This window comes from Phoenix dactylifera, unplaced genomic scaffold (genome assembly GCF_009389715.1).
Source record: "Phoenix dactylifera cultivar Barhee BC4 unplaced genomic scaffold, palm_55x_up_171113_PBpolish2nd_filt_p 001411F, whole genome shotgun sequence".
NCBI classification, from domain to species: domain Eukaryota; kingdom Viridiplantae; phylum Streptophyta; class Magnoliopsida; order Arecales; family Arecaceae; genus Phoenix; species Phoenix dactylifera.
Genome location: NW_024068733.1, coordinates 31,083 through 103,171, shown reverse-complemented (window position 1 = coordinate 103,171; position 72,089 = coordinate 31,083). Strand labels below are relative to the sequence as shown.

General features: G+C 38.8%; 1 protein-coding gene and 1 non-coding gene across 2 annotated transcripts; both read right to left on the bottom strand.

Annotated features, from left to right (window-relative positions):
- Positions 1-13,044: 13,044 nt before the first annotated feature.
- On the bottom strand, positions 13,045-65,005 carry LOC120108589 (protein NPG1-like). Its single transcript, XM_039122248.1, has 5 exons — positions 64,529-65,005; positions 37,244-37,496; positions 35,865-37,075; positions 14,858-15,005; positions 13,045-13,621 (listed from the first exon to the last, which is right to left on the bottom strand). Exons 1-5 carry the CDS (start codon positions 64,700-64,702, stop codon positions 13,302-13,304), a joined length of 2,106 nt encoding a protein of 701 aa, XP_038978176.1. The 5' UTR covers positions 64,703-65,005; the 3' UTR covers positions 13,045-13,301.
- LOC113461292 lies at positions 41,898-42,003 on the bottom strand. Its single transcript, XR_003383484.2, has one exon. It is a non-coding gene; the product is annotated as a small nucleolar RNA R71 (small nucleolar RNA).
- Positions 65,006-72,089: the final 7,084 nt, after the last annotated feature.

Sequence of the window (72,089 nt, the reverse complement as noted above, 5' to 3'; positions counted from 1 at the left end):
TTTTAGAGTTCTTTTAAAGGCTTTCTTTTATTCCTTAAAAAAATGAGCACAATTTGATACATAAAAATATGAATTGGCACAAAATTGAAGTTCTAAAGAACAAGCCAATAAGAACTCATTAGTGAATTCCAAAAATAGGTTTTCTAAGAGATACTCAAGAAAATTCAACACATTATTCTCTCCCTTTTTCATTAAATTAGAGGCTCTTAAGATCAACTTTTTTAAATTGCAATTTGGTTCATGACTTATGCATAAGAATATATTAACCAAATAACAAGCCTCAAGGTGTATCATAAAGATTTTCAGATTTAAATTTCAGATGATACATATTGGAGAGTATTAGGATCACTTTTCATTTAGTATTCTTTCTCTCTCCTTTAGTTATAGATTTATGCGATTAAGTTCCATAAAATCTCTCCTTCTGAGATTTTCTTTCTCCCCCTCAATTGATCATTCCATTTAAGAGTTTAGAATTTGAAGATAATGTTCAATAAAATTGTCAATCTCGAAAATATATTTTCTATAAGTTTCAGCTTATTTTCATAGGACTCAAGGTTTGAGATAAGACAACCTTTATAGAACTCATCTCAAGGTATAAACTTATTATATAATTAAAGCAAGTCTTGCAATATAACGAGGTTCATCAACATCAATCCATAACGTATAGAAGATATTTATCAAATGGACATGATATTTTGCATTTAGATTGAATATCCAAAGCTTCCTCTCAAAAAAATGCATTCTTCTTTAATCATTCTTTTCTTTGTTGAATTTCAGATTTTGATAATAAGCGTGAATAGAACTGAAATTCTATGATATCAAAAATGTAGAGTGATCTAGAATTATTCAAAATTTGTAGCAATTACTCTTTCTAATCCTTCAAGAATAAGTTATGCTTTCTCTAAATCTTTGAGAAAATGTATAGAAATATTAATCAGAAAATGATTCATTTGAAGCTCAATTTCTTTCAAAAGCATTTATATTTTCTTTCTTTTAAGAATCATTTGAGTGATTCTCCTGAATGACGCGATCATTGAAGTATATAACTAAGGTTACAAAGATGTAACGATATAAGCATTTTTAAGCTAAGTTTAAACTTTTATACAAAATCAGATTCTGAATTTTCATAAGAATTTTCAAGAAGGCTTTCAAAATTATAATTTGAGATATGTATCTTCTACATTGTAGCTTATCTTAAATCACTAAGATTGAAAACACATATTTCAATAACATTTGAGCACTTTCAGAATCTTTGTATTTAATATTGAGTTTCGATACAAAATGGAGGATATTTTAACAAATATTAGGACATTATGTATCAAAGTTAGGCAAGTCGAAAGATAGATCAAGATCAATTCATTTTGCCTAAATAGAAATATCCTTCTCTTCTTCTTTTTGTAAATCTATTTAACTTTCAAAGATAATCGTGAATGATAAAACTGAAATTTCTTTTTAATATTACTTATAAAAAAAAAACTTTATGTAGTATTTCAAACATTCAAGCATTGGAACACAAGTTAGTTTGAAGCAAGGGTGAAGCAAAGACTTGTGAGCAAAGTTAAGACATATTTCAATCAACTTATCCAAGCATGGAGCATTACAAAATATTGAGAACCCATAATTCAAAACATCATGCCCCATGCAAAATATATTATGTGTTTAGTCATGCATTAAAATATTAAGAACAAGCATGTCAAGGATCAAAATCAATTCTTTTCAAATAAACTCCCCTATTTAAATATAATCTTCCACTAATTTCATCCTTAAGGTGTGTTTCCAAGTGATTAAAACTTGACTTGATTCTTCTTATATACTTTCATTTACTTTGTCATTCATTTTCTCATTTTTTTTTGAATTTCTTTTCTTAACCAATTAATGAACATTTTGATATTATTTTTCGTTTTTACTTTCTTATGTTCTATACTCTATTTGCTCCCTATCCGGTGGAGTTGGAAGGGGCACGAGGTACTACCACTAGCCTCCCTCTTGTGCCATCCCTAATATACCCTACACCGAATAGTTGGGTCAAATAGTGCCGGGTACTACCACTAGCCTCCCCATTGGCACCATCCCTATGATAAGCAATATAGAAAGGTTAAAATGTTCACTTCAAACTTTTTCTGTTTAAGTGTAATTAATTACGAATTTTATTCCTTCCAAAAGAATGCTCACACAAGTCTCACAAATGTGCCGAATATATTATGCTTGTTTTGCTTTTCCTTAAGATTGGAGTATTTGCCTTTACTTAGATTTTACTTCTCTTGAATAATATCCATTTTCTTTTCTTTATCTCTCTCTCTTTTTGTTATTCTCAAGTAATTTACATGAAAGAGTAGAATAAAGAAATAATCTTATGTATCATATAGATGTATATCATGCAAACAACATTTTCATTATGCTCAAGAATTCATAACTTTTCACAAGTTATTTTAAATCAAAATTTTAAGCATAAACTTGTGTATTTCATGGTTATGACATAGGCAAAGATATATTTTAGTTTGGGCAAATCATGAAATAATTTCTAAAAGCATAAGTCAATTAATGCATATATAGACATGATATCTAGAAGTTAATATTTAAAGATTTTAATCATGCCATAATAAGATTTAAGTTATTGACTTTGCTTAGCTAATTTATGAGAGAGGTATCTAAAATTACCGATTCATTCTGCATTCTTCAAGTCAGATACCTACTAGATTTCTTATGTATGAACTTTTGGCTGAAGAAGGTCCTCTCTCTTGTTTGCATGTGAATGTTTATTGTATCTTACGTGGAAATATCCTTCAAGTTGAAATCTCTCATTTTCTTGCTCAAGGATCCTGCATTATTAACAAAATTCTTTTCTTTCTTGAAGGAAAGTCATTAGTTTCTTCAAGATACAAAATATTCATATAGCATATTTCTTAACTAGGTGACTCAATCATAAGATATGACAACAATTGAATGTTGAGTCACTTTACTCAAGAGATTGCCTAAATATAAGCAAACACATGTCACTTGAACTAAAGAGATAGTTTCATTAACCAAGATGGTTCAAGGACAAGCATGTGAAGCAATAGGAAGATTCATCAAGGTTAAATCAAATTTTTATTTTCAGAATCAATTTAGCTTAGATTCTATTTGCTTAAGATAATTATCAATAAGATATGCTAGCTAAGTTTTAATCAATTTATCTTAAACAGTTGTTTCTATCAAAATTCAGATTATGATTCATTTGTTATCAATAAAATATGATTCATTAGAGTTAGATTGAAGTCTTGCACAAGTGCACATAATGAGCATACAATCTGGTCTGCTAGCTGTATGATAAAATAATGCTTCAATACAGCTTTAAAACAATAGATCTACTTTGCTCATCCTTTTCAAATTCTACAAGATGGGGTCATAGACATACCTTCTTCATGCCAAACTTCTATAAGAGTTTTCTTGTGGACTAACTTTGGTCAATGAAGATCTCCTTTCTTGTTTGTCTTAATTTGGAGTTCAAGAAAAAAATGTTAATTCATTCATTATACATATTTCAAACTCACTTTGCATGAGCTTAGTAAAATCTCCATATAAATCTTCATTAGTAGAACCAAAAATGATGCCATCAATGTATGCTTTGAGCAAGCAAGATATCATAAATTCTTCTTTTTAATGTATAGATTTATCATTATTACTTTTTATCAAAAAGTTACTCAAGCTTTTATATATCATGCTTTTGATGCTTGTTCCAAATCACATATTGCTTTATCATATTTGTAATGAGTGTTTTTAAATAAGGTGGTTATTTTACATAGATCTTTTCTAATGAAATAACCACATAGGAGTGCATTCTACACATTCATTTGACAAAATATAAAGCTCATAAAGCAAGCAAATGATACTGGTGATCTTTACTTCTAATCATGCAAGAATTTCATCAAGATCTATTTCATCTTTTCTTGATTTAGTCTTTTAGTAGTCATCATTTTTTCTTCATTAAGTGCATTTCTGAAGAATTCAATTTGGTTCTAATTATTAACAAGTTTTCATATTTCATCAGTAAGATTTCAAATTCTATCTCTTTAAAAAAAAATGATTTAGTTTAACTTGACCAATTATAATCTTGTTCATTCTTAAGTGTTTTAGTTTCAGATTGTTATATGTATGCAAAAAGATTAATCATATACATGTCAAATAATCTGATTTTAGTGTCTTCATGAAAGATCATTAGTCTCATAAAGAATAAAATGAATTGATATTTCTACAACTAGAATCTTTTCATTGAATATTCTATATGCATTGCTTGATGAATGATATCCAAGGATAGAAATATCTTTATCAGATTTGGCATTATTTTCATAAAAACATATCAAACATAATATGTACGACTGAAAAATATGAAAGATATGCAATAGTTTATTTTCTATTTTTCAGAAGATCAAAAGTAGTTTTCATCAAAAATAGATTTAATAGAAACCATATGTATGATAAGCAATGATGATAGCTTTTAACAAAAAAATCATTTAAGTAGATGACTATCATACAACATTGCCTTTTTCATTTCTTCAAGGATTCTATTAATCCTATTTTACTTATGGTGTTCTTGGTGCAAAAACAATTGTATTCAATATTATTTTCTGTGCACAACTTAATACAAAATTGGTTTTCAAAACTATGCCATGATACTTCTTTGTTTTCATAGTTTGCAAACCTTTTTCATTTGAACCCTTTTCGTGAGTTTGTGCCAAAATATTTCAATTTGAGTGCCAAGAACAAAACTAATGTTAGCTTTTGAAAAACTTTAGTGATGGAAACAACATCTTTAGATTTAGAAATTGATTTTTGTTTATTTCCTTAGTTAACATGCATAGCAAACTTTGACTTTTCAGAAGATAATCTAAGTAAGCCAATGGCAAGATCTTTTGAGATTAAGTACTTACTAGCATGAGTTGATTTTATATGCCAAAGATGGTTTCTTTAATCTTGGTATTCATAGTGCATATATTCAAAGGCATACCAAGTACACATTTTCATATCTATGATCAATAAACAATAATGCCATGGATAAAAACTCTCAATCAAGCATATAGAGAATTCATAGAGTTATTCTTAATAAATTGATTAATCATTTAGCAACTTATCCAATAGTGAGTAAAGCATACTATAAAATGAAGTGATTTGATTATATTTTCAAAAGTATTTTCTATATCACAAAATTGATCAATACTTGCAATTCATATTTTAATCAAATACTAAAGCAAAAATAATGATGAGATGTAAGGGTTACTAATTATTATTATTTTTTAATTACTTTTCATAAGTATATTCTAAGTTTCATTTTTTTTTGACGTGTGTCTTGAACACCCATTTGTATGAAAGTTCTATTTGTTCCATGGGTATCTTGGCACACCTACATCTACATCCTCATATTTTTATTTTGGGTATCCAAGTTTGCTTGGGTCCTTGAGAGTTAGGACATATGGTTCCTTTTGGAACCCAAATCTGTTTAATAGTAATAACTTTACAATTTGATTTAATTGTGTTAGAACGATAGGTAAAGTTGTTATGCCCATTCTTTTCATGTTTGAAATAAGTTATCTTATTTAATGGTTTGCATGATGCATTGATAACCTTTTTCTCTAGAGATTTATTGTTAACCAAAGGAGTTAACCCAAGTTTGGATTTATCAAAAACAACATGTTGATTTTCAAACATCATTTTTAATCTTTCTGAACTTACAGTGAACTTGTTAATAAGAGATTTTAGTTGGTCAACTTCTTCACTCAAGTTTTGGTTTGTTTTGATTAAGCTATGATTTTTCTGAATCAATTCTTCTGAAATTAACCTTAAGCTTTTATTTTCATAATTTAGTTTGTCTTGTATTTCAGCAATAGAATTTCTTTCTTTTGAAATTTCCAAATTTAGCTTTTTAAGATTTTTATTTTTCATAGCTAATTTTCTACATGCACCATACAAATCATGAAAAGCATTTAAAAGTTCATCATAAGAAAATTCTTCTTGAAAATCATTTGACGTAAAAGTAGATTCAGATTTTACCTTATCTTCTTGTGCCATAAAGCAAAAGTTAGTTACCTCTTGTAGTTCTTTGGAGCTAATATCATCATTGTTGCTCCTAGCTTTCATTTTCTTGCTTGACTCTTCCTTGGTCAAGGCTTTCTTCCTTTTTATCTCTTTCTTTCTTTCTTCTTGCTTCCTCTTTTTCTTTGTCTTTAGGAAGCTTTTGAATTTTTTTGTTGTTCTTTCTTCCTCGAGTCGACTCGGGTTTACTTGGAGTCGACTCGACTGACTTGAGAGTCGACTCGAGATCTTCGGGAGACGTCTCGTTCTCAGAGGCCTAAAGGATGATTCTCTGTCTTTTGAACTGTTCTGCCTCGGAGTCGACTCGGGCCTTATTGGAGTCGACTCGGCTAACTTGAGAGTCGACTCTGAAATACTTGGAGTCGACTCGTTCACAGGATCTCCAAGACTGAGTCTCTGCCTTTTAGACTGTTTTTCTCTAGGAGTCAACTCGAGCAAACTGGGAGTCGACTCGGCTAATGTGGAAGATTCTGCAGTCTCATTGTTAGTATGCAATTGAAGCACATGTGAGCTAATCTGACATTTATCATAAATATTTCTTAAAGTATCCCAGATTTCTTTAGCAGATAAGCATGCAGAAATCTTATGAAATATAGATTCATGGATAGCACAATATAGAATGTTCATAGCATTAGCATTCAATTGTGCTAAATTTTTTCATTGACATTTTGAGAAAGTGTGTGAGGTCCATTTATAATGATATTCCATATTTTATAGTTTTGTGATTGAACAAAAATTTTCATTCTAGCTTTCCATTGAATATAGTAAGTTCCATCAAACAGTGGAGGTCTGTTTATGGAAAGTCCCTCGGCAAATAATATGTTAAGTGGGGTTGTCATAGTCTTTAGCTCTAGTCGGTTAAGACTATAATTAATAGAAGAGCACCTGCTCTGATACCACTTGTTGCCCAAGGTGACAACCCAAGAGGGGGGGTGAATTGGGTTTTCTAAAAATTATGTTCCCTAATTTTTACTTTGAATAGAATGCAACGGAATGATAAGATGTTATTTACTTAAGCTCTAGGCAATTACAAGTAAAGCAGTGGAAAATTAAGCTAGAGCAATTATACTATGGCTTTAGTGTGCAATTGATCTAAAATTAACTTATAGTTGTATGATCAATTTTAATCTATGTGTATGGTAAGAATGGAGTGGAAGCTAAGCAAATTCTAAATAATCACTTGTAACTCTATAGAAAACAAAGCTAGAGATATTACACAATCAAGCATGAATGTAAGGCATGAAATACAAGAGATAAGACATCACAAACACAAAGATGTATAGTGGTTCGGTGCACCCCAGCACCTACATCCACTTTCCAAGACCTCATGGGAATTTCACTATAATCCCTCAGATTATAGTCGGTTGTTTTACAAGCTCACAACCCAACTTGTTGTTTTGCGAGATCACAACGAACTCGGTCGGTTTTCACAGGCTCACCGACTAGAACCAACTGATTGTTTTCACGGGCTCACAATCCAACCCAGTTGGTTTTCCCAAAGGCTCACCAACCACAACCTTACAACGATTGTTTTCCGGGTTCACAATCAACCCAGTTGGTTTTCCCAAAGGCTCACCAACCACAACCTTACAACGTTGGTTTTTTCCTTTGGCTCACCAACAAACCTTAACCCCTTGATTCAATCCCTTGATTGAATCAAGTTACAAGATATTAGAGCAAGAGTTTAAATCAAATACAAGCTTCTCAAATAAGCAAATATAGCAAATATAACCAAGTAAAGTAAAGAGAAGAAGCCCTCAAACAAATTTGTAGATGAAGGAACTCGGCTTCTTCTTTACTTGACCCTCTTCTGATTTTGCACGAAGTAGAGGATCACCGAGGCAGCACACAGTTGGTGAGGAAGCTTTGGGATTCACTTGGATGCTCTTCTTCTCTCTCTTTTACTTTGAATGGCCCTTTTGTGCTTTTGGGAGATTTCTCTTGTAATCTCTTTGAAATCTCTTCCCTAAATGTTCTCTCCCACTTCCATACCTTCTCCCCTAGCTCTCCTCTTGATTTTATAGCTTTAGATGGCGTGGAAACAAAAATCTAGCCGTTAGAGACAAAAATAGAGCCGTTGGAGTCAAGAAAAAACTAGCCGTTATGCCTCCCAGCGTGCTAGAGTCGACTCGGCTGAAGCAGGAGTCGACTCGGCTGAAGCAGAAGTCGACTCGGCTGAAATAGGAGTCGACTCGTGAATAGTAGTCTGCCGGCACTGTAGTTGGGAGTCGACTCCGCACTGTAGCGCTGAAGTTGGAGTCGACTCGAGCACTGTAGCGCTGAGAAACAACTCTCTGTCTTTTTGCCTGTTCTCAGTCGGAGTCGACTCGAGCACTGTTCCTTGAAACTCCAGAGTGCCAGAGTCGACTCTAAACTTCCAGGAGTCGACTCGAGGACTATTCTTTTGAATCTTTCTTTAAATTTGCTCCTCCAACTTGAATTCTTTGAACTTGAAACTTGGGCCAATGAAGTGTAGGTTTCTTCCAACTTTTCTTAAGAGCTTTTGAGGCCTTCTTGTATTTTTCCAACTTGCTATGTTTCTTGCAAAACAAATTATCTTTCTTCTTGCAACACAAACATTAGTATTTATACTTCAAGATTTTGTGATCATCAAAATCAATCTTTAAATCAATCTTTGGGTCATCAATCCTCTACCAGGGTTTAGATCCAGAAGATCCACTATCTATCGCCTTATCGTGGCTCACCCTCATCATCATCTTCATCCACTTCCTCAAATGAGTCTAGGATTTAGGAATCTTCCTTATCCTCTCATTTTGTACAGATTTTTAAGTTAATTTGAACTGAAACTAACTCCCATACTCCATACCTATAGTTTGAATGAATCATACTTGTATTTAAAATCTTTTACTTAATGAAAATTTACAGTTTAAATTCAAGTGGCATGTGTTTATCTATGGCAAGTTTCTTTACTGGATGGATATCTATAGGTTAAGTTCAAGTGGCATGTGTTTATCTATCCATTTTTATGATATGCTTCAATGTTGCAATTCTATTTAATAAATGGATATTTTAACTTGAATGTTTAAATGTTTCTCCATTTTTATCTTGTAAATTATTCTTCTCTTAAGTACCCTCATTATTGATAATGAAAAATGGGGGGAGAAATAAGTTCAAATGGAAGAAGAGTAAAAAGGGGGAGAAAAATTAAAACAAAAGAAGAATTGATGAAACATATCAATTAAAAGAGGAATCAATGGAAAACAAAAGTAAAGTCATAAGTATAAAGACATAGCATATGAACTACAATGGAAGTAAAGCAAAATGGCAATTTGAAATCCTCTTTTAAAGACATTCTTGTGGTTAAAGTAATTTTGATTTTGATGATGCAAAACAATTGAGTAAAAAGATGATTAATCTATTGCTTTGAGTTTGATTGATTGATTTCAGAAAACCAAGAAAAAAGTCTTTAGTAACTCTCAAATGAAGATCATCTATCTATAGTTCTACACCAAGAAATACAACTCCAAAAGGGTCGTGAAACAATCTTTCGAAGCTCACATGCAAATACAAAAAATTTCGTTCTGAGCTATCTCAAAAGTCGACCTTAAGTTTGCAATGAGTCGACCTTGGCACACTCTCACTGGCTGATATGCTTTCACAAACTGACTCTAGCAGATTGCGAGTCGATCCTACAATAGTTACAGAAGATAGACAAAAAAGTTATAAAATTCAACGTCTTAGCGAGTCGACTCATAAAGTACAAGAGCCGACTCCCATCTAACAAGAGTCGACCTTAGAGACAAGCAAGTCGACCTCTGAATGGCCAAAAAAAAAGATAAAAAGCTAAAAAATTTATTATATTGGTGAGTCGACCCATTAGAAACATGAGCCGACTCTAGTCAAATAAGAGTCGACCTCAGAAATAAGTGAGTCAACCCATGAATAGTTACAATGAAAAAATAGAGAGCAGTAAAACTCAATCTATTGAAGAGTTGACCCCTAACAACAACAAGTTGACTCCTGTCATCAGACAAGTTGACTCTTAAACTAAGAAAGCCAACTCCGCAATGGTCAAAGAAGAAAGACAGAGTGCAGCAAAAGCAACAGCAAGCTCGAGACGACTCCTGAAGATTATGAGTTGACTGCTGTAGTTCACGAGTCAACGCATGAAAATATCGAGTCGACCCCTCTGTGCCTGACAATAGTAATAGCCAGTTTTTCTATATGTCAAAATAGCTATTTTCATTTCATAACAGCCCTTTTAACCTGTCTAATAGCTAGTAGAGTATTCTAACTACTTCCAAATGGCATAAATACGTGGGAACACCAAGAGAACAAAAGAATGCACAAATAGCACAAATAGAAAAACAAAAAGAGAGCTTCAAAGAGAAAATTATTCAAGTGCATTCATTTAGAGCTGAAAGATCATATCTTCTACAACTGAGAGTTAGTAAAGTGCATTCAAGATCAATCAAAGCCAACCAACAGAGCCAGGCTCCATTTATTCCTTTGTATTTATTATTCAAGAGCTATACTTTATTGTGCTTATACTTTATTCTTTCTATACTAGTAACAAGCTTTAGAGACTAAAACTTAGGAGAAGTTCTATTCAGACCTTGAATTGAATTATATATGTTTTGATTGATTGCCTTGAAAATCAACAGGGTTAATTATGATCTCAGATAAATGTAGGATTTTGTTGATTGCATGTAAAAATCAACTGGATTTATTGTGAGCCTGGATAAAACAATCGGTTGTTGATTCTGGAGATAGGCTCGATGTAGGTTTTGGTTGATTGCCTGTGAAAATCAACTGGATTGTGAGCCCGTATAAAGCAACTGAACTGTATTCCTAGAAAGATTATTGTAAACATTTTTAAAAATGATGTCTTGGGAAGTGGACATAGGTGCTGGGCTGGCACCAAACTACTATAAATTTTGTGTGTTTGTGTTGTTTGATCTGCTTGCATTAATTTTCTGCATATTTACTTATTACTCATTTGTTAAAATTAATATTCATCTATCAAGTTTTATTCCACTGCATTACATTTAAGTTTCGAAAAGCCCAATTCATCCTCCACCCCCCATCTTGGGCTGTATAGCTGGGCAATAAGCTAGTGCTGGCTCCAAGGCATATCTGGATCCAAACTCCTTATACAACTTGTGTTATTAAGCATCCAAAACTACAAGCCTCACGCATTGCTCCACCTCTATTTTCAAGGTGTTTCAACACTTCCCCACAACATCATGGGGACTTGAACATGTACCTAAGAGACAAGAAGCCGACTAACCATAATAACAAAATTTTTCCAATTATTTTTGACTTTTCTCTTGACCAAATGATTGGTAAACTATATTTTTCATTCTATGTCCCAAGAAATTGTTTATTCTTTTATTACATAAATTTATATTTAAATTTTTTTATCTCTCTGTGCGTCACATGGATATCATACTTGTTCCCTTTTAAAAGATAATATGGTATGTCTTAACGCAAAACAATTCATAAAGTTGAATATAATAATTTAGGTGGGCTTTCACCCTTCTTTCTCCTCAAAAAAAAAAAAAAAAAAAAAAAAACTATTCAAGCATCATATATTACTAGCTTTACTATGTTATGCCAGATTCCACAATTGCATCTCTTATTTTTGCATGATTATATCATAAAAATGAAAGTTGATACAATCTTTTGACCTTGCTCTTCATAAAGTTCCTCCTCACTCTCACGAAACTAAAATTCAGTTTTACAATTAGCCAGGTCTTTCTCTTTTTACCGATGTGGATGTCATTTAAGGTTGATAAAAACTACAACAACCCAAGACATCATCCCAAAAAAAATAACCGAAAGGTATTACTTGGGTTCCTTTGTCACCCAATGCATAGCCGAGATGAGTGACTAAACACATGCCCATATGGATCTTCAAATCTAAGTAGATCTTGCATACTTATACAGAAGAAAAAAAACCCAAATAATATCTTTTGGCTAGCTTTTTCTAAATGAGATTCTTGGTTGTTACAAATATAGATCCAAAGAGAGATCACTAAACTCAAGCAGCACATGAGCATCAGCTTGGCATCTTCACAACTTTATCATCAGGAGAGAGCTACAACTTGCCCTATCTTATCATTACTTGCATCAAATGATGTTTCTTTTTTTCTCTCATTTATGTTTTCCCTAGCTTGTGGTTTTGCTTCTAAAACACCATATGATACATGCTGCCACCCAGTGAATTTTATTGCAATGTATATAATAAAGTTTCAGGATTTTCAGATCAACCGACCATCCTTCAAATCAGCTCCTAACTCTGAGCTTAACCTTCTGAAAGAAAAATATTTTGTTCACTTGTCCATCTATAACCTATACTTCTTGCTTCCTAGTAGCATAAGCTCTAAATTTTACAATTCATAAGATACAATTAACTCACCAACATTCTTGTAGTTCACAATCAACAATGAAAATGTATAAAATATTAATATTATAACAAACTTGTCATAAGATTAAGAAACAGAACTCTTTAGCTGCGCAAAGACAATCAATGCACATGGTTAATAGAATGTTGATAGCCACCAATAAAAAGCCGATAACAAATTTTGATGGATTATATTTGATAAAAATCATACCATCGACTTCCTCCAGATAAGACATGGAGTGCATGACAAGCAACCCATTTTGCCAAAAAACAATTACACTCCACATGGTTTTGGCGCTGGTATCATCTGCCAGTTTCCTTGGGAATAGCGGCCTGGATTCGTTCTGGTCGAATCCAGTATAGGTCTTCTCTTTCTTTTCATGCAAAAATTCATATATTATTTTGCTTTCGGCATTAAGCTCTCAACTGGTGAAACACAAAAGCTTCCAGTAATATACTCAGTGAGACCACAAACATTGCACACATAACCTTCTGTTTTACGGTACTCTTTATCAGACATCACTGCGATTCATACAGCGATCAGAGTCTGCCTGCTATCAACAACTGCTGGCAGTGCGAATCAAAAAGGAAAACCAAGGGAAGAATTGATATGATAAAATGTACATGATCAACAGTTCTACTACTCTAAATGACAACCAACTAAGACAAATTGCCTTCTAATGTTTCTCATTAGATAAATCTAAATACTGGCCAGGATGCAACAGCGGTGATACAATTACAGAGGAAAAAAAGAAAAAAAGAAAAAACCACCAAACTAAGCTCTATAAATACAATCTACAGCTGAAATTCAATTCTCTTGGTTATGTACCAGGAAGGGAAAATTTTGATGGGGCCCTCCATTGAAGGCTTATGAGATCGAACTGAAACACTCTACAGGATCTGATTCTTCTAGCATGGATGCTGCTTGGAAGCAGTCCGCTGCATCAACCAGCCTCCCCTCGTCTCTATGAACCAATCCCAAGTAATACCAGGCAAGTCGACTCGTGGATTCAAGTCTTAGAGCATCTGAGAGGAAGCTTCTGGCCACAGGCAAAGATTTCAAGCCTTTCTTAGAGAGAAGGGAACCAACCGACACCTTGCAGGGCACATGGTCCAGCTCCATTGAAAGGGCATTGCTGTAAGCAGCCAATGCATCTTTAGTCTCTCCACGGACCTCATACATAGAACCTGATAAATCACAGGTACAAAGACTGTCAATCTCTTCCCAGTTTTAATGATGTCAGCTGTTTATTTTGATACAAACCCAACAAAAAGAATCTGGTAGGACTATAATCTGAGCCTATAACATCGCACCAGGAATAACTTGTTTGTGAATTCAATGCTTGGACACATGCAAGTAACATTGAAAGTTGATCAAACCTTACAAAAACTTAAAATCCCACAAGAAAAATAAGCAAAAAATAAAGAGAGAAGATAACATATGTGGAGGCCAAAAGTCAACCTTCGATCTTGGTGCTTAACTTTTCCTCTTTAAAAGAACTCTTTCTTTTGTTGAAGTCAAACTTAATGAAGCTAGAAGATATCATAAAGGAAGGAAAAGGACTTGACACTGAGAATTCAAGACTTAGTTAGATTGCATTAGCGACAACTGTGTTAGATTCAAATGAATATGTACTTGTTTTTTATTTTTAGGAGTAACATCCCAAATCTGAATTACCATTGTTTTTCTATTTGAATTATACTTCTAAAATAATCCATGAAGCACAGTTGCAGAAGTCAGTTGAAGCCAACAACAAGATACAGCTTAAAATACTGACTTCCTAGCAGGATTAGCTTATCTTCAGGAAACAATAGTTACTGGTTGTAGTACTTCCATACGTTGATAGGTTTCTTGCCAACGAATGAACACCTATTGTAATAAAAGAAGGCTAAAAATTTTTCAACATCAAAAAAAAGGGTTGACCATCTTATATTGTTGCAGTGAAGTTGTTAAAAGAAAAATCTACATCAAGAAAAAAGAAATCGGCAATCTAAGAATCTCGTAATGAAGCATTTCTGTAAGTATGCATGCACACATAGACCTCATTACAGGGTTCTTAGATTGCCAGGTACCTTATTGATTTAGGAATTATATGTGGGCATTACGTGCATGCAAAGATGCAGAGCATAGATTGCCAACTCCTCTGTTTAATGTAGAAAAATTATTTAACAATTCACTTCATAACAAGAATTTTAGATTTCCTCCTCCTATTTGATGTAGATAATTTTTTTAACCTTCTTTATGCCAAATTACATCCATTTCAGGAAGGAACGAACCTGCTTTTGCACAAGATGAACATAAATAACCAATATGATAAATTGTTAGCTGTGGATAAATCAAAAGCTTTCTATTAGTTCAGCGGTACCAAAAAACCAGTAAACTATAACAGAGACTATTGCATAGATGAAAAGTCTGGTCTCTACCTTCTGTATGCAGTACAGCAGCAGAGTATGGTTTCAGTGCCCTAGCCTTCTCCAAGCATATCTCAGCATCTTTCCAATGGGAAAGGCTAGAGTATAGATTCGCAAGACCTTGCCACACTTCGAACTCACTGACCTTATCATCCTCAACCTGATGGAACATCAACATAGAGATTAAGAACTAAAGAGAGAACTTTTCCAAGTAACAAGCAAAGCTTCCTTCCATGACTGATGGTCATTTTGGTCCTAAAGCACCCTCTTGAAAGTTGGAAAATAACTAGGGATACTGAAAACAAAACATGCAAATAAAATCTCCAATATGGTGACACCAGTCACCTATAATCATAAATGATCAATATGTCACATGCATATAGGAGCTTGGCACTATGTGCATGCATGCTCAAACACATGTGAGCACATGTACATACACCGTAACAGGGATTCTCATAGACATAAGTTTACTATCTCTCATCATACATTTCCCTTACAATTGTTAGGTACAAGCTTCGATTTAACCAAATAGGAGACCACTGGTTCTATTGTAAATTAGCTCATTCAAGCAAAAGGATAATCGTTTGTATCAAAGTTTGCCGTACCATCCTGAATCACTTGGTTCAGAACGTACCAAGCCATACCGAGGGTGAACCAGCATGGTTCATCCCCTGGGTTCGAAAAATAAAGTGAAATACTTTAAATTGAGTGGTTCGAGCAGTACCGGTGGGAACCGAGCATGGGATCTGTTTAGCAGACCCCCCTCCCCCCACCCCCAACTAATAATTAAGAGGGAGGGGCAAAGATTTTTTAAATCCTGAAAAATACAAAAAAAAGGCAAATTTCACTGATTTCAAGCCAGATCGAAGCTCAAATTACGTAAAATACCTCTCCTCCTCATTTCAAGTTTTTTTTTTTTTGTTTAGAGGCTGAAAATCGGGACTACAATGGAAAAATGGAGGGAGATCATGCCAAATTTTTCAATTTTGGCATGATTTCATGATATGCTGTAGATCTATGGATAATCTACATAATACCACCAAAATCATAATTTTTCATTAACCTTATAAATAAAAATATATATTTTTGAATTAGAAATTAAAAAATAATTGTCAAAAAATTCAGTAAAATCAATAGCATGATTAGGGGTATGATGCTACTCGCTATCAAAATTTGGTGTTAATTTATTTAAGTTAGGCATGATCATGTGCACCTAATAGGTCCAAATTTAAATAAATTTGAAAAATAAGTAGTATTGTGTGCATCCCCACGAGCTAAAAAGAATATATGTAACATCCTTGATAGAGTGTTACATAGATTCGAAGTCAAATTAACTTTTTAAATATCTTATATTTAAAAATTATTTTTAAATAAAAATAAAAATATTAAAAAAAAATTATGAAAAATTTGTAAAATATATGGATAATGCAGAAATATTTTCTGTAATAGAAAACTAATTTTTTTGCTTGCAGTAAAAATTCACTATTTTTAAATATTAATTAAATAATGATACTCTAAGATAAAAATATATCTAGCATCCTAGTAAGGGTTCTACATTATTTCGAAATAAAATAAATTTTATTGTTATTTTAACATAACATTAATTTATTAATTAAAACTTAATTAAATGTTATTTAATGAAGTGTAGAGATTATTAAAAAATTCATATTACATGTAGATAATGTTTGATTATTTTTCTCGCCTAATTTGGAATGTGCTCGATAAATTTGCAGAAATGGATCCACACAGAAAGAATAACCTAAAGCATGATATTGGTTAGGATCATGGGTCATGCCTCAGGCCAGCACCATTGGAGATACAAGCGGTGCGACGCAGAGTTCAAGAGAGGAGGAGTAACTAAGTTGAAGTAACTAGGAATAACCCGTGGTTACCCTAATGTGCCCATTCGTTGGAAAAGCCAGCAAAAGGTTGAAGCAACATCTAACCAATACTTCGCCAATTTCAAGGCGGCGAAGCAAAAGGCAATAGAGCGGAGGTCGAATGCCGAGCAGCACAACCACCATCATATCTCTAGAGATTCGGAGGGTACTGAGTAGTTCGTGCCCAATGATGAGAAGAAAATTTAGGCTACCATCCAGGCAGGCCTAAATGACCGGTAGTAGTAGGACAAGATTGCCAAGCACAGGGCATAATTTCAGGTTGGGCCTTCTCAATACAAGTCATGCTCTGGTTCTAGAGCCACTAGGACAAATCCAGATTTGAAGAGGACCTCCATAAAAAGGTTGTCACTGGAGGTAGCAACTGGTTAATATCCATGTTTGGGACCTTTGGCGGTAGGAAAGGAAAGAGTTCTCTAGGGAGATTCTGCCAAGGGCCACTATTCATGATCGAGATCCTTATACATTCTCAAGTAGTGATTCAAAGTAGCAGAGGATAAACATCATGCTAGTAAAGGACAACGACTTGTGGAGAGCCACTGCATTGTGGTTCCACTTTAGCCATACCCTAGCTAATGCGGTGACAACACTTATTATCGGTCTGCCTTCACCTCCATCTACAGTGTCGGACCGAGTATAGATCCGCCAAGGCCAAAGATTATCTATGTCGATCTACTAGACAACAATAAGGAGTTACAGAAATGGATTGCCTCCTACCAAAGTAAGTGAGACATATGTATTGACTGTAATATGTGATGGTTGGACAAATCCCAGCAGACGAAGTGTCATCAACTTTTTGACCTAATGTGACATAAAAACTTTCTTCCACAAGTCAATTGATGGTTTCAATTAGGTGCACGATACTTAGTACATTCTCAGATTGATGAAGATAATTGATTAGATAGGAGAGCATAATGTCAGGTAGGCGGTCACCGATAATGTCCATAGAAAAAATATATTTCAGACTCCATGTGCTGCATATTGCATTGATCTCATGTTGATGGACATCGAAAAATAATACAGAGTGAAGAAGATTATGGAGTTAGCTCAATCCATCACACGGTTCATCTACAACCACACATAGGTGCTTGCTTTGATGAGGAAGTACATACATCTTGATATCAGCAGTCACATGATTTGATGAACTACATTGCACTTGATTGCCTCCTTGAGAAGAAAGCAGACCTGCATCAAATATTCGTTAGTTGCAAGTGGCAAGAGAGCAGGTATGCCTGAAATCGACACTGAAGGGAGTTATATGGAAAGCTTGGAGACAAGCCAGCAAGTTTGGCAACAGGATGACAGGATTGTGAAGGCTATCAAGCCATTTTATATAGTGCTAAGGACAGTGGACGGTGATAGTTACCCACAGATGGGCTTTCTTTACTATGTGATGATGGCTACCAAGGCACAGATTGGGAAGGCAAATCTCAGGCATGCGCAGGAGTATATTGATATCATCAATCAGAGGTGAGGTTATAAGATAAGTAGAAAGTTGTATCTAGCAGGTAATTTCACTTATATACCTGTTTGTCATATATGGTTGTGTATTTTGAGTAAAATTGTTATATGAAATCAATTGCAAACTATATTGATAGCTTACTATTTGAACCCAAAGTTCCAATACACCATCCCTAGGATAGGTACAAATGAGGAACTTTTAGCTACCCTGCATTATGTATTTTATAAGATGGAGCATGATCCGAAGGTTGCTGCCCTATGTCAAGAAGAGGTGAGTTAACTTTGTCAACACGTGTAAATAATTAATGTCATGTAACTTGCATGATGTATCTTTTCCGCGAATGAAAAGATTTAGGGAGGTCTCAACAAGCTACAACAACCCAACAGCTATAGCAAGCAAATAGAGAATCAGTCCAAGTATTTTAAGATATGGACTACAACTGTTACTTAGATGTTATACAATAAGTATTTAGTATTGTCTGATACAAGGTACGCCGAACCGGTACCGGTCGGCGTACCAGTGGCGAACCGGTCCGCTGTGGGAAAACGCGCCCGTGCGGTTCCCAACGCACGCGGGCGTACTACCCCGCGCATGGGCACAGGTGCGCTTCCCCGCGCAAGGGACGCGCGCGCGGGACATGTGATGAGACCCTCAGCCCGTCGAGCCACATCCAAGGAGGTTTGGCCGAGACCAAGCTCAACTAAGGCCAAGACTCGGGCCAAATCCACTACATAGAAGTCTGCCCAACACTTGGTCAAACATGGATGCAACCAAAATCCGGGAGCATCACACACCCGGTCAAATGGACTAAAAGCGGTCCTCAATCGAAAGGCACAACACAGCAAATTCAGATGTGCAGCAGCGAACCCAAGTCTAGGAGCAACCCGAACCTAGTCAAGTGGACCAAGGCCGGAGCTCAATCAAGCAAGGGTTCGACCACCCAAAGCTCAGCCAAGAAGTGTGCCCAACCCCATGAATCAGCACCCAACCGAGCACAAGGGAGCCGTGCAAATCAGCAACATGCGCACGGGCTGAACCCAAGCAAATCAAGCCATATGTGGCCAAGCCCGACCACATTAGCACATGGAAAATCAAGCACAATCCAAGGACCAACACATCAGCAAGATCATTCATCACATGTGCGCCGAACCAGCAAAAAAGGAAGCCCACGGCTAGAACAAGCAACATCAGGCCGAGACACATGGCCAACATCCAAGAGCAAGCCAAGGAGTAGATATGGTAAGGCTCTCAAGATAGCTCTCGGCCAGCACCATGGACAACAGGCCGTGACACATGTCCAGCATCCAAGGGTGTGCAAAGGAGCAAAGAAGGAAAGGCTCTCAAAGGCAGAAAAGGAAGCACTCGGCCAAGACAACAGCAGGCTCGGCCGAGCCATGTGTCAAGCATCCAACGCGCCAAGAGTGCCATGTCAGCAATCCGTGGGAGAACCAACAGCCAAAGACCAAGCCCCAACCAGCCAAGATAGGATCCTCTACAGATTTCATAGAAGGATTCAAAGGATTTTCCATATGAAGCGAATAGAGGGCAGCTGCGGCCTAGATGCATCAAGCTGGGAGATCAAAGGACCTAAGGAGTGTTAGAAGTATGCCCTAGAAGCCAATTTGGCTGACGCATTATTTTATTCTGGAACATAAATTTGTACTTGACCTAATTAAGTTGGGCATTCTTTTCATTCATGTTCTTATGTGTCCATGAATCGTCCAAGGAATTAATAAGATGATGACGCATATTCTCAAGAGTTGAGAATTTGAGACATGTGTCATTGGTGATTAATTCCTGAATTGCTCCTGATCGATGGATCATCAAGAGGACGGTGATTGATCCGCTGACATTAGTGCACATATTGCTTTCTTTGATGGACGAGTCTTGAGTCCACAGTGTAGGGACACTAGAGCAATTGTGCAAGTGCTTGTTAGAGAACAAGGGTACTGAGCGTGACCAAGACAAGAAGTCACTTAGATGTCTATCCACTCGTCAGTGACTTGCTTGATGTTGCAGTAGTGTGACTGGTCCTTTGACCTGCGATGCTTCGGCTGCTCACAGTGAGGTTATTGTAGTTTGACTGCACACATACATGGTCTCTAGCCATATGGGTCCATGCAGTGTAGATTGGCTGCAGTAGGTTGGAGTAGGGTATGCACCTATAAGGAATCTATCGACCTTGATAGATAAGGAGAGATCCTATGTGATTTATAAGACTGAGTTCGTAAGACCTTGGCCGGGGCAGTAAAAACAGTGGAGAAAGAGTTTTTCACTCTCGAACTTAAGTCGAATAAATCTTGACATATGACAGACAATGGGGTTTGACGAGTTGTCCATGACCTCCGTCCTGTAAGGATCCACGATAGTAGGACTATATCACACGATAACTGCACCTAGAGGTTCATTATTCCATTCTGCTGGGTAGCCACTACATGCTGCTAGGTGTCACTGGTGGATGGTGAGACTCACAGGGAATATCTCGATGATCGATCAACCCTGATGAGTTGAATTGGAACTGTTCCAACCCATTGAAAGGAGTTTTCAATGATATTGTGATAGAGATTGCAATATATCTCACTACCAGTCAGAATAGAACCGATGGGGTCACACACACTAGAGGTATTGACCGATCAGATGGTTGAAACGTGATTATGAATCACAAGAAATCAATTCGATTGATAATCAGTTGAAGAAGGAACAATGGGAATTAATTAATTGGACTTAAAACACGAATCCTACTTGGAGTAGGATTCCTGAAATCCTAATTGGATTAGGACTGGGAATCCTACTTGGACTAGGACTGGAAGTCCTACTTGGAGTAGGATTCCTACAATCCTAATTAGATTAGGATTTTGAATTCAATATGGATTCCTACTTAGAATAGGATTCCTAGAAGTCCTAATTAGATTAGGACTTCGGATTCAAATAAGAGTCCTAATTGGATTAGGACTAAAATTAAATAAATCATAATTGGATTAGGATTTCTTAAGTCCAAATTAATTATTAATCTAATGAATTAACAAGACTCCTAATTGGATTAGGATTGAAAAGTTCAATTGAGTCATAATTGATTTGAGTTCTAATTAGATTAGAACTTACCTAGATTAAACCCAATTGGTTCAACTTTGGACTAAGCCTAATTAGATTAGGACTTACCCACATTAGGGCCTCCCAATCCTTACTTAATGAGGACTAGGGCAACACAAAAGGGAGGGGCTCACGCCCCTCCTCTTTCTCTTGGTTGGTGCGGCAACACAAGAGGGGCCAGCGCCCCTCTTGGAAAATTGTAAGGAGCTCCTAATTAGTAGGAGCTCCACACGCCATAAAAGGGATGCAAGGGGGCAGCACCTAGGGCATGAGAATCCTCTTCCCTTTCTAGCCGTGAGCCCCCTTCCTCCTCTTGGTTTTCAGCCGCAAGCAAGGGAAAAGAAAAGAAAGGTGTTGGCGGCCCTCCTCCCTCCTCCCTCCTCCCTTCCTTCTTCCAACGCAGGGAAAAAAAAAGGCTGCAAGTAGCCTTTGGTTCTTCTCCTTAGAGCCTCCTTCTTCCTCCTCCCAAGCATAATCAAGAGTTGATTCAAAGGGAGAAAATCAGCCATCTAAAATAGTCTCTGCAAGGGAGCTAGCACCCCGGAGAGACAAGGAAGCTTTGATCGGTCCTCTGCTTCGTGTGGATACCCGTAGAGGCCGGACGCGTGAACGGCTTCAAGCGAACCTTCATCCTAAACCACGAACTTTAGTTTGCGGTGATCATCTACCCGCACAAGGTAAAGATCTGATCTTTATAATTAGTTTAAAAATTTTTAATTCTAATCTATCTACGAACGGTTATTCAACAACGTTCATAGGATGAACGTCGATCCCGCACATGCCTCTTCTGCTGCCATCTGAATTTTTTTTTAATTTTCTGCGGCATGGGCGGGTTCCCAACAGTGGTATCAGAGCCTAGGTTTCGTAGATTAAGGTTAGAATTAATTATAAAAAGGCATGTTAGATCTGAAATTTAAAAGGTTATGTGTGCTGAAATTTTCTGCATGCAGAATTTTTCAGGATTGCTGATTTTTGCATGCTGATTTTTATGTGATAAATTGATGATTCTAATTGCATTGTTAATTCAATTACAAAGTTTAGAATCATGTTTAGCATGATCAGCAACCCATGCCATAAGATAATCAATTAGATTTCAGATCTGAAAATTATAATTGTTGCATGTGGTGATGATCATTGGATTCAAACCCTTTTGGTATCAATTGTAAAGACCTGCGATGTGATCTGCAATGTCATGTAATTTTTCAGATGCTTGCATGCATCTTATTTGATGTTTTGAGAGGCTTGCGTGCCTACTAAAAGGGGATGTAATTTATTATTATTTTTATTTTTTATCTGGTTGTATTTCTGTGATGTGATGTACGTCAACGATCAAGTCGAAGACAGTGCATGAGATGAACGGCGATCTGAGCGGTTGATGGCGATTGGATCAAGAGTTGATCAGGGATCGAATCAAGGAGGCTCGGGACCAATTCAAGAGTTGAAGACCAGTTGATCGATTGACGTGCATGTGCTTATAATATTACCCAATTAGAATCCATGATCATCACCTATTTAAAGTTTAGCTTTATTGCTGCGATTATAACTGCCTGTGATGTGCTATTTGCATGTGATGCAAATGTGAGCGGGGTAGATAGATTTACATGTAATGCAAACTAATAGACCAATCCAAATGAGACCTAAACTAAAACCTCCTCAATCAAGTCGAGAATGAACAAACATGAGCGAGTCATATTAGATTAATTGATCTAATTGGTGTCTAGGAAAGCATGAAAGGGGGTTACTTAATTAGGACCTTACTCTCTGAGTAAGGGGAGCCTCCCACCTGCTTAACTGGCCAATTGTTCGATTACCTCTTATGAAGAGCTCAAGTTGCAAACACTAAGACCCGATTAACCGATATTAAGTCCATAGGTCGTCCACCGTAGTAGAGCTGCTAAGGTCTTTCTGATGTTGATTTATCTCGGCTGGACACAGTAGGCAAGTTGCATCGGGAGACTGGACCTCTCTATAGATATGAGATGTTGTAGAGTAAAGGTGGGGTTGGGCACCAATAACTGTTAGGTGAGGACCCAATGACAACTTTATTTCTACGGTTATACAGTGGGTCTAACTTAACTAAGGAATGGAACCAATAACTGTTAGGTGAGGTCTTCATGACTTAGAGACCAAGTAGCACTGCAACATGCTTGAGAAGCATTGTACAAGAGTATACACTCATCTATTTATGTGTCACCAATAACTGTTAGGTGAGGTGGCATGTAAATCGGTGGGACTGCAGTACCCACTAAAAATCCTAGTCGTGTAGAATTTTCGATTTTCTACCAGGGGAGTGTGAGGAATTCGAGAAAATAGTGGGAGGTACATTTGTTCTAAAAAGACCCTAGAACAAATTAGGATCAAGTACAAAATTCTAACTAGAATCTTTACTCTCTGAGGATTATAATGTCAGCTTCTAGACTTTTAACTCATATCCTATAGAACAACCGTTTGACCAAACCCAATTATAAAGACTGGTTCAGCAAATTTCAAAATAGTTTTGAATTGTGAGAAATTAGGGTATGTGCTAGACCATGGAATCCCCGTATTACCAATCTGTCCAATCATTGATCAGCGTAAGACGCATGCTAAGTGGACGAACGATGACAATAAAGTTAGATGCTACATAATGGCATCCATGTCCAATAAATTATAATGCCAGCATGAGAACATGAAGATTGCCAAGGACACATTAAATCACCTGCAAGAGTTGTATGGTGATTAGAGTCACGCAGCTTGGTTTGAAGTGTCCAAGAGGCTCTTCAAGGCCAAGATGCGCGATGGGCAGTCTGTCCATGATCATGGTTTGACCATGATAAAGGGCTTAGAGAAGCTTGAGAAGCTCGGCATGACCATGCACAAGGAATTGCAAACGGATTTAATCCCACAATCCCTTCTAGCTTCATATGAACAGTTTATAGTAAATTACCATATGAACAAAATTGTATGCACCAAAAACAGAATTGTTAAATAAATTGGTAACTACCTTAGGGACCTTGAAGAGTTCAAGGGGCATCGTTCTCGCTGTCGAGTTGGTTTCTACTTCCAAGAGAGAGTCTATTTGGAAGAAGAAGAAGCCTGCAAAGAAGCAGAAGACTGAGAAAACGCCAAGGAAGTTCCAAGAAAAAGGCCAATTGCAAGGAAAAGTGTTTCCATTGCATCATGGACGGCCATTGGAAGAGGAACTGTCCTACATACATGGGAAGCATAAAGAACATGAAGGGTGACAGACCTTAAGAAGGTATGTCAGATATGCTCAGGATACTTAGGGATTGTTACCTGTTGCTAGCAGAAATTTGATTTCTGTATCTTGTTTAGCACAGAAAGATTTTTATAAGACTACTGTTCCATTTATTTGATAAATAAATTGGTTCAACGTGGTTTTATGATTGACAGTCTCTATCACATACATATGGATGTATCTGTAAATATATCTGAGCAAACAGTGAATACCATAGGATCTAATAGATCCAGAAATGAGATAAATCTAAAGTATTTGTGGCACCTCAGGCTTGGCCATATAGGAGAAGACAGAATAAACAAATTGGAGAAACATGAGCTTTTTGGCTCATTGACTTTCGAGTCATATTCGATTTGTAAATTCTGCCTTCGAGGAAAGATGGCCAAATTATCCTTTGTAGGACACAGGAAGGTCCACTGAAATACTTACCCTAGTACACACTGATGTGTGTGGCCCATTCGATGTGCAGGCTAGGGGTTGTAATTTTTTACTTCATTTACCGATGATTACTCACGGTATGGATGTGTATGATACACAAATCTGAAACTTTTGAAAGGTTCAAAGAGTTGAGATATGAAGTAGAAAAATAAACAGAAAAACTCATTAAGGATCTTCAATCAAATCGAGGAAGTGAATACCTTAGTGGAGAGTTCCGTGATTATCTCGAGAAGAATGGTATAGTTTCATAATGGACTCCTTCTGGTACACCTCAGCTCAACGGAGTGTCAGAGAGGAGGAATCGGACTCTATTGGATATGGTCCGGTCCATGATGAGCTTCACTGATTTACCCTTGTTTCTTTAGATAGATGCTCTATTTTCAGCTATTTACTTATTGAATAGAATTCCTTTTAAAGTCCGTTCCTACCACACCATATGAGATATGACATGGTAAGAAACCGAGTCTTGGTTATCTCAAGATTTGGAGATGTCCAACTTAACTCAAGCGACAACAGGCGAACAAGATAGAGGATAGAATAATTAATGCTCGTTTTATAGGATATCCTAAAGAGTCATTAGGATACGACTTTTCATCCCAAAGGATCACAAAGTGTTTGTGAGCCTACATGCTATCTTCATGAAAAATAGTTTATCCTTGATAGAGACAGTGGGAGGAAAATTGAGCTTGAAGAGAAAGTCTCTAAAGAGCAACGAGCCATTATGCCTATAACACCTGTTTATATTAAGCCAGTACACGTAGTACCTCCTCCACCTCGTAGAGGAAGTGTTCCTCATGGGAGATAGAGATCAAGGTAAGGATCCCAATACCTACAACGAGGCGATGTTAGACATCAATTTCGAGAGATGGCTGGAAGCAATGAAGTCAGAGTTGGACTCCATGCATTCCAACCAAGTCTGAATCTTAGTAGATTCACCAAGAAGGTATAGTACCTATTGGGTGTAAATGGATCTACAAGAGGAAATTAAGTTCGGATGGCAAGGCTAGTGACGAAAGGTTATAGTCAGTGCAAAGGTACTGATTATAAGGATACTTTTCACCTGTAGCATTGCTGAAGTCCATTCGAATATTGCTTGCTGTTGCAGCATATCATGATACTGTGATGGTGGTCACAAGGTCTGTAAGCTGCAAAGGTCCATCTATGGACAAAAGCAAGTATCTCGGAGTTGGAACACTCGTTTCAACGATATAATCAAATCGTTTAATTTCATCAAGAACAAAAAGGAACCATGTGTTTATAAGAAAGTTAGTGGGAGGGCTATTGCATTCTTCGTATTGTACGTGGATGATATCCTTCAAATTGGGAATGATATTCCCATACTAACTTAGGTCAAGGTTTGGTTGTGTAAGGAATTCTCCATGATAGACATTGGGAAAGCATCCTATATTTTGAATTAAGGTCTATAAAGATAGATCTAAGAGGATGCTTGTCCTATCACAGAATAAGTATATAGAGGGAGTGCTGAAGAGGTTCGGCATGGAAACCTCTAAAAGGGAATCATTACCCCTTAGGCATGGGATAAATCTCTCCAACAAGATGTGCCCCAACACATCTGAAAAGATTCAGCAGATGAGCAAGATCCCTTATGCTTCGGCTATAGGGAGCCTCATGTATACCATGCAATGTATGTGATATGATATAGTATATGCTGTGAGTGTCACGAGCATCTATCAGTCAAATCCAGGCAAGAAGCACTGGATAGCTATGAAGAACAGTCTTAAGTACTTGAGAAGACTAAGGACATGTTCTTGGTCTTTGGGAGAAAATAACAGTTGAAGGTAGAAGGATGCACACATATTGATGATAGAAAGTCTACATCAGAATATGTGCAATGATGGTTCAGTAAATTGAAAGAGTTCCAAACAACCGATCATTGTAGATTCTACCTTAGAAGGTGAATGTTAAGCCGTCTCTAAGGGTGCAGTAGAAACCTTTTGGTTTAAAAGTTCATTGCAGAATTAGGTGTAATGTCATCAGATGCCATAGCACTCTTCTGCAATAACAAAGGCACCATAGCACTAGCTAAGGAGTTAAAGGTCTCACCAGAAACCGAAGCACATAGAGCGGCGGTTTTACCTAATAAGTGACTACATCGAAAAGAAATAAGTAGAGGATCAAAGAGTAGACTCCACAGGAAATATGGTGGACCCATTCACTAAGCAGATAAGTCAGCAGAAAACTGAAACGCATCTTGAGAAGATGAGGCTTAGGTTTATGGCTGATTGGCCTTAGTGCAAGTGGGAGATTGTTAGAAGTATGCCCTATAAGCCAATTTGGCTGACGCATTATTTTATTCTGGAACATAAATTTGTACTTGACCTAATTAAGTTGGGCATTCTTTTCATTCATGTTCTTATGTGTCCATGAATCGTCCAAGGAATTAATAAGATGATGACGCATATTCTCAAGAGTTGAGAATTTGAGGCATGTGTCATTGGTGATTAATTCCTGAATTGCTCCTGATCGATGAATCATCACGAGGACGGTGATTGATCCGTTGAGATTAGTGCACATATTGCTTTCTTTGATGGACGAGTCTTGAGTCCACAGTGTAGGAACACTAGAGCAATTGTGCAAGTGCTTGTTAGAGAACAAGGGTACTGAGCGTGACCAAGACAAGAAGTCACTTAGATGTCTATCCACTCGTCAGTGACTTGCTTGATGTTGCAGTAGTGTGACTGGTCCTTTGACCTGCAATGCTTCGGCTGCTCACAGTGAGGTTATTGTAGTTTAACTGCACACATACATGGTCTCTAGCCATATGGGTCCATGCAATGTAGATTGGCTGCAGTAGGTTCACTGTAGGAGTAGGGTATGCAACCTATAAGGAATCTATCGACCTTGATAGATAAGGAGAGATCCTATGTGACTTATAAGACTGAGTTCGTAAGACCTCGGCCGGGGCAGTAAAAACAGTGGAGAAAGAGTTTTTCACTCTCGAATTTAAGTCGAATAAATCTTGACATATGATAGACAATGGGGTTTGACGAGTTGTCCATGACCTCCGTCCTGTAGGGATCCACGATAGTAGGATTGTATCACACGATAACTGCACCTAGAGGTTCATCATTCCATTCTGCTGGATAGCCACTACATGCTGCTAGGTGTCACTGGTGGATGGTGAGACTCACAGAGAATATCTCGATGATCGATAAACCCTGATGAGTTGAGTTGGAACTGTTCCAACCCATTGAAAGGAGTTTTCAATGATATTGTGATAGAGATTACAATATATCTCACTACCAGTCAGAATAGAACCTATGGGGTCAACACACTAGAGGTATTGACCGATCAGATGGTTGAAACGTGATTATAAATCACAAAAAATCAATTCGATTGATAATCAGTTGAAGAAGAAACAATAGGAATTAATTAATTGGACTTAAAACACGAATCCTACTTGGAGTAGGATTCCTGAAATCCTAATTGGATTAGGACTGGGAATCCTACTTGGACTAAGACTGGAAGTCCTACTTGGAGTAGGATTCCTACAATCCTAATTAGATTAGAATTTTGAATTCAATATGGATTCCTACTTAGAATAGGATTCCTAGAAGTCCTAATTAGATTAGGACTTCGGATTCAAATAAGAGTCCTATTTGGATTAGGACTAAAATTAAATAAATCCTAATTGGATTAGGATTTCTTAAGTCCTAAATAATTATTAATCTAATGAATTAACAAGACTCCTAATTGGATTAGGATTGAAGAGTTCAATTGAGTCATAATTGATTTGAGTTCTAATTGGATTACGACTTACCTAGATTAAACCCAATTGGTTCAACTTTGGACTAAGCCTAATTAGATTAGGACTTAGCCACATTAGGGCCTCCCAATCCTTACTTAATGAGGACTAGGGCAACACAAAAGGGAGGGGCTCACGCCCCTCCTCTTTCTCTTGGTTGGTGCGGCAACACAAGAGGGGCCGGCGCCCCACTTGGAAAATTGTAAGGAGCTCCTAATTAGTAGGAGCTCCACACGCCATAAAAGGGATGCAAGGGGGCAGCACCTAGGGCATGAGAATCCTCTTCCCTTTCTAGCCGTGAGCCCCCTTCCTCCTCTTGGTTTTCAGCCGCAAGCAAGGGAAAAGAAAAGAAAGGTGTTGGCGGCCCTCCTCCCTCCCTTCCTTCTTCCAACGCAGGGAAAAGAAAAGGCTGCAAGTAGCCTTTGGTTCTTCTCCTTAGAGCCTCCTTCCTCCTCCCAAGCATAATCAAGAGTTGATTCAAAGGGAGAAAATCAGCCATCTAAAGTAGTCTCTGCAAGGAAGCTAGCACCCCGGAGAGACAAGGAAGCTTTGATCGGTCCTCTGCTTCGTGTGGATACCCGTAGAGGCCGGACGCGTGAACGGCTTCAAGCGAACCTTCATCCTAAACCACGAACTTCAGTTTGCGGTGATCATCTATCCGCACAAGGTGAAGATCTGATCTTCATAATTAGTTTAAAAGTTTTTAATTCTAATCTATCTACGAACGGTTATTCAACAACGTTCATATGATGAACGTCGATCCCGCACATGACTCTTCCGCTGCCATCTGAAATTTTTTTAATTTTCTGCGGCATGGGCGGGTTCCCAACAAGGAGGCCATGTCAGCAATCCATGGGAGGAACAACAACCATGCCACGCCATGGCCAGCCAAAGCCAACTCCCAACCAGTCAAGAGCTTAACAAAATACCAGATCAGGAGGGACAAGTGGCAGCGGGCGAATGGGACACATGGACAAGCCAAACAAGCAATGAATCCCGGGCGTCCAAAGCAGCAAGAATTTCAGCATGTGACCGCCAAGAATCCTACTTAGTTTGGATCCTTTGGGCGGCACATTAGGAGAGCATTTGAATTTTGAATTGTTTCCACCAATAAGCCAATTGGGCACATGAGCATTAGGCCTATAAAAGGGAGCCATTAGGGCCCTTAGAGTCGTCCAATTTTGTATCCAATTTCTGCATTGTAAGGGGTTATTCCCTAGGTCTCTTAGAAGAGTTTTCGGCCGCAAGGCTTGGGCTAGGGATGGGTACATCAACTCTCTCTAGATTGTAATAGGCTAGCATGATTCCTTCCCGATCTTGCTAGAGCTCCTTCATCCATTGTCTTTTGGAATAAAGTCATTGTTTTCATCCCCAGATACTTGATTCTTTCCCTTGGCCGAGCACCATCATAGGAGAGTATAGGCAAGGTTCCAACGACAACAAGAGATAGCGCGTTACCCACATGAAAGACGGTCCCGCAATCAACCACTCCATCTCCCTTGGCGGACTCTTGGCACGAGGTTTGGGACCGCAGGACCCCGTGGGCCAACAACGTGCTTCCTCGCGCTTCCACGGGCGAGGCCGCGCGCACGAGCATGTTTCGCCGTGCGTTTCCCATGCGCGTTGCCCCGCACGCCGGCGTGCTTCCCCATGCGTTTTCCTGCATGCCCATGCGTTAATCCACTCATTTTTCTGCGATTTTCCGCGCGCTGCCGCCTTCCTTTTTCTTTTTCTTTTCTTCTTTTCTTTTTCTTTTTCTTTTCCTTCTCTTCTTCCTTCTTCCCGAAGCTTCTCCTTCCTTCTCCTTTCTTCTCCTCTCTTCTCCTCTTTTTCCCTCCTCCCACAAGGAAGGGCGAACGGAGCTCTTGGGAAGGGTGTGATCCTCGTCGGGGTGCTCAGAAGGGGGTCGGCCCGAGGCCCGGCCACCCTTCTTCTTCTCCTCATCTTTCTCTTCTTCTTCCTCTTCCTCTTTCTTCCTCTTCTTCCTCTTCTTCTTCCCTGCACGCGCGGGTGTGTTGCCCCGAGCGTACCGGTGCGAACCAGACGCGCGGGTGTGTTGCCCCGAGCGTACCAGTGCGAACTGGTCCAATTCGCACCAGTACGCTCATGAACCGGTTGGTTCCGGCCCCTTTGGACCGGTCCGGTACATGCTGAACCGGCCGGTAAGGGCCGGTGCAGCATACCATGGTCTGATATGTAGTTTTTTTGAATGCTTTTGTAACCAAATAGAGGATCCACTTCAGTCTGTCATCCAAGAACCTAAGAAGGTTGATGATCCAGATCGTCTCATAGAAAGTTTCCTTAAGTGGCTAAGTGCAGTTGGTCTACTTCGGCCCTTATCCATAAAAAATAGAGACACTATGTCATGCAAAAGCAATTAAACGATCTTGTGTACATCCACTATCATCTGCATCTACAACTGAAGTGCATTGAACAGGAAGTTCAGCTGAAGTGGAATGATCCACTTCATAACAACTTCATGCACAATGAAGAGGATCTGATGATTAGGTGACTTAAAGGCCAATAGCAGGAGCTAGAGCTAAATGAGCCAAAATTGTCTCCTCGACCAACCAGTTTCGTAGCCAAGAGAGGCTAGGATGGATGCGGAGCAATAAACAAAATGACATATTCGACGCTCACTTCGAATCGATCAGCCACAAAGGTCGAAAGGGAGCCGACCGTCACACGACTCCATGTCCGAGACATCCTCTCAGCAGTTCGATCAAGAGATGTTAAGGAGAGGCCACCATGGTGCCTAGTCTAGTCGGGGTGGGGGGCCCAGCAAGAGAGTCAAGGCATGAAGGCAGCTTTGTTCAAGCCAACAAGAAAGGTAAAGGAAAGGTAGCTACATCTTTGGAGAGATGCGAGGAGGAATCCATTCACTTTGATTTAGAGATTAACAAGCCATTTGATGACCAGTTGGCTAGATTATCATGCAATATCAGCAACGACAATTCATCCATTGATGAATCTGGTGGCCAGGGAGGTAGCGGGTCATGAGGCATCACAGCTTATGACTCACAACCCTGGATGGCATTTGATTAACCGATGAGTCCCAGTTTACTCATGCTACAAAGGAGGGGGACAACAATGCACGACCTAGTAAAGTCTGCGAGGACATCACTGTATACAGAAGACAGACTCCTTGTGGTCACTTGGGAGCTGATGTTGCTACAGCAGTTGACAATGCACGTGGAGTAGGGTCTTTGGACGTATCTGGTTTTGAGTTGCATATTGGATCCTATTCCATACTAACAACCCATGACCCATATGCATATGGATTATTTGAAACATTGTACTTGAGTGGTTATTATCCTTCACTACCTCAGCTATCTTTCGGGTGGAATTTTTCTATCGGCATCATTGGATGTCCAGCCCAATCTTAGAGACAGATGAATGAGTCCTCCCATAGTAGCTATCCCGCAGATTATGAAAGGATCATAAAGGCCTATCGCAATATAGACCTCTTAGAGAGTTGGTGTGACACTCCTCTAGAGTACTATTATGATCCTAACGTCCACTAGTCACATTGACAATCCACCAGATTTTAGATGTTAGTACATATTTTGTACTTTAAGTACATTAAAATCAATTCAATTTATTGTATTGCATGTATTTTTACTTGTAAATACATTGGTTGGGCGGGTCGCAGTTCTATTTCATGATAAAAAGACACCAAAACTAAGTGAAAATCATAAATTGGATAACAAACCAATAAAACTTTTAAATACAAATCAAAAAAAAATGAGAATAAAAAACAAAAAAAAATAGTCAAATTGGAATACCGAGTGTCGGTACGGTATTGAACCGGTACTGTACCATACCATCTATTAATCATTATGGATCCTGGTACTGGTACAGCGAACATTGGTTTTCATTCTTACTCTTTTTCCTAATCCTAGTGAATTTTCCTAAGGACAAGAAAAGATATCATTTTCTAGTTTTACGAATTTTCTCCTATTGCACGTGCACAAACACATGGCATCAATATACAAGTAATTAATACATTTCTTGTATTCAGCTTCCCGATCCAAACTATCAGCCAATGATTGATTAATTGATTCACACCTAGTAAGTCGTGTATTCCCTCTCTCTCTAACTCTTTTTTTCTTGATTCAAATGAAACAGGATATTCTTCTGATTATGAATCATTCATCCCCTCACCACAAAAAAAGGAAGAAAAGAGCAAATCACATCATATTTTTATGGTTTCTGTAGCCAAGCATCTATCATTGGACTTTTTTTCCTCAGCAAGTAATATTGGAGCAAAATGTACTGTATCAACATGACTCAAAACAGAAAGAAATAGAAAAATATCAATCTGTTCTCTTAACGCTGTCCATGAATTAGATATATATTTAAAAGATTCACCATTATGTGTTCAGACAGTGAAACAAAACTTAATCATCAAGTAAAAATGTAACAACCAACAAACAATAGGCAAGAAAAAGGTGGAAAAGGCCATTACATGTGAGTTGAACAATGAAGGAATGTTTGGCACTCAAGAGGACTCAAATTTACATAAGATGATCTGAAAAGAGAAGACCCATGCAAATATAAATGAAAGTTCTAAAAATGTTTCCACAAAGCTATAGTAAATCAAGTGTTTGAAAAATGTGATGATATTAGTGATTTTTGTCGAGCAAACAACATCCATACAAGATAAATTTTGTGGTTGTAGTTAAATCTAACACCTCTTGTTTCTTCCGTCATATCCAGGACAGAAGCAAACAATGAGGCACCACATGGAAAAGCTATAGTTACAGAAACAGAATTATACATGCAATGAACTTTTAATTAATGAGTGTTCTTGCTAGACCACACATAGTGAGCACAATAAATCAAATGATCCAAGTTGACTGTTCCAAAGTGAAGAGTGTCACTGAATAAAGTATCATTCAACATAGTCATTTTATCTCACAGTTAACAAATTGCAAACTCCCAAGCAAGGTCTGCAGCACTGGAACCAGCACCTATGCCTATAAGCCAGCGATATGGTACAATACACCCGCACGTCGTGCCGTTCTAGCATGAACCAACAGGGAAACCGGAAACAGACAGGAAGAGGGAGGAGAGAGAAGAAGAGAGAAAGGGGGAGGAAGGGAGGAAGGGAGAGGGAGAGGGATGAAGGGAGAGTGGGAGAGGGCGACAGTGAGAGAGGCAGAGAGAGGGGGAGAGTAAGAAGAAAAGAGAGGAAAACAGAGAGAGAGAGAGAAAGGGGAAAAGAGAAAGAGAGGGAGGAAAGGAGGGGGGGGGAGAGAGAGAGAGAGAGAGAGGGCAACGGTCAGCAAGGGCTGCCGAAACAGAGCCGAGGGAGGAGGGAGAGAGGACCATTGACTTCACTTAAAAATATTCAAAAAAAAATATAAAAGTGGGCCAAAGCCCCTATTTCCTTTTGAAATAGGGGCTCCGCCGCTATTCCAACTTCATAGAGAAGAGAGAGCTTCGAAAGCCATCTCTCGCCGCTCCCTTGGCTTTGGTCCGGCAACCCTCTCTCACCACTACCCTCTCCCTCTCTCCCTCCCTTCCTCCCTCTCCCTCTCCCTCGCTCCCTCTTTTTCTGTCTTTTCCTCTCTTTCCTTCTCCCTCTCCCCCTCCTTTGTTGGTTTATTGATTTTAAGGCCGAAACCGTCCCAGTCTGCCGCCAGTACATACTGAGCAGTTTGGGACAGTTCCACCATCTTGTAAAATCTCACCACAAGCCAAAATTTCCAAACATTGCTTCTTGCTTCAGATAATAATCACAAACTCCAGCCAAATGGAATCCCACCAAAAACAAACAAAAAACTAATCATACAAGTACAGAAACTTGCTACTTCTGTTTTCCTTTTTGATCAAACCATGACCATGATCATCAAGTTTTATCCCATCTATTTGGAATGGCAGTGATAATTTAAAGCCCCTGTGGACAATAAATGACATTTAGAACAGCCTGCACTTATTCACTATAGACAACAGGTTGCAGAATGTAACAGACCCTACTCATAAACTCACTAGCACAGCCAGTTCTTGGCAGTGCTACTCCTGTGAACTCCTAATAACAGCTAATTCTTGCTGGCACAAATTTGAAGAAAAAATTTTCAATCCATAGCCCCTATTCCAGATATTGTTGAATCAACAGAGGAATTCATCAACAAAAAATTCCGACCATGTGTAACAAAACACCAATTAAGAACACATGCAGTTGCTCTGTCTTTTTTAATTTTGACTAATCCATGACTATAACCATCTAGCCTAATTTCAGCTACTCAGAATGGAAACACTGTCGAAAAGGCTCGGCAACTTGGTACAAAAGTCTACACTTGACTCTATACAATACAGATAACAGCAGCAAAGGAAACAGCATGTTACCCCTACATACTCTTTAGCATAGTCCACTCTCGTTAGTACTTACTCCAAACCCAAATTTCAAATCCAATCACCATTTCAGATAACAATCTAATCTCCACACAGAATTTTCAATGTTGTATGCCAACAAGAACAAGCCAGAAATGGATTGGGAGTTTAGAAAATTGTTGTGTCTTCCTTTCTTTTAAATTGTTCATAATTATTAGCCTTATGCCAACTATTTGAGTTGGTTTTGCAGATTATTTTTCAGAGTCATATAAGTTCAAGGTTATATTTGCTATCACTCTAAGCTTTTTCAGCATGCATTATAAACACTTCTGTCCACAATAATGCAGGTTCTTCCCTTCTCTTTCCACCCCTTTGGTCCAAAACTAAGCCCCTTGTTTCCACCAAGCCCTCCAAAAATCTAAGTTGCACCATATACCATCTCAGTTGATTTTCCCAAATGATTCTTTCAACCAATTAAGAGCCAAAAAATGGGGTTAGCAGTTGCACTTGTGCTAAAAAAAGGCAGGCACATGCATAGAGGAGAAGAGAGAAGTGGTGCCCATTTGTATAGGAAGTCCTTCAGATTATGAAGCGAAAAATGAAAAAGTGGACCTCTACCATTTTGGGCTTGAAGCCTTGAATAAATCTTCTGAATCACATGTCAGAAGTCATATCAAAGGGGATGTGAGTAGTAGATAAATTATCATAAGAACATGTTGCAGAAAGGAGAGCAAAAGAAAGTACAAAAAAAAATCCAGAAAAAATCTACATAACTCAGAAACAAGGCAAACCTGAGTGCTGTTCTTGGAAGATCCGAAGGTCTTTCTTTGGGCTTGAACAAGAGCAAGCAAGAAACGATATGCTTCAACTGCATCTGTTGGTGATGATTGAGCTACTTTCAATTTAGCCTTAATTCTAAGTAATGGTCCCTGTTCCCACTTTGCAGTCTCATCTAATGCAGCATCAGTAACAACTTCAGCCTCTGAATATCGTTGTTGAGCAGACAGAACCAAAGCAAACAATCGCCAACCTTTAGATATTGATCCACCAGTTGCATCAATAAACTCTTTTGCACATCGGAGTGCAACATTCATATTGCGCTGTTCAGCATATTCGAGGCCTAAGTCAAAAATCAAATCTGGGTTATGGCAGTCAAGTGCAATTGCCTCATCTAGCGACCTTAAAGCCTCGGCCTGCAAGCGAATCCTTGCATGGTCTGACAAAGCAATTTTAGCTTGTTTCGCCAAACAAGTACCCAAGAAACGGAGACCTACACACTTTAGATGCTCATCTCCATTGCGAGCATTTGTGATAGCTCTCCTGGCATATTCTACTCCCTCTGAAGCAAGAAGACAATCGTCACTACAGATCTTAGCAGCCAATAACAATGCCATTATATCATTAGGGCTTTCATGCCTGTTTAAAGACTTTCTCAACAAATTCAGAGCAGATCTGTTCTGCCCTGCTCCACTGTAACAAAGAGCCAAACTGTACCACCTTTCACAGCGGGGATATATTCCTGGCATGACCCCTTCAAAGTGCCTTCCCAATACAGAAGTCTCACCACATAGGGATAGTGCAAAAGTAAAGTGCTCCATCACTGAAGGATCCCATTCAGTCTTACCAAGGTACCATTTCCTTAGCAATATCATTAAAAGTAAAATAGCCTCTTCCAAATTGTTCTTAGGAATGAACGAACCTTCAACTTGGGAAGCCAAACTGGGTGGGCTAGCTTCTACACCACCATACAACAAAAATACAGCAAACCTTTTCTGAATCCTTACACAGCATTCTTCATCAAGATTCCATTGGCTGAGAAGAGCACGTCTGTAAGAAGCTAAAGCTTCCTGATGGCGCCCAGCTTGCTTCCATAGTTCTGGAAGGACCTCCACAGCCTTACTAACAGTTTCCTGTAACTTTTGTTCCACCAGCACATCTGGTATGCCATGTTGGAATATTTTTTCCACAGCATCAAGGACACTTTTACATTCCTGAGCAGCTTCTGCAACAAACAAGAAATCTTTCTTAAAAATCTGTGCTTTCCTTGTTATTGTAACACAAATGCCATAGAAACAGATAGAAATAAAGGAGGAAAAAAAAAAAGCTAAGTTAATGTATCTTCATGGGAGTTTTGTAATAAATCAGGTCATAAATAATTTTGAATCCATACCAGTGGCTTTGCCAAGCCTTTGAAGGGACATGGACTTCAAGTATATGGCTTCAAGGACAAGGCTAGCAGCATGCTGAGAGACCTGGTGTATTGACTCAGTACGTGAACGGTTCCGCCTTGAAGCAGGCTTTTCAGAGAAGGTGGGTTGCAAACGCTGTATGGCGGTCTGGAGGTCTATTCCATCAAATACACGAAGAGCAGATTCCACATTGCCTCTCTGATATTCCAGCCTCCCAAGGAGTGCTCTTGCTTCCTTCAATATTTCAGGAAAACATGCATGCAAGACAAGAAGGTCAATCATGTATCACCATATAATGGCAAAAGGCATGCCTTAAAAACAAATCTATATTCTTCAATCAATGTAAGCAAGAAGAGATAAATATGCAGAACATCATTTAGGAAGAAAAATGCTTGACCTTCAGTATCAAACTCTGAATCACCACAGCTAAATTGCAAATAAAACTTTTGCCATGGTAACCAACTTACATAGCAATATTTTATGCCTTTTAAGATCATGCGTCATCAAAATTATCTCACACATTAAGATGTTGAAAATTATCACAGTTCAATAATATCATTGGTTATTATTGAAGCCTAATATCTGGCATAGTGAAGCTTATTCTCATTTGATTCAAGATCTCAAGTCTCAAATGCATGCCTAGTAGAAACTACTGCCCAAGAGCAAGAGCAAGTGGGCGAGTAAGAGATGGGTGCACGTGTGAGAAAGAGAGAGAGAGAGAGAGAGAGAGAAGGCACCAATACAAGCTAAAGATTAGCAAATCTCACAAGTACAAATTAGAAGTTCAAAGTTGCTCAAGTATTATGGCTTAAGCAACAATTAAAGGATTATGGAATTAAGCTTGATAAGATTCTCATAAATGTGATAACACAAGTGCAATCAATTTAACTAAAAATCCAGTTCAACACTCTAAAATAAAACATATTGAAATAAAATATCACTCATAAGAGATCATGTGCAAAATGAAAATATAAATATTGAACATACATGTACTGAAAAACAACTAGCAGATATATTCACAAAACCCCTCAATGAGGAAAGATTTTGCATGCTAAGGAGAGAATTAGGAATTTGTGATCCCTTTGCATAGTCATGGTCAAATGTCTCATGATACGCACCTCTCTTCTTTAAAATCTTGTGAAACATCATGCAAATGATCAACCTAGGGATTCCTCTAATGAACACTGTTGATCTATGAAAGTTTGGTAAAGATCAGATTAAAAGAAAAAAACATTAAAAAAAATTTGATTTTTGGCCTAACCTCGGGTTGACCCGAGATCCTAGTGGAGTCAACCCGACCCAAGCAATAGCTAGGGTCGACTCGACGGCGGGACCCTTCCTTTTAGGGCCGGCCGAAAGCTATTCTTAGGGCATTTCTTTCCCTCTAAAGTACTAGAAACCCTATTTCCTCCCCTCCATTCAACTCCAATCACCGATAAAACCTTACTCCACCCATTCCCAAGCCGGTAGATCAATTCTAAGGAAAGATTAGGTGAAGATGGGACCCAAAAGAGCCGTGGCCAAGCGTGCTAGGAGGGTTGCAAGGCCATCTACAGTAGAGGAGGATGCTAGGAGGCAAGATATTGTTCTTCCATGAGCCGAAGCACGTGTGGAGCCTCTCCAACCTCCTTCCCCTTCAGTTTTGCTTGCCAAATATGCGGAAAGACCGGTCACAACAGGTAGAAGAATAAACTTTGAATTTTTAGATCAAGAGGGATTTAGATTGAGTAGATGGATCCAACAACAGAGATAGGAGTACCTCTGCTCCCTAGATCTACAGACCCACCCGGAATTAGTTCGTGAGTTTTATGCTTCCCTACGGGTCGGTGCGGGAGGGCTCGTGTCCGAGGTCTGTGGGATTCAGATCCACGTTACTGAGCAGAGTCTAGGACATCTGCTCCATCTCCCATGTAAGAGTGCCATACCAGACAAATCAGAGGACAAGATTAGAGCTCTACAGATGATCATAGAGAGAGATGAGATAGACTATTCTGATGATCTGGTAGCTAGTTCTTCCTTAATTGAGATGAGATTGCTTCACAACTTTATAGGATGGATACTGTTTCCGAAGAGTGGGAGATTCGATTATGTTGATGAGAGCACAAAAGTGCGATCTACACAATCACTTAAATTAGTTTTATTGCTAACAAATAATGATAAAAGTGCTGCATTAATTTTAAATTTTTATTTGGCACAGATTATCGTAAATCAGAGTTTAAATGCGCATTTGGTACAAATTGGGATGATGCATGACCCCCAAGCCAGATCATGCTGGAGCATAATTAAACCTAGTCAAGCACATTTGCACTCGAGCAACGCATGTCTACACCCGTCCACTTCGTCGCAGCTTCATTCTTCCGCGAAGCATCCTCCGCATCCGTGATTCCTTCCCCATCTGCATCCCATGCTTCCGGATTTGCGATCAGATCCCCCAGGTGTCCGTGATCCACCTCCAGATCTCAGGTTCCCGCATCCAAGGCCCTGCTCCCAGCTCTTCCGCATCCACAGCTTCATCCAGCCATTTGCGAGCATCTTCGCGTTCAAGCGTCTCAGCTTCTTCCGCGAGCCCAAGCGTCCAGCTCTCACGCGTTTCCGGATTTCTCTCCCCACTAGCACATCATCCGAATCCCAACCGCCCGTTTGTGATTCTCCCGCTCCATCCGTGCGTTTACATCTCCCAGGGCCTGCATCCTGACTTCATCCCGCGATGCATCACAACATCGCCAGCATCCCACGATCGACGTCCTTCCATATTCATCCATCCGTGATCACATCCCAAATTCCAGCACCCCACAATCTTCCGTTTCCGCATTCACTGCAACGTCCCAGCTTTCGTCCGCGTGCGATCCCACACGTCCGACTGATCCTCCCACGCATCTCACGAGCTCTAGCTCCCGAATTCGCGATCAGATCTCCCAAGCATCTCCGCGTTCCAGCCTTCCAGCATCCCAGCTTCCTCTCCACGTGCGATCAGCTCCTTTCCGCGTCCGCGTCCCTGCGTCTCAGCAGATTCTTCCTTGTGGCCAGCTTCCAAATCCGCATCATTCCGCGATCCGTTTCCTCCAGCGATGCATCCACTCCGTCCGTTCCCTCCGAATCAGCTTCCGAATTAGCAATCCATCAGTCCGCTTCTTCAGCGTCCGCAGCTTTCGGAGTTCGCAATCTTTCCAGCTCATCCACGTCCATCCATCCATCCGTTCACGGCGCATCCTAGCGTCACAGCAAGTTCCGCATTCACATCTCCTCATCCCAGCCATCCGCGCCCACTTCCGGGGAGCTTTAGGGCTCTCGCGAACTACAAAGGGGGGAGCTCTCGGCTGGAAGAAGAGGACTGATATCTCTCATTCGAAAAAATAGAGGAGGCAGCCATTCAAAAAAAAAAAAAAAGAGAAGAAACAGGGGATGCCCTGTTTCCGAAAAGAAAAAGAGAGAGGGAGGCTAATGTTTGAAATTAGTGGCTGATTTCTTAGGAAGGGTGATGGAGGAACCTTTGATGTATTGCTCTTTGAAGTAAACTTTGAACTTTTGCTTTAAATGATTTATAGCTACTGATATATTCTTGATTCATGCATAGTTATTTCGTAGATAGTTCTTTAATGGCTTATGTCTATTGATATATGGATTGCTTTAGTATTTGATTCGTCGTAGACATAGTAAGCACAATGAATGCTTAGAAATTGAATTTATATATTCATGAAACATATACCATGATTAGATCTATCCTACCATTAATCTTTAATCAAGAACCATAGAGTTTATTTCTTGGATGCAATATCATCAAGGAGGATTCCAGATCCCTAACCATCTCTCTATTTTATTGAACTTTGTTTATTTACATATTATTCTTTGTTTTTAATTCTGAAAATCATCTAAAATTACATCTGAAATTATGCTAATAATACATATACCGTTCCCTGAGGATTCGGACTCCCAAGTTTTCTATTTGTGCGATTCTCCTGCACTTGGAAGAGCAGTTTTGCGAACGCATCAAATTTTTGGCGCTGTTGCCAGGGAACGGTTGAATTATTAGTATATTTTCAGATTTAATTAGAGATTTAGTTTAGGAAAGTTTCAGTTTTTTTAAAAAAAATAATAAAAAAAATAAAAAAAATTGCATGCTAAAGTGGAATAGGGACGACACCAGTCGATTGATTCGTTCATTTTGTGACAATTCTTTGGAACACAATCTTAAGATTCCTTCCCTGTATTTCACACCCTATGAGATGGCTGATTTAAATGAAGATGCGGGGAGTCACCATGATCGAGAACGTGAACCCCCTATTATGACTTTGAGACAATACCTACAACCCACTAGAACTAGTCAGCCTTCATGCATAATTTTTTCTGATAATGTAGGTCATTTTGACATCAAACCAGGAGTAATTCAATTACTCCCAAAATTTCATGGATTAAAGTCTGAGAGTCCTTACCTTCATCTGAAAGACTTTGAAGAATTGAGCATTACATTTAGAGTGCCGAACGTCACCGAGGATGTCCTCAAGCTGACGTTGTTTCCTTTCTCTCTAAAGGATAAGGCCAAAACATGGCTAAACTCCTTGCGACCTAGATCAATAAGAACTTGGCAAAATATGCAGAGAGAATTTTTGAAAAAGTTCTTTCCCACACAAAGGACTAACTTTCTAAAAAGGCATATCAGCAAATTTCAACAAAAAGATAATGAAACTTTTTATAAATGTTGGGAGAGATTTAAAGACCTTCTCTCATGCCCTCATCATGGGTTCGAAACTTGGAGAACTATTAGCTTTTTCTATGAAAGTTTATCTCCACAGTTAAACAGTTTATAGAGACCATGTGCAATGGTAGATTTTTAGAAAAACAATCTGATGAGGTATGGGAGTATTTAGATTTCCTTGCTGAGACTGCTCAACTTTGGGATAATGGGGATAGAAACAATAAGTCTTTGTCTAAGCCTACTAGCTCTGGACAGGGAGGCTTTACAACCTCAGAACTGAGGATGATCTTCATGCTAAAATAGCAGCCCTCACTAGAAAGGTAGAAGAAATTGAGCTTAGGAAGGTTGAACCTGTCAAAACTATAGAGCTCAGAAACGAATGTTGTAGGATCTACGACATGTCTGGTCATACCACTACAGATTGCCCCACCATACCTGCATTCAAGGAAGTCTTGCACGATCAAGCAAATGCTATGAACTCCTACCAGAAGCCTTATAATGATCCATTCTCGAATACCTATAACCCTGGTTAGAAGAATCATCCGAATTTTAGATGGAGAAACGATCATCCTCAGCAGTCATACCATCCAGCTCCTACACCTACACATCCTACTTTTACACCACCACCCTCTCAGAAGCCGAATATCGAGGATACCTTGCAATCTATACAATCTTTTCTACAAAGTCAAGCCAATATCAATGCTCAAAATACTCAAAATTTTGAAGATATAAGAAACCAATTGTCGATGTTGACTACCGTCCTAAGTACTCAGGAGAAGGGTAAGCTTCCAGCTCAACCCCAACCTAACCCACAAGTGCATGGTAGTAATAATATGGCTTCTTCTAGTTCACATACAAAGCATGCAAAGAGCATCATGACTTTGCGTAATAGAAAAGTCATTGATCAGACCATCCCATTGAGACTGCAGGTCACTTCTGATTCTGATGTGCCCAAAGCCAATAAAAAGGACAAAGAAGAAGTTGAGGTTCCAACTTCTATTGAGAAAGTTGAATGCCCTTTTCCTCCATCTTTTAGCCGTTGCAAAAGCTCGAACCTAATTCTGAAATTCTGGAGCTCTTTAAGCAGGTAAAGATCAACATACCTCTTCTTGATGCAATCAAACAAGTATCCTCATATGCCAAATTTTTGAAGGACTTGAGTACTGTCAAGCACCAATTAAATGTTAAGAAGAAAGCACTTTTAACTGAAAATATGAGTGCTATTTTGCAGCACAACATTCTCCCTAAATATAAAGATACAGATTGCCCAACCATCTCATGCATCATTGGCGACTTTAGGATAAAGCGAGCATTGTTAGATTTAGGGGCGAGTGTGAATTTGTTGCCATATTCTGTCTATGAGCAACTTAGTTTAGGTGAGTTGAAGCCAACCTCCGTCACTTTGCAATTAACTGACAGGTCAATCAAGATCCCGAGGGGGATTATCGAGGATGTATTGGTCCAAGTAGACAAGTTCTACTTTTTGTCGACTTTATCGTATTGGACACACATCCGGCTTCAGACTCACAATCTCAAATTCCGGTCATTTTAGGACGTCCATTCCTTGCAACTTCTAATGCATTGATTAATTGTAGAAATGGCATCATGAAGCTTTTCTTTGGTAACATGACCCTGGAACTGAACATTTTTAATGTGTGCAAGCAACCCAATGATCACGAAGAGAATAAGGAGGTTGATTGTGTTGAAACCATCGCAGAAGAATATTTATTAGCTGAAGCATTTAACGACCCATCCGGCGATGGCTTAATTGATTGGTGTTCCAATGGCTCCGATGAAAATGATTTGTTGGTCACACCTAGCGTGGACTGTTCGAATGCCATGATGATCAATGGATGGAAACCAAAAGTAGAAGATTTTGAACAGCTGCCACCTCGAGAGGCAAAGATAGTACCATCTTATGAACAAGCACCTAAGCTCGAGTTAAAACCTTTACCGAAGAAACTCAAGTATGCCTTTCTTGAACCCGAGGACACTTTCCCTATAATCATCTCGTCTGATCTTGATCATGCCCAAGAAAGAAAATTACTTGGTGTTCTAAAGAATCATAAAGGAGCCTTAGGGTGGTCTATTGCAGACTTGAAGGGGATTAGCCCATTAATTTGCACGCACCGGATATATTTGGAGGACAATGCCAAAACCACAAGGCAAATGCAGTGAAGGTTGAATCCTACGATGAGAGATGTAATTAAGGCAGAAGTCCTCAAGTTGCTTGACGTGGGTATTATTTACCCAATTTTTGACAGCAAGTGGGTAAGCCCTACTCAAGTCGTTCCTAAGAAGTCGGGTTTGACGGTAGTAGAAAATGAACAAGGTGAACTAGTCCCAACTTGTATCCCGACGAATTGGTGCATGTGTGTCGACTACCGAAAGTTGAATTTGGTCACAAGCACGGATCACTTCCTCTACCCTTTCTAGACCAACTGTTGGAGAGAGTTGCGGGGTACGATTTTCATTGTTTTCTCGATGGCTATTCTGGATATTACCAAATCGAGATTTCACCAGAAGATCAAGAGAAGACTACCTTCACTTGTCCTTTTGGCACATTCGCTTTCCGTCGGATGCCATTCGGGTTGTATAATGCACCTGCAACATTACAAAGATGCATGCTCAGCATTTTTGAAGACATGAACGAGAAGTTTTTAGAAGTGTTCATGGAAGACTTCTTCGTTTTTAGCGACTCATTTGATGATTGCCTGTCTCATTTACAAGTAGCCTTAGCTCGATGTATGGAAAAGAATTTGATACTGAATTAGAAGAAATGCCACTTCATGGTGCCAAAAGGAATTGTCCTTGGGCACATTGTTTCATCGAAGGGCATAGAAGTTGATAGAGCCAAGATTGACTTAATCGCCAAGCTACCTACACCCGACGGTTACAGATGTTAGATCATTTTTGGAGTCTATGCTTAGCACTGCACCCATCGTGCAACCACCCAATTGGTCACTACCTTTTGAGATCATGTGCGACGCTAGTGACTATGCGATAGGAGCTGTCCTAGGACAACGTAAGGATAATAAGCCATATGTCATTTACTATGCAAGCAAAACCTTAAACGATGCTCAAATGAATTACACCACCACCAAGAAGGAATTGCTTGCAGTAGTATTTGCATTAGACAAATTTCGCTCTTATATCCTTGGTACTCCTATTGTTATCTTTGAAAGAGTAGATGCCCTACAAGCCAATCGCAATATGTATTGCGAAAGATTTTTTCTTTTGATTTGTCCAAATCATGTACATGACATTTAAATATGAATAAAGGCGTTATGTTTTATCATATGCTGTTGATTATATTTATGATAAACTCCTTAGTTTAGGGCAATGGTTTTAAGACTATGATGAGATCATACTAGTGAGACTTAAAATCCTAAAATCCTAATCTTAAATATTTCCAGTCATTGGTACATTGAGTCGGGGATCAATGATTACCGGAAAGACTGGCATGTCTTATGTATGCTCGATGCAGAGGATGATTGATCTCACAATCATTTGTGTGGAGACACTAATACAAAGATGTGGGTGCTCATTAGAGGAATGAGTTCACTGAATTGACCTACAAAGAGAAATCTTATGAAGTCTTACTTACATGTCAAAAGATGATTCTCTTAGTGGGAGTTGTGCAACTGATCCTATGACCTGAGATCACCATGGTATCTTGTGCACATGAACCCATATTTTGGTTTACACTCATTCATGACAATAAGTTATGTACGAGGTCTTCTGGATATGGTGAATTGTGTACGAAAATTATGAGTAGGTCAACAAGGAATTAATCACTTCTAGTAAGAGAAGATAGCATCCTATTTATTCTAATCATATGATAATTCAGGAAACCTTTGATCAAAGTAGAATGAAAATTAGAAAGAGTTTCTAATGTTTCATTATTTGAATTATCATTAAAAGATTGAGAAAAATATGAATATGAAATTGAGTTTGACATATATTCATACTCATATGCATTTTTGGGATGCAGTTTGATTACAGGATTGAATTGCATGGTAACTTGCCACTGAAGGGTATTTTTGGTATTTCTACCAAATTCCATATTTTCCGGGTAGACATGACACGTTGCTAGACGTCAATCTTGTTTTATAGGTTTGATCAAATTAAAGAGTTAATTCGATCACCAATTAGAAAGGATTCTAATTGTTAAGTTCGGGTTCGCACAGTTTGGACTTAAATCGATTAGAAGAGTTCTAATCAAGTTGGGTCAACTCGCACTCACACCTATTGCTGGCTAAGTATGGAACCCAATGGGTCACACACAAGAAAACTTATCAAGGGTCTAATTGGATTAGATCATGTTTGCAAAATAAACATCCTAGCAGGTGTTGCAAACCTTAGCTCCTAATTCGAATTGGATTCGAATCTGATTCGAATTGGATTCGAATCTGATTCTTAATTGATCTAATTTGATTAGATCATATTGTAATATGGGTTAGCCAAGAGTTGGCACCTAATTGGCTTGGTTTGAGTCTAATTGGATTAGATTTAATAAATCATTCAATCTAGACCGTTAGATCTTGATCTACCGTTGGATGAAGACATAATGGAGAGTTGGTTTAACCCAATTGGATTGGGTTAGAGGATGGCTACCATAATTGACCATTGGATCTTAATCCCACCATTGGATGAAGACATAATGGGTCAAGTGAATGGCGCCTTGCATTGGAGCCCTTGGATCATCATCATGAAAGATCAAGAGGTGAGGCGTGATGGACATGTGATTAGCATGTGATGTTGACTTGGTCAAAATATGGCACCACATGAAAGGACATATCATTTGATACACCTCCTCACTTGATCTGCACCTCCTCTTATTTGATATGGCCCTTTAGATGATGCCCTTTCATGAGAGGATGTGTGGATGGGATGCATCCCTTGGAGATGCATCCCTACACCTATTATAAATAGGTTAGCACTCCATGGGTTTCATCATTCCAATTCCACCCCACTCCTCTCTTCTTTCTTTCTTACATTAGTTTCTTTCTTTCTAGCATTGCTTCTAGTGTGTCCTAAGCCAAGACAAGGTGGTCTTCTTTAGGACAAAAGGATTAGAAGTGATTTTAGAAGGCTAAAGAAAAATAGAAAGGAAGGAAAGCAAGCCATTAGAGTTCTTTAGAAGAATTCTGCATAAGGATCAAAAGTCTTTGGAGCTAAAGTCTTGATCAAGTTTTCATGTGGATCACCATTGGAGGGCGGACACTTGGACGCCTCGTGGAGATTGTACACTTTGGATTAGCATTTGAGGTATTCTACTAATTCTGCATTTATTTTATATCATTTGATTGTAATCATTAAGGTGATCTAGGCTTAAAAGGGTTTCATGCATAGGGACTTTATTAAGAAATTTTAAAATCCCTAGCTTCCGCTGCGCATTATAACATGCTAAAACCCTACAGTGGTATCAGAGCCATCCTTAATTGGTTCAATCAAATAATTATGTATGATGTATGATTATTAATTTACTATGAGATAGTAATGTCATATGCTTAGAGAAATGCTGAAATGTATGATTAATATATGATATGTTATGTAATAAAATATCATGATATGAAATTTTCCATATGAAAATATGTTGAAGCATGTTAATTAATTGCTTATGATTTATACATGCTATGAGATAGCTATGATGCATAATAGTTTATTTTAGACATGTTAAATGTATGTTACAATTAAAGAATGTGCTAGAAACTAGTAAGCCCTCAATAAAAATTATATTAAGTCATAGTGTTGAAAAACTTTGAGCTAACCCATTCTAGAATAATTAATCTAATTGGTGTCTAAGGAAAGCACTAAAGGTGGTTACTTAATTAGGACCTTACTCTCTGAGTAAGGGGAGCCTCCCACCTGCTTACCTGGCCAATTGTTTGATTGCCTATTATGGATAAGCTTAATATTGATATAACACTATTGATAGCCTTCCTTCATGCCTCGATATTATTATGTCAAGATCCATGCTAGTTTGTTGTGCTAACACAAGACTTGCAATGGGGATTGATGTTATACTGTCTTGGTGCATTAAGATGCTTATGGCATATTTTAATATATTGCCTTGTTGTGCAACCACAAGGGCAATATTATTCGAATATGACTATATGGAAATGAAGGGTTTGACTTAACTAAAATATTATTGTTTGTTGTGCTAACACAAGGCAATAAGTATTTTAAGAGGACAAGATAAAGTTGAGAATTGCATGAGATGCAATTGGAAAGAGTTTCCTACCTTTGAACTCATAAGAGTTTGTTGTGTAAACACAAGGTTTTTTATGATGAATTAGGATCTCAACCCTACTAAGAAAAATTATATTTTCACGTTTATCATAGGGGAGGGCTATGATATTCGATAAAAATAGTAGGAGACAAATTAGATTAAAGTCCTTATCTAGTTGCAAACATGTCATCATGATTGGTCTGCTTATTTTAGTTTTGTTCTTGCATATGTAGAATTATTAAATGGCTTCTTCACTTTCACTAAGAGGCATCTTAGATGCCAACAAGTTGACCGGACCAAACTATGTGGACTGGTTGAGGAATTTAAAGATAGTACTCACTCAGGAGAAAATTTCCTATATACTTGAAACCCCTGATCTTGGAGATCTAGGGGATGATGCTACAGAAGAGGAGGTTGCCACACATAAGATGTGGAAAAATGACAGTGTGACTGTCAAATGTATCATACTTGCCTCTATGAACAATGAATTACAGAGGCAACATGAAGGCATGGACACTCAATCCATACTTCTCAATTTAAAAGAGTTGTATGGAGAACAAAGCAGGACTGCTAGGTATGAGATATCTAAGCAGTTGTTCCGTGCTAGAATGAATGAAGGAACTCCAGTGCAAAACCATGTTCTTATGGTTATAGACTTGATCACCAGATTAAGTCAATTAGGTTTTGCTATGGATAGTGAGCTCAGTCAGGATTTGATCCTGCAATCACTGCCTGATTCATTCTCTCAGTTTGTTGTGAACTTTCACATGAACAAGCTGAACACCTCCCTGCCCGAGCTGTTAAATATGCTCAAAACAGCTGAAGGGCATATTAAGAAGGATAAAGGTCCACTCCTTATAAATAGCACCTCTATGAGGAAATCGGGAAATAAGGGTTCTAAGAAATGATTGAACCCCAAGAGTAGCATCAAAAAGAAAAAAGGAAAGAAAAACTCCGGATCAAGTACCTGTTTTCATTGCGGCAAAGCTGGCCACTGGAAAAGGAATTGCAAGAGTTTTCTTGCAAGTATGAAGACCGATGCAAGAGTTGCATCAAAAGGTATGTTTATGTTACATGCCAACTTGTCATTAAGTTCTTCAAATTCAAATTCATGGGTATTGGATACCGGCTGTGGTTTTCACATTTGCAAATCTTTGCATGGACTACAGAAAATTAAAATTTTGAAGAAAGGTGACTTCGAGCTGTATGGCGCTGGAGGAGAGTCCATCCAGGCTGAAGCTGTTGGAACCTACAACTTGGAATTGCCTTCGGAAAAGCTCCTACAATTAGAAGATTGTTATTATATGCCCAAAATTATTAGAAATGTAATTTCCATTCCTTTGTTGTTAAAGAAAGGTTTTGAAATTAATGGAAAGGGCAATGGTTGCTCTATTTGGGCTCGTTTGGTTCGCGGGAAGCATTTTCCTTCCTAGGAATATGATTCCTAGGAAACAAATTCCTAGAAAGAGGATGCCTAGGAAAGTATTTTTGGCATGTTTGGTTGACCATGGGAAAGTGACAAATTTCCAAGGTGCTTATGTTTGGTTGGCCATCCACTTTCCTAGGAAAGTTATATATAATTCCTATTATGCCCTTAATAAAAATTAGATTTTTAATGCCTCTTTAATGCTTCTTTAATGCTGAAGGGACTTTTTGGGAAAAAGTAAAAATGGAGTGATTCCCGCCTCATGGGAAAGTAACTTTCCCATGTTTCTCATGGGAAAGACTTTCCCATGAAATGTGGGAATCACATTCCCATGGGAATATAACTTTCCCTTCTCTCTCCTTTGAAAACTCCAACCAAACAAGAGGCATCTCATTACTTTCCCGTTGACCACACTTTCCCCCCTTCTTTTCCCGCGAACCAAACGAGCCCTTTATTTTTCTAATAAGGATCTTTGCAATGGCATTATGGAAAATGGTCTTCTAGTTTTATTACTTAATGACAATGTCTTTCATATTAATAAAAGCAATAAAAGAAAGAGAGAGGAAGTGAATAATACCCTCCTTTGGCATTGCCGACTTGGTCACATAAGTGAATCAAGAATTAACAAGTTATACAAAGAAGAGTTCTTTGATCCTTATGATTATGAATCATTAGGAACTTGTGAATCTTGTCTTATGGAAAAAATGACCAAGTCTCCATTCACTGGACATGGAGAAAGGGCAAGTGAGTTATTAGGACTTATACATACAGATGTATGTGGTCCTATGACAACTCCAGCTAGAGGTGGATACTCTTACTTCATCACATTCACTGATGATTTATCAAGGTTCGGATTTGTGTATCTTATGAAACATAAATACGAAGCCTTTGATAAGTTTAAAGAGTATCAAAGTATGGTTGAAAAACAAACCGGAAAGTGTATTAAAATCCTTCGATCTGATCGAGGAGGTGAATACCTTTCTAGTGAATTTTTAAATCATCTTAAAGAAAAGGGCATTCTCTCTGAATGGACACCTCCGTATACGCCACAACTAAATGGTGTAGCTGAACGGAGGAATCGTACTCTATTAGATATGGTAAGGTCCATGATGTGCTTTACAGATCTTCCTATTTTCTTCTGGGGTTATGCCTTAGAAACTGCTACATATGTGCTAAACAGGATACCTTCAAAATCTGTATCTAGTACTCAATATGAGATATGGAGAGGTAGAAAGCCCAATCTTAAATATTTTAAAATATGGGGCTGCCAAGCATATGTCAAAAGAAATTTTGGACATAAGCTAAGTGCTAGATCAGATAAATGTACATTTATAGGTTATTCCAAAGAAAGTATTGGATATCTCTTCTATCACCCTACTGAACAAAAGGTATTTGTTAGTAGGCATGCCACTTTCTTAGAAAAAGAGTTTATCTTAGAAAAGGGCAGTGAAAGAAGAATTGAACTTAATGAAGTTCAAGACCTACAAATAGAAACACAAGAAATTCTTCAACCAGATGTACCCATTGATGAAGTACAACCACAACACACATCTCCTCTCCAAAGGTCAGATAGAGTGCGAAATGCACCTAAGAGGTATGGGTTTATCATTGAGAATGATGAAGCTCACATCATCGAAAATGATGATCCTCTGACCTATTCGGAAGCTATCATGAGTAATGACTCTAACAAATGGTTAGAAGCTATGAAATCCGAAATAGACTCTATGTATACCAACCAAGTATGGACTTTGGTTGATGCACCAGAAGGTGTTAACCCTATAGGTTGCAAATGGGTCTATAAGAAGAAGATTGGAGCAGATGGCCAAGTAGAAACCTACAAGGCTAGATTGGTGGCAAAAGGTTTCAGGCAAAAGCAAGGAATTGACTATGATGAAACTTTTTCACCAGTTGCCATGCTTAAATCTATTCGGATTTTGCTTGCAATAGCTGCATACTATAATTATGAAATTTGGCAGATGGATGTCAAAACCGCCTTCCTTAATGGTTATCTTGAGGAAGAGGTTTACATGACACAGCCAGAAGGATTTGTCTCAAGTGGGAGAGCAAATCAAGTATGCAAGCTTAAGAGATCCATTTATGGATTAAAGCAAGCATCGAGGAGTTGGAACATCCGTTTTGATACAACAGTCAAAGAGTTTGGTTTTATCAAAAATGTGGATGAACCATGTGTGTACAAGAAGACTAGTGGGAGTGCCGTTGTCTTCTTAATATTGTATGTAGATGACATACTAATCATTGGAAATGATATTCCAATGTTACAATCGGTCAAGACTTGGCTATCAAAAAGCTTTTCCATGAAAGACTTGGAAGAAGCATCCTATATACTTGGTATAAAGATCTATAGGGATAGATCTAAAAGGATGCTAGGCTTGTCCCAGTCTAAGTACATAGATCGTGTGCTAAAAAGATTCAGCATGGAAGGAAGTAAAAGAGGTTACTTACCTATGAGTCATGGCATACGTCTCTCTAAGAAGATGTCTCCTAAGACATCTGAAGAGAGGAATAGAATGAATTCTATTCCCTATGCTTCGGCAGTAGGATCAATTATGTATGCTATGCTATGTACTAGGCCTGATGTTGCTTATGCCTTAGGCATAACAAGCAGATTCCAGGCTGATCCAGGAGAAAATCATTGGATAGCTGTGAAAAATATTCTTAAGTACTTAAGAAGGACTAAAGATATTTTTCTAGTTTATGGAGGATCTGAGTTGAAACTAGAAGGATTTTCTGATTCTAGTTTTCAATCAGATCCAGATGATAGCAAGTCCACTTCAGGGTATGTCTTTACCCTAAATGGTGGTGCAGTGAGCTGGAAGAGTTCCAAGCAGCAAACTGTAGCTGACTCAACTACTGAGGCAGAATACATCGCTGTAAGTGAAGCCGCTAAAGAAGCTGTCTGGATGAAGAAGTTCATCGCTGAGTTGGGAGTAGTTCCTGAGATTGCTGGACCAGTTTCAGTTTATTGTGACAACTGGAGCTATTGCTCAAGCAAAGGAACCAAGATCTCATCACAAATCTAAGCACATTCTAAGACGCTTCCACCTCGTTCGAGAGATCGTCGAGAGACAAGACATAGTCATTGAACGAGTAGACACAAAGAACAACTTAGTAGACCCGTTCACTAAAGCTCTACCACAACAGCAGTTCGATCGCCACCTCGATTGTATGGGGATAAAATATAAGAGCGATTGGCTTTAGTGCAAGTGGGAGATTGAAAGAGTAGATGCCCTACAAGCCAATCGCAATATGTATTGCGAAAGGTTTTTTCTTTTGATTTGTCCAAATCATGTACATGACATTTAAATATGAATAAAGGCGTTATGTTTTATCATATGCTGTTGATTATATTTATGATAAACTCCTTAGTTTAGGGCAATGGTTTTAAGACTATGATGAGATCATACTAGTGAGACTTAAAATCCTAAAATCCTAATCTTAAATATTTCCAGTCATTGGTACATTGAGTCGGGGATCAATGATTACCGGAAAGACTGGCATGTCTTATGTATGCTCGATGCAGAGGATGATTGATCTCACAATCATTTGTGTGGAGACACTAATACAAAGATGTGGGTGCTCATTAGAGGAATGAGTTCACTGAATTGACCTACAAAGAGAAATCTTATGAAGTCTTACTTACATGTCAAAAGATTATTCTCTTAGTGGGAGTTGTGCAACTGATCCTATGACCTGAGATCACCATGGTATCTTGTGCACATGAACCCATATTTTGGTTTACACTCATTCATGACAATAAGTTATGTACGAGGTCTTCTGGATATGGTGAATTGTGTACGAAGATTATGAGTAGGTCAACAAGGAATTAATCACTTCTAGTAAGAGAAGATAGCATCCTATTTATTCTAATCATATGATAATTCAGAAAACCTTTGATCAAAGTAGAATGAAAATTAGAAAGAGTTTCTAATGTTTCATTATTTGAATTATCATTAAAAGATTGAGAAAAATATGAATATGAAATTGAGTTTGACATATATTCATACTCAAATGCATTTTTGGGATGCAGTTTGATTAAAGGATTGAATTGCATGGTAACTTGCCACTGAAGGGTATTTTTGGTATTTATACCAAATTCCATATTTTTCGGGTAGACATGACACGTTGCTAGACGTCAATCTTGTTTTATAGGTTTGATCAAATTAAAGAGTTAATTCGATCACCAATTAGAAAGGATTCTAATTGTTAAGTTCGAGTTCGCACAGTTTGGACTTAAATCGATTAGAAGAGTTCTAATCAAGTTGGGTCAACTCGCACTCACACCTATTGCTGGCTAAGTATGGAACCCAATGGGTCACACACAAGAAAACTTATCAAGGGTCTAATTGGATTAGATCATGTTTGCAAGATAAATATCCTAGCAGGTGTTGCAAACCTTAGCTCCTAATTCGAATTGGATTCGAATCTGATTCGAATTGGATTCGAATCTGATTCTTAATTGATCTAATTTGATTAGATCATATTCTAATATGGGTTAGCCAAGAGTTGGCACCTAATTGGCTTGGTTTGAGTCTAATTGGATTAGATTTAATAAATCATTCAATCTAGACCGTTAGATCTTGATCTACCGTTGGATGAAGACATAATGGAGAGTTGGTTTAACCCAATTGGATTGGGTTAGAGGATGGCTACCATAATTGACCATTGGATCTTAATCCCACCATTGGATGAAGACATAATGGGTCAAGTGAATGGCGCCTTGTATTGGAGCCCTTGGATCATCATCATGAAAGATCAAGAGGTGAGGCGTGATGGACATGTGATTAGCATGTGATGTTGACTTGGTCAAAATATGGCACCACATGAAAGGACATATCATTTGATACACCTCCTCACTTGATCTGCACCTCCTCTTATTTGATATGGCCCTTTAGATGATGCCCTTTCATGAGAGGATGTGTGGATGGGATGCATCCCTTGGAGATGCATCCCTACACCTATTATAAATAGGTTAGCACTCCATGGGTTTCATCATTCCAATTCCACCCCACTCCTCTCTTCTTTCTTTCTTACATTAGTTTCTTTCTTTCTAGCATTGCTTCTAGTGTGTCCTAAGCCAAGACAAGGTGGTCTTCTTTAGGACAAAAGGATTAGAAGTGATTTTAGAAGGCTAAAGAAAAATAGAAAGGAAGGAAAGCAAGCCATTAGAGTTCTTTAGAAGAATTCTGCATTAAGGATCAAAAGTCTTTGGAGCTAAAGTCTTGATCAAGTTTTCGTGTGGATCACCATTGGAGGGCGGACACTTGGACGCCTCGTGGAGATTGTACACTTTGGATTAGCGTTTGAGGTATTCTACTAATTCTGCATTTATTTTATATCATTTGATTGTAATCATTAAGGTGATCTAGGCTTAAAAGGGTTTCATGCATAGGGACTTTATTAAGAAATTTTAAAATCCCTAGCTTCCGCTGCGCATTATAACATGCTAAAACCCTACAATCTTCACGGACCATGCAGCGTTAAAATATTTGCTGGATAAGAAAGAGGCCAAACCACGCTTAATACGATGGATACTTCTACTCCAAGAATTTGACATCACTATCAAAGATAAAAAGGAAGTAGAGAATATGGTTGTTGACCATTTATCATGGCTAGTTTTTCATGATTCGGTGTCACAGTTTTCCATCAAGGATTCATTCCCTGAAGAGCAGTTGTTTGCACTTTCTACTATGCCATGGTATGCTGATATTGTAAATTTTCTTGTTACGAACCGAATTCCGGAGCATTGGAGGTCGATAGATAAAAAAAAATTTGCGCGAGGTGAAGAATTATTACTATGACGAACCATATTTGTTTAAGTATTGCATTGATCAAATCTTCAGACGATGCATACCGGATCATGATATACAAAGCATACTCTCTTTCTGCCATATTGATGCTTGTGGTGGACACTTTGCTTCTAAGAAAACCGCTGCAAAGATCTTGCTATGTGGTTTCTATTGGCCTACTATGTTCAAAGATGCCCACGAGTTCTGCAGGACATGTGATCCATGTCAACGTATTGGAAGTCTAACCCGTAGGCAAATGATGCCTCTTCAGCCCATTACTGTTATCGAGATTTTCGATTGTTGGGGCATTGATTTTATGGGCCCATTCCCACCATCTTTTGGATATGAGTACATTTTGGTCGGTATTGATTATGTGTCCAAATGGGTAGAGGCTATCACTTGTAGGACCAATGATCACAAACCTATCCTAAAGTTTTTTAAAAAAAATATTTTTTCACGATCTGGGATGCCTAAGGTCATAATTAGTGATGATGGAAAGCACTTTTGTAATAAGCCTTTCGAGATCTTATTAAAAAAGTATGGTGTCACTCACAAAGTTTTGCTACCCCATATCATCCGCAAACTAGTGGCCAGGTAGAGTTAGCCAATAGGGAGATCAAGCGTATTTTAGAGAAAACGGTGAACCCATCACGAAAAAATTGGTCCTTGAAACTATCAGATGCATTATGGGCTTATCATACTGCATACAAAACTATTCTTAGCATGTCTCCTTTTTATACCGGCTAGTCTACGGAAAAGCGTGTCATCTGCCTGTAGAAATAGAGCATAAATCGTATTGGGCAATTAGAAAATTGAATTTTGATTTACAAGATGCCAGTCTAGCTAGAAAATTGCAATTGAACGAGCTTACTGAGATTCGCAGAGATGCTTATGATAATGCTAAAATTTGCAAAGAACGAATGAAGATTTTACACGACAAATCAATTTTAAAAAAAGTCTTCGAACCTTTGCAAAAAATTCTTTTATATGATTCCCGCTTACATCTATTTTCTGGTAAGTTGCGATCGAGATAGACAGGTCCTTACATTATAAAAATTGTTTTTCCACATAGGAAGGTTGAGATTGAGAATCCACAGGATGGTAATATTTTTAAGGTAAATGGACACAGGTTAAAATCTTTTCTTGAGAATTTTGCAGATGAAGAGAACTCCTTTTTCTTGGGGGAGCCTTCTTATGACTGAGCATGACGGCAAAGCTATGTGTATATTAGTTAGAATTATTTTTTTCTTTTATTTCTAGTTTTCTTCTTATTTTGTAGGTCTTCTTTTCTGGATATCAACAGCTCAAGGTATTCCTCTTCTCTCCAATATTATTTTCTCTATTGTCTCTCATATATAGTTTTCTTGTATCTATTACATTGAGGACAATGCAATGTTTAAGTTAGGGGGAGAAAAATATTTTGTTCTTAAAAAAAATAAAAAAAAATAAAAAGAGAGCTTTTGTTTTTGCATTTGATTTATTCTATTACTTTCTTTTCTGAGCAAATGCACATGTATTTTCATATTGAGTTTGTGCAACTATTAAGGCAAGGAATACATGCATACTATGACTGATCAGAGACCTACTATTAGATCCCCGCACGTGTACTTAATGACAATAGAAAGGCCTCAAGGATTCACATTTGTTAACTGCATTTTTGTTAGCCTTATCCGTTAAAGAAGTACGAGTATCCTTGTTCGTACCATAAGATTCATGATTTGGTTTTCACATACAGATAGAGGTTGAATATCCCGGCTAGATTACTTAGGTGCCTTATGATCCGACTTTGGTTGACCTATAGTCACGATGCAGTCACGTATATAATAAAAATATCTATATGGTTTAGTCTATCTTCTCTTTTCTTGCATAATTATTATTAAAAAATAATAAAATAAAAAATAATAATAAAAAAATACTTATGATGACAAGTCTGGCCTCGTGGCGTAGTCTGGTTCGAGTAATTAAGTCTGAGGGGTGTTTCACCTAATGTCTTGAGCCAATTGGATCGGGGATCATTGGCTGAAAGCTCGCTACATGGACCTTACTAGAGCCTAATGGGGTTGGACAGCTGTAGTCATCATATGTGTTGAAAAAACAAAAATAAGCATGAATAGGTTGGTCAGACTGAACCCAATGACATGTGGTAATGGCTGGTTTGATTCCATTGTGTTGGACCTCTATGTACCTGGGTTGTTTAGTAGGGATTGATAGCTCTTTCTTTATATGCGAACTATTCTTGACAAATTTAGACAACATGTGATATTCTGAAAATTCGATGGATCAGATTCTAACAAACTGTAGAAAACACTTGTGAACTTGAGTAGTGCGCCTAAAACTCGGGTGGTGCCCTGTTGTGGTGGAGGTATTAGTACTCTGAGAAAGTCATACGATTTTATGCACACTACTTGATCATATTTTCCTTGCTTTGATAGTTGCCATGCTTGAAAATATATATATATATTAATTACATGTGTATTGGCTTAGGATTTATTTCATATTTTTATTAGTATCTCATGTCATGTCATATCACTCATGATGTTTATGGGTAACATCTCTGCAAACCCTCTCGAGACAACACTCGTCCACTAGGATAACCTAGGGGTTTAACGGCTTATTGCACGTGCTAAGTGCAATCGTGATTTCCTACGAAAGTGGGTACATATCTTAGTTTTATGACTTTAGCTTCAATAAAAATTCATAGGTTAAACCACATCTTTTGCACTCTCATTTTATTATTTGCTCGTTAATTGCTAGAGACTAGCAATAAGCTAGTTGGGGGTGTGATGAGAGCACAAAAGTGCGATCTACACATCACTTAAATTAGTTTTATTGCTAACAAATAATGATAAAAGTGCTGCATTAATTTTATATTTTTATTTGGCACAGATCATCGTAAATCAGAGTTTAAATGTGCATTTGGTACAAATTGGGATGATGCATGACCCCAAGCCTGATCACGCTGGAGCATAATTAAACCTAGTCAAGCACATTTGCACTCGAGCAGCGCATGTCTACACCCGTCCACTTCGTCGCAGCTTCATTCTTCAGCGAAGCATCCTCCGTATCCGTGATTCCTTCCCCATCTGCATCCCATGCTTCCAGATTTGCGATCAGATCCCCCAGATGTCCATGATCCACCTCCCAGATCTCAGGTTCCCGCGTCCAAGGCCCTGCTCCCAGCTTTTCCGCATCCACAGCTTCACCCAGCCGTTCGCGAGCATCTCCGCGTTCAAGCATCTCAGCTTCTTCCGCGAGCCCAAGCATCCAACTCTCACGCGTTTCCAGATTTCTCTCCCCACTAGCGCGTCATCCGAATCCCAACCTTCCGTTTGTGATTCTCCCGCTCCATCGGTGCGTTTACAGCATCTCCCAGGGCCTGCATCCTGACTTCATCCCGCGATGCATCACAACATCGCCAACATCCCACGATCGACGTCCTTCCATATTCAGCCATCCGTGATCACATCCCAAATTCCAGCACCCCACAATCTTCCGTTTCCGCATCCACTGCAACGTCCCAGCTTTCGTCCGCGTGCGACCCCACGCATCCGACTGATCCTCCCACACATCTCACAAGCTCTATCTCCCGAATTCACGATCAGATCTCCCGAGCATCTCCGCGTTCCAGCCTTCCAGCGTCCCAGCTTCCTCTCCACGTGCGATCAGCTCCTTTCCGCATCCGCGTCCCTGCATCTCAGCAGATTCTTCCGTGTGGCCAGCTTCCGAATCCGTATCATTCCGCGATCCGCTTCCTCCAGTGATGCATCCACTCGGTCCGTTCCCTCCGAATCAGCTTCCGGATTAGCAATCCATCAGTCCGCTTCTTCAGCGTCCGCAGCTTTCGGAGTTCGCGATCTTTCCAGCTCATCCGCGTCCATCCATCCATCCGTTCACGGCGCATCCGAGCGTCACAGCAGGCTCCGCGTTCACATCTCCTCATCCCAGCCATTCGCGCCCATTCTCGGGGAGCTTTAGGGCTCTCGCGAACTACAAAGGGGGGAAGCTCTCGGCTGGAAGAAGAGGGCTGATATGTCTCATTCGGAAAAACAGAGGAGGCAGCCATTCAAAAAAAAAAAAAAAAGAGAAGAAACAGGGGATGCCCTATTTCCGAAAAGAAAAAGAGAGAGGGAGGCTAATGTTTGAAATGAGTGGCTGATTTCTTAGGAAGGGTGATGGAGAAACCTTTGATGTATTGCTCTTTGAAGTAACTCTGAACTTTTGCTTTAAATGATTTATAGCTACTGATATGTTCTTGATTCATGCACAATTATTTCGTCAATAGTTCTTTAATGGCTTATGTCTATTGATATATAAATTGCTTTAGTATTTAATTCGTCGTAGACGTAGTAAGCACGATGAATGCTTAGAAATTGAATTTATATATTCATGAAACATATACCATGATTAGATCTATCCTACCATTAATCTTTAATTAAGAACCATAGAGTTTATTTCTTGGATGCAATATCATCAAGGAGGATTCCAGATCCCTAACCATCTCTCTATTTTATTGAACTTTGTTTATTTACATATTATTCTTTGTTTTTAATTCTGAAAATCATCTGAAATTACATCTGAAATTACGCTAATAATACATATACCGTTCTCTGAGGATTCGACCTTGGACTCCCAAGTTTTACTATTTGTGCGATTCTCCTGCACTTGGGAGAGCAGTTTTGCGAACACATCATATGTGTCTGAGCGAGACCTAACGATCATGGAGCATGTCATTCAGGGCATTCCCCTGAATCTCCCGGCGATGATGATCAGACAGATGCATGAGACCGTGACTAGGGCGAAGGCTTCTTTACCCTATGGCATGGTACTCACACTGATTTTTAGACAGTATGACATATGTCTAGTGGGAGAGATCTCCAGAGATTTATTGCATGCTGACACCTACACTGCACGATCACTTCAGCGCATGGGGTACGAGAAGCTGGATGGTCACTGGGTGCGCGAAGGTGCAGGGCCACAAGCACCAGAGCCTGAAGACTCCATTCCAGAGCCTGAGATACCTGTCGACCATCCTTCATCACATGCAGAGGCAGGATCTTCATCATCTGCACCTACTGGCTACACAGAGGAGTACTAGAGTAGGATGACAGAGATAGTATCGGCTCAGGTGATGAGTCTCTCAGATAGGATGATGAGTCAGCTGGACAGCATTACGGCTCAGATCAGGAGAGTATCCACACAAGTGACGAGCCTCTCAGATCGGATGACTACTATAGAGAGAGCTCTATGGTCCCCTTAGGTCTCGAGCAGCTGAGTCAGAGATCTCAGCATAGAGCCAGCCAGTTCATAGGGCTCACAGACCAGACCTCCTCTCGCCACCTATACTAGGAGATCTAGAGCCAAGTCACAACCATTGGATGCTTCTAGGCCTACTGATAGCACTACAGAAGCACATCTAGACTAGTGCCTAGAGCTGTTCTAGTTCTTTATGTATTTTGCCTTTTGTTGATTGTAAACAATGGTATCTTTTATGGCATTTTGGAACATTGTAATTTTGCATTTATGAAATACAATGTTTTTTTTTATGATCTTTGCATTGCAATATGATTTACTTCAGTACTATATATTCTTTTTGATGATGACAAAAAGAGGGAGAAAAATATAAGGAAGAAAATATATGGAGAAAAATATAAGTGGAAAATTCTATAAGGGAGAAAATATATGAAGAAAAATATAAGAGAGAAAATTTATACTTAAGGGGGAGAATTTTGACAAGATGCAAATCTGAATTTTCATTAAATAAAAAAGCTGAATTTTAAAATCTTGATACATGGGAATTCATGACACTTAACTTATGATACATGAGAATTCACAATGCATAAGCCAAGATATATAAGAAAGTATGATACATAAGCATTTGGCACACAATCATAGAAATTTTTCTTACCTCGATACATAACTTGAAACTCTTAATTTGGCACAAACTTTTGAAAATGTTGACTTAATGAAACATAAGAGATAGGGGGAGCAAAGCTAAAATACATTTGGCATCAATTTGAATAAGATAGAAGGAGCTCTTGGTTCATTGATATAAATTCTGAATTGGACTATTTTGAAACTCTTAAACCAAAAGCACCTTATGAATGTTAAACTCAATTTTTCGTACGAATGTCAAATTGACAATATGAAATGTTTTGTAATCATCAAAAAGGGGGAGATTGAGAATCTTAATGTTATTTTGATGTTTACTAAGCCATTAAGGGCATATGGAAGTGCTAAAGAGATTAATTCAAATGACTAAGTATATAAACACTCAAGGAAGAAAGAAGCTATACATATTCGATATATTCATAATACACTCTTAAAAAGGACTCTCAAGAACTCATCTTAGGATAAATCTTTTAGAAGAACTTGGAAAAATCTAATTTTCAGTTTGACATAATTAAGAGTGAAGTTTTCTTCATAAGGGGCAATTTTATCCTTTTACTAGTCAAAGTGATGAAGCTTGTGTGTGCCATTTATCCTAGGTTCATTGGAATTTTCTTTTATTGATTTAATGAGCTAAAATAACCTTAAGATGCAGAAAAACAGGATTAGAGTCGACCCCAGGAAGTTTGGAGTCGACTCTGATACAATTGGCACGTTTTGGCACGCTATGGTACATTGTTGAACACTTGGCACAAAGTTAGAGTCGACCCCAAAAGAATTGGTGTCGACCCAAAAGAATTGGTGTCGACCCTGGCACTTCTGGCACATTTGGCATGCCTGGCACAAGCTCGAGTCGACCCCAAAAATCAGCATTGAAGCTTGAGTCGACCCCAATAAGTTTCACAAGAAAGCAGTCGACCCCAAAAATCAGCATTGAAGCTTGAGTCGACCCCAATAAGTTTCACAAGAAAGCAGCTCTCTGGAATCAGTGTCAGAGCCGACCCCAAGATAGTTGGAGTCGACCCCAGTTAAGCTTGAGTCGACCCCAGCTTAAAACATCAGAAAAATAAGTCTCTGGATTTCTAAGAGGGCCGACCCCAGCTAAGCTCGAGTCGACCCCACTGTAGCTCAAGTCGACCCCAAGAAAAATTGAGTTGACCCCAGCCTAAAGTGTAAGAAAAACAACTCTCTGGATTTCCTGAGAGGGTCGATCCCAGCCAAGTTCGAGTCGACCCCAGCCAAGGTGGAGTCGATCCCAGGAAAACATGAGTCGACCTTAGCCTATGGAACAGTAACTCGAGCCGACCGCCGATTTACTCAGGTCGACCCCAGCACGACTAACAGCATAACGGCTAATTCTGCAGATGTACTTTTTGGTGCTCCAACGACTAGAAACGGCTAATTTTTCCATTCCAGCAGCTAGAAAGTGTCCAATGGGGATTAAAGAAGTATTTAAGGGACACTATTCATCAAGAGAAAGAAATCTTTTGAAAAAAATCAAGAGTGTATTCAAGAGAAAAGAAAGTTCAGGTGTTCTACATTTAATTGCTTCATTCAAATTCTGAAAGAAGGTGGTTGAGCAATCTTCAAATGTCTTCAAGAGCTCTACCAACCTCTTGAGGAGTGAAGCAACCTTGGCAAAGAAGAGAAAAGCAACCTACAAAGCAATAACTATATTCTTACCTCTTCTCTTAGTGTATAATTGTATTACTTGCTCATTTAGGAGCTTCAAATTTTTTCTCTATCTTTCTTTGTAAGGTTTGTTAGTGACCCCGTAAAACCAACGGTATAGGTTGTTGGTGAATCCGTAAAACCAACGGTTAGGTTTAACTGGTGATCCCGTAAAACCAATTGTAGGATTTTTGGATTGTGAGCCCGATAAAACAATCCAACTGCAATCCGAGGAATTATAGTGAATTTCCAAAGGGACGCTTAGGAAGTGAATGTAGGTGCCTTGGGGTGCACCGAACTACTATAGCTCTTTTGTGTTTGCATTGTGTTATTTTTGCTTCCACTGCACTTATATGCTCTAACACAAACCAAAATAATTTACCCATCTATCAACTTAATTAAGATCCTAAAAATTTAGAAAACCTAATTCACCCCCCCCCCCCTTAGGTTGTTATCTTGGGCAACACGATAGCTGAAAGCTTAAAATATATGAATTCATATAAGTGGGAGCTCCTCTAACCCACTGAATTTATACCTGCCTTGTATGGGCATTAACATTAGTGTGCCTACCCTCAGCCTAGACTATTGTCTATTTTGGGAACTCATTCAGGCTCCCACTTATACAGCTATTACTATCAAATAAAAACTACATCAATCATCCAAACAGTAAATTATATACTATAATGCTCATTTTATTTACTTCCCAATTTCAAATAGACTATAGTGAACTTGTCAATAAAAAAATGATTTATTAGTATGTAATTATTGACCAAGTATCCATATTAGTAGCATCAATGACAGCTTCCTCCCCACTCCCACACCTAGATCATATCTTTCTGCAACTCCAATACATGCAAATATAGTTTGAACCGGGAAGTAAGAACTTAACTACAGGATAAGACAATCTTTACTACTGTATAGTACAAATCCGTCTCCAACCTGCCACAATGACCCCTCTCTCGCCCAAACTTGCCGTGGATAGAAAAGTGGCAAAAGTCTGAGAGTTGGTGTCAATTGACAATTAACATTGTATCCATGAAATCAGTCAGATTCCATAAACATCTCAAAATAAGTTGCATATTCTCACGACATTTTGAGCTAAACAGCTTTCAATTCAATGATAATTTCCCCTTCGCCGTCCATCTCTGCAATATAAGGTTCCACTCCAGCTTCAGAATCTTCCACATGCTAGAGTCTAGCTTCAGAATCTTCCACGTGCTAGAGCTCCCACAATCAACTATTTATTTTATTAAAAAGGAAGAAAATTATTCCATTATATCCTGATGTTGGTTCATTTCAGTCTTCATTTATCCACAATCACTGACAATATATTGGGAATCAATTTCCCTCGTAAATGTCAAAACTTTGTGCCTCGGTACTGCAAGAAGAATGCGTCATTATGCCAATGGTACCAAACCACTTAGGAAAAACACCATTATTGTTCTCAACTCAAACAACCAGACGCTCAAGAATCAAACTTGAGAGAGATCGCGCCAACCAACCCTAAATAAATTGGACTTTATTGGAAAAGAAAAGGAGAAAAGGAACCTCGTAATTGAGGGAGAGCCCTTCCCTCAGCGACGACTCTGCATCCTGGATATTGCCCTCATCAAGCTTTGCCTCCACCTCGGCGGTCTTCATCGTCAGGCCGTTGATCGACACGTCCCTCACCGACGACATTCCATCCCCCTCCCCGCCGTCACCATCGCCGTCGAAACCCATCGCGCCGCCCGAACCAACCGCCCGCCCCCTCCTCCGCCTCCGCCCACGCGCATCCGATCCGGTCCTCGAGCCGATCGACGATCGAAACGCCCCCGAGAACGGTGAAAAAATGGAGGGGAAAAAAGAGCGAAAAAAAGCCGATCAAAGCGGGGTGGAAGGGATCGAGATGGTGGTCAGAGATCGGATCGCGGAGAGAATGGCGACGAATTCCACGGCGAGTCCTCGGGGTCGCCTCATGGTTGGGAGCGGTCTCACGATGGTGTTTTAAGGAGGGGAAGAAGCGTAACGGCGGTGACGGGAACGAGGGGAGGGCGAGGAGCGCGAGGTCCATGGTCTCTCTGACCCGGGAAGAAAAATAAAAAAAAATTAAATACGAGACATGTCCCAATGTAAGTTTTTAACGTTAGTTAGGGTTTCTAATGTAAAATGCCAAAACTTGAACTTAATTCGGCAAGCATGTGCCGTAAAGATATCTTTTATGATATTTTTTATGTAATTAATGAGAAAATTGTTATGGTTAGACGGGGATCACAGCTGTCCATGCTGTTTGTCACGTGCATTGCACGTGCCTAAAACTGGTTTGTGGGAAATTTAGGGGACCGGACCCTTGAGCGGTCTGACAGTGGGAAGACCGGACCAAGAACGGTCCAAGAACGGTCTGAACCAATCTGAAAAATTTGGCCTAAAGGGGTTAATGCAAAGTGGATCCCACCAAATCTAAATTTGGCTCACAAGTTGGTCCAAGTTGTAAATTGTAAGTTGTGTGTGAAATTTGTCTTGGCTCTCAGAGGCTATGCCAGCTGGTGAGCAAAAAAACCACCAATAGAGATGACAGAAATTTTCCTTTTCATCCAAAAGAAACACAAGGTAACAGGGGTCAAAAAAACGGACTAGAATAAAAACAAGCAAATCTCACAAATGACCTTGAAGTAATAGGTTAGCACATAAATAATTGTGTTTATAGATGTAGAGCCAAGATATGGGTCATTTATTCTGGAGTTATGTATATCTCAGGTAAGCTAAGCTTGCTTCTTCAATATATTTTTTGAATGATCCATTAGTTTAGACCTGCGTGTAATAATTAATTATGTATTACATAAAAATTGATTATGACAAGGGCATGCATTAGCAAGCAGGACATGGAAAGACATGACAGGTTTGTTCCTACAAATATGTCATAGAATTATTTCTATGCTGATGTTAATTTGGCATGTTTGTTTCAATAAGAAGAGCATAAATAAAGTACTAGGTGATATGGCTTAGATTTGCCATCCCTAAAATCTAGCCAATAGCTCAGCCCCAACAACGAAACAACGATACATGTCCAGCAAAATCAGTGGCTAATCAAATCTCCAAACTATCAGCTTGATCAGTTACAACTCGACAATCTCAACATACCCGAAAAAAATATCGTAACCAAACATATCAGTAGATAAGAAAAGCGTTCGACCATAGTGCACCTAAAAAGAAATATCTTAACTGCTTTGATCAGTGAATATGGATAGAGCTCAACTGCTTGTCTACAAATCACGCGATCCTAACTGCACCTATTCATACTTTTTTCTCTATAAATACCAGGCACGAGGACCCCAAGTATGGAGAGAAATCTAAATATCATACTCTTATACTTCTATCTCTCTTTCATTTCATCTGTTTTCTCTTGAAACTCTGCCTAACTTAAGCATCAGAGGGTCTCCTGTCAAACACGTTCCAACAACCCCTAATCATTTTTTGTGGTTGCAGGTCAACTCCAACACGATGCTGTGCTCCTATAGCCCAACCAAGAAGAGCAGCTTGCCCATCAGCTCATCCATCCATCAGATCAGATTTTGAGCGGCAAAAGTTTGGGACAAAAGGAAAGATCCTCTTGTTTTGAGGTTTTTCTAGAGATCCAAGAGAGATAACGCCTATATGAAACAATCATTATTCCACCAACCAACCCTAGCATTAGTCTAACAACTCTCGACCTAGCCATCAATGATCTCCGACTCCACAATTGGCTCGCCTCAATCAATCATCCCAAGCCAACGAAGAAGTTCAAGTAACTAACCACACTATTTTGTAGGGATTAAAGACTAGACTTGATTGAGCCAAAGGCCTTTGGGTAGATGAGCTACCTAGTATTCTACGGGCCTATCTCACAACTCATTAGACCTCGATCGAAGAAACTCCTTTCAGTTTCTCCTTTAACAGTGAAGTTGTCATTCCTATAGAGATCAGACTCTTGTTCCACTAGGTGGGTTCATATAACAAACAAGCTAAAGTCAAGAATCTCTATGCCGACCTGGGTTTGCTAGATGAAGCTTGGGAACAAGCTCGTGTCAAGATGGTTGCTTACCAACAATGGGTGTCCTGATACTACAACTCTTGGGCCAAGGCAAAGCTCTTCCAACCAGGAGATCTCGTCCTCAGAAGATCCAAAGTGACCCAACAAGGTGACCATAAGAAACTTGCACCCAAGTGGGAAGGACTACATAGGATTACAAAAGTTATCCGACTTGGCACTTACCGGCTCAAGTAACTTGATGGAAGTTCAGTACCTCAAGCTTTAATAACCTCCGAGTGTACCATAAGCAAGAGTTGTAATTTTGAACTCTGTAGTCCTTCATTGCTAATAATAAATGAGGCTTGTTTCTATGCTCCAAAATAGCCAAATATTGTAGGTTGGATACATCGTCTGCCAACCAAGAAATCTTCAGAAGCAATTGTGGAGTGATTGATTAAAACCCCATTTGATTTTGATGAGCTCAAAGCATTTGAGTATATCTTGTGATTACTAATGAATTCAATTGAGTGTTTCAGTGAAAATCCTGTCCAAGTGTCTCTAGATTTGGTTCATAGTATTTTGGATAAGTTAAGAAGTCTGCTGAACCAAAGTCTGAGACTCGAGTCGACTCCCGAGTATCACGAGTCGACTCCAAGCGTATCAAGTTCACTGGCACGAGCTCGAGTCGACTCCAGACTAGTACGAGTCGACTCCGACTGAGAACAGAAAGAAGAACAGAAAGCCTCATCTCAGAACCTGTCAACGAGTCGACTCCTGAAGTGCGCGAGTCGACTCCAATGATCAACGAGTCGACTCCAGGGTAGAAAGAGTCGACTCCAAGAGGTACACAAAGAAAAGTCAGAGAGCAGTTTTCGAGTCTGAGATTCGAGTCGACTCCCAGGCAGCTCGAGTCGACTCCAAGACAAGCTTCACGTCAAAAAGCAGAAGACCAACTTTCGGAAACTGAGAGCCGAGTCGACTCCAAGGAAGTTCGAGTCGACTCCAAGACTGGATGAGCCAAAAGACAGAGAATCGGGAGTTCGGACTCTGAGATTCGAGTCGACTCCAAGGACAGTCGAGTCGACTCGAGTGGACAAAATTCAAAATTGGATCCACGGACTTCAGTGGATGAGCCGACTCCAAAATTGCCAGGTCAGCTCCAGAAGTTGGCGAGTCGACTCCGGGTCAAGACGAGTCGACTCCCAGTCGTGACGGCAACTTTAATTCAAATTTGGAACAGTTGCCGAGTCGACTCCGGAAAAGCTTGAGTCGACTCCCGCTACAGCCGAGTCGACTCCTGATCGCGCGAGTCGACTCCAACCCACCAACGGTCATATTGTCAGGCTGCGCAGAGTGTGCAGAACGGGCAGAAAAAGCAGTGTAACGGCTAGTTTCCGTGGGGGTTGGCTTAAATAGCCACAGAAGACTGTAGCAAGGCAGAGAACATTCATTCCACTCCAACTAATCAAGAATTCAAGCTCTGCAACGTGCTCTTCAACGAAAAAGGAAAGATCTGCATTTACAGCTCCACCTACATCTTCCCAGCAATTAAAAGCCTTCTCCTCCAGCATTCAAGTCGACTACACATTCGAGAGGAGACCGGAGTTCAAGAAGCCATTCCTCTACTTCAGCCTAAAAGCGTTTGAGGGCTTCTAAACTCCTCTTTTGATTATATTGTTTTACATCTGCTTTTGAGAAGCTTATTTTTCTTTCTTTCTATAACTTGTATTTACTTGGTTCAATCGGGGGATTGAATCAAGGGGATTAAGGTTGGTTGGTGAGCCAAGTTAAAACCAACGTGTGTAAGGGTTTGATTGTGAGCCCGAAAAAACAATCGGGGTTGGTTCTAGTCGGTGAGCCTGGAAAAACCGACCGAGTTCGTTGTGAGCTCGTAAAACAACAAGTTTGGTTGTGAGCTTGCAAAACAACCAGCTGTAATCCAAGGGGGTTATAGTGAATTCCCAAGAGAGACTTGGGGAGTGGACGTAGGAGCAAGGGGTAGCTCCGAACCACTATAAAACTCTGTGTTTGCATTGGATTGTCTCTTCTCTTCTTCCTCTCACATCACTCACAGCACTTAACATTAATTAAATAACTTGCAATAGTTTTTAATTAATCATCCTTAAAGTTTTAAATATCTAAATTAATTTAAAACCCAATTCACCCCCCCTCTTGGGTTGTCTATCTGGGCAACAAGTGGTATCAGAGCCAAAACTCTTCCACTCAAGAGTTAAAAGATCAAAATGACAACCCCATTTGGATCTTCTCACATTGAGGGTCAGTCCACCCAAAGACCCCCTTTCTTCAATGGATCCGACTACTCATACTGGAAGGCTAGGATAAGAATATTCGTCCAAGCCCAAGACTATGAGATGTGGACCATTGTAGTGAATGGCCCATACATCCCATCCACATATGTAGAGGGTGTTAAGGTACCCAAATTAGAAAAGGATTGGGATGAACATGACATGAGGAAGGCACAATTAAACTCTAAAGCTATGAATGTGTTTTATTGTGCCTTAGATAGAAATGAATTCAATAGGGTCTCTACTTGCAACTCTGCAAAAGAGATCTGGGATAGACTTGAAGTGACCCATGAGGGCACGAATCAAGTTAAAGAATCCAAAATTAATATATTGGTTCATAAGTATGAACTATTTAAAATGGATTCTAATGAGACAATCACTAGCATGTTCACTAGGTTTACTGACATTGTCAATGGCCTAAAAAGCCTTGGCAAGAGCTATACTAACAGTGATCTTGTCAGGAAAATACTTCGCTGTCTACCAAGGTCATGGGAAGCCAAGGTGACGGCAATCCAAGAAGCTAAAGACTTGAACAAGCTTCCACTCGAAGAGCTCCTTGGATCCCTAATGACTCACGAGCTAACCATGAAGCAACACAGCGAAGAAGAGTCCTCCCATAAGAAAAAGGTAATAGCACTTAAATCTACTTCATCTAACAAGGACCTGTCTTGCAGTAGCAGCAGTGAAGAAGAAGAACCTGAGGAAGATGATGGTGAGGCTCTTCTTGTGCGCAAGTTCAAGAGATTCATCAACCACAAGAAGTCCTATCATCAAAGGAGAGGCCCCTCAAATTTCTACCGCAAGAACAAAGATAAGGAAAGGGAAAACGAGGGGATTGGGTGTTACGAGTGCAAGAAGCCGGGTCACATAAGAGCAGAGTGCCCCTTACTGAAGAAGGGGAGTAAGTACAAGAAGAAGAAGGCTCTTGTCACTACACTATCCGACTCCAACTCATCATCCTCCTCATCAGATGATGAACAAGAAGAGAAGGCCAATTTCTGCTTCATGGCCAACGAAAACGAGGTAACTTCCGATACGCATCTTGATTTTTCTTTTGATGAACTTTATGATGCATTTAATGAGTTAATGGTAGAATATAAGGCTATAAATCTTAAGAATAAAGAACTGAAAATAGCTAATCAATCATACCTATATAAATACGATAAATTAGTTAAGGATAAGGACTTAATCACCAAAGAAAATATTGAACTTAAAACAAGCAACCAACTTTTAACTCAAAAGACTAACACCTTAACTAAAGATAATGAAAAACTAACTAAGGAATTTTCAGAACTTAAAAAACATAAACAAACCTTAGATAAGGATCTTACAAAAGAACTTAATGATCTAAAAGCAGAAAATCAAACACTAACTAAAGAACTTAACAAATACAAACCCTTAGTTGAAAAATTTACATATAGTTCTGAAAAATTAAACATGATACTAAATAGTCAACGAGCAGTATTTAATAAAGCGGGTTTAGGGTATAAACCAAGAAATAAACAAAAACTTCTTAGTAACTTCTTTGTTAAAGCTGGAGAAACTAAAACTAAGAAAATAACCTGCTTTTGTTGTGGAACTATAGGACATAAGGCAAATGCATGTGACTATAGGAAAAGTAAAACAAAAAGGAAAATTAAAAGGGTATGGGTTTCAAAAGGAACCAACTTGACTAACCATGAAGGACCCAAGAAAACTTGGGTACCTAAGATGACATGATTTGCTTGTGTAGGAGTGTCTTGCAGCCAAGGTCAACAAAAACCGCTGGTATTTGGATAGTGGCTGCTCAAGGCACATGACGGGTGATAAAGATCAATTTTTCACCCTTGAAGCTAAGAAGGGAGGTGCTGTGACTTTTGGAGACAACAACCAAGGTCATATCATTGGTATTGGTAAAGTTCAAATCACCCCTTCTACTTTTATAGATAATGTTAGATATGTTGATGGTCTTAAGCATAACTTGTTAAGCATTAGTCAATTATGTGATATAGGATATGATGTTATGTTTAAACCATCACTATGCATTATAACAAATCCTAATGATAATAGTTTAGTTTTTAAAGGGATTAGACGTGGTAATGTATATGTTGTAGACCTAGATGATCTTGCAAAACATAACCAATGTTTAGTTGTTAATGAAACTAAAGAAAATGATGCTAGTTGGTTATGGCACCGTAAGTTAGGTCATGCAAGCATGGACACAATAACTAAACTAGTTAAAAGAGACTCCGTGATAGGTTTGCCAAAATTAAAATTTGAAAAGAACAAAATATGTGAAGCATGTCAATTTGGCAAACAATCTAGGAACTCTTTTAAATCCATAAAATGTGTCTCTACCTCTAGGCCTCTAGAATTATTACACATGGACCTATTTGGTCCAACTAGAACAACAAGCCTAGGTGGAAATAAATATGGTCTAGTTATCGTAAATGATTACTCTAGGTACACATGGGTCATGTTCCTAGCACATAAGGATCAAGCATTTTCTGTTTTTAAGAAGTTCCATAAGGAAGTAACAAATGCTAGAGAGTCTTCAGTCATAGCCATTAGAAGTGACCATGGTACCGAATTCGAAAATTAATCATTTGATGAATTTTGTAGTAAAAAGGGGATAACCCATAATTTCTCAGCACCTAGGACACCACAACAAAATGGAGTTGTGGAAAGGAAGAATAGAACACTAGAGGAAATGGCTAGAACTATGTTATGTGAAAGTAACCTCCCTAAGTACTTTTGGGGAGAAGCCATTAATACCTCTTGTCACATATTAAATAGAGTTCTATTGAGACTCATTATAAAGAAAACACCTTATGAA

What these genes read in the sequence shown, in the direction of transcription:
- LOC120108589 (XM_039122248.1), bottom strand. Translation starts at nt 64,702, where the DNA reads ATGGGTTTCGACGGCGATGGTGACGGCGGGGAGGGGGATGGAATGTCG. An exon ending in GGCTCTCCCTCAATTACGAG is followed by an intron (nt 37,497 to 64,528) that starts GTTCCTTTTCTC and finishes GAAATATTGAAG; the next exon opens with GAAGCAAGAGCACTCCTTGG. An exon ending in AAGGCTTGGCAAAGCCACTG is followed by an intron (nt 37,076 to 37,243) that starts GTATGGATTCAA and finishes TGTTTGTTGCAG; the next exon opens with AAGCTGCTCAGGAATGTAAA.